General features: G+C 41.8%; 2 protein-coding genes and 1 pseudogene across 2 annotated transcripts; 1 reads left to right on the top strand and 2 right to left on the bottom strand.

The window, feature by feature from the left end:
- Positions 1-12,108: 12,108 nt before the first annotated feature.
- On the bottom strand, positions 12,109-25,607 carry SLAMF7 (SLAM family member 7). Its single transcript, XM_059902812.1, has 7 exons — positions 25,553-25,607; positions 18,126-18,458; positions 16,563-16,835; positions 16,229-16,345; positions 15,198-15,301; positions 13,012-13,074; positions 12,109-12,180 (listed from the first exon to the last, which is right to left on the bottom strand). The coding sequence occupies exons 1-7, from the start codon at positions 25,605-25,607 to the stop codon at positions 12,109-12,111; spliced, it is 1,017 nt and encodes a 338-aa protein (XP_059758795.1).
- Positions 25,608-27,283: 1,676 nt separating this feature from the next.
- Positions 27,284-28,063, bottom strand: LOC132352350 (small ribosomal subunit protein eS1-like; annotated as a pseudogene).
- Positions 28,064-52,027: 23,964 nt separating this feature from the next.
- Positions 52,028-66,153, top strand: CD48 (CD48 molecule). The gene is made up of 4 exons (XM_059902793.1): positions 52,028-52,173; positions 60,453-60,746; positions 63,139-63,396; positions 65,899-66,153. The coding sequence occupies exons 1-4, from the start codon at positions 52,092-52,094 to the stop codon at positions 65,976-65,978; spliced, it is 714 nt and encodes a 237-aa protein (XP_059758776.1). The 5' UTR covers positions 52,028-52,091; the 3' UTR covers positions 65,979-66,153.
- Positions 66,154-72,089: the final 5,936 nt, after the last annotated feature.

Genomic DNA, 72,089 nt, shown 5'->3' with positions numbered 1-72,089 from the left:
TAGGGTAATCTTTGTTGTAGGTTCTTCCCTTTCATCACTTTAAGTATATCATGCCACTCCCTTCTGGCTTGTAGAATTTCTGCTGAGAAATCAGCTGTTAACCTTATGGGAGTTCCCTTGTATGCTATTTGTCGTTTTTCCCCTGTTGCTTTCAGTAATTTTTCTTTGTCTTTAATTTTTGTCAATTTGATTACCATGTGTCTCGGCTTGTTTCTCCTTGGGTTTTTCCTGCCTGGGACTCTCTGCGTTTCCTGGACTTGGGTGGCTATTTCCTTTCCCTTGTTAGGCAAGTTTTCAACTATAATCTCTTCAAATATTTTCTCTGGTCCTTTCTATCTCTCTTCTCCTTCTGGGACCCCTATAATGCGAATGTTGTTGCATTTAATGTTGCCCCAGAGGTTTCCTAGGCTGTCTTCATTTCTTTTCATTCTTTTTTCTTTATTCTTTTCCACTGCAGTGAATTCTACCATTCTGTCCTCCAGGTCACTTATCTGTTCTTCTGCCTCAGTTATTCTGCTATTGATTCCTTCTAGTGTATTTTTCATTCCAGTTATTGTATTGTTCATCTTTGTTTGTTTGTTCTTTAATTCTTCTAGGTGTTTGTTCTTTAATTCTTCTAGGTGTTTGTTAAACATTTCTTGCATCTCTTTGATCTTTGCCTCCATTCTTTTTCCGAGGTCCTGGATCATCTTCACTATCATTATTCTGAATTCTTTTTCTGGAAGGTTGCCTATCTCCACTTCGTTTAGTTGTTTTTCTGGGGTTTTATCTTGTTCCTTCATCTGGTACAAAGTCCTCTGCCTTTTCATTTTGTCTATCTTTCTGTGAATGTGGTTTTCCTTTCACAGGCTGAAGAATTGTAGTTCTTCTGGATTCTGCTGTCTGCCCTGGGGTTGATGAGGCTATCTAAGAGGATTGAGCAAGCTTCCTTTTGGGAGGGACTGGGGGTGGGTAGAGTTGGCTGTTGCTCTGGTGGGCAGAGCTCAGTAAAACTTTAATTCACTTGTCTGCTGATGGGTGGGGCTGTGTTCCCTCCCTGTTGGTTGTTTGGCCTGAGACGACCCAACAATGGAGCCTACCTGGGTTCTTTGGTGGGGCTAATGGCGGACTCTGGGAGGTCTCACGCCAAGGAGTACTTCCCAGAAGTTCTGCGGCCAGTGTCCTTGTCCCCATGGTGAGCCATAACCACCCCCCACCTCTGCAGGACACCCTCCAACACTAGCAGGTAGGTCTGCTTCAGTCTCTTATGGGGTCACTGCTCCTGGTGACCCGATGCAGACACTACTTTGTGTGTGCCCTCCAACAGTGGAATCTCTGTTTCCTCCTGTCCTGTCAAAGTCCTGCAATCATGTCCTGCTAGCCTTCAAAGTCTGATTCTCCAGGAATTCTTCTTCCTGTTTCCAGACCCCCAGGGGAAGCCTGACATGGGGCTCAGAACCTTCACTCCAGTGGGTGGACTTCTGTGGTATAAGTGATCTCCAGTTTGTGAGTCACCCACCCAGCCATTATGGGATTTGATTTTATTGTGATTGCACCCCTCCTACTGTCTCACTGTGGTTTCTCCTTTGTCTTTGGATGTGGGATATATTTTTTGGTGAGTTCCAGTGTCTTCCTGTTGATGATTGTTCAGCAGTTAGTTGTGATTACCGTGCTCTCACAAGAGGAAGTGAGTGCACGTCCTTCTACTCTGCCATCTTGAACAAATCTCCTTTTAATTTTTTTATTTTTTTTAATGCATGTAGTAATTTATTGTTTACAGATGAAGAATCTGAATTAGGAACAGAGCAGTTAGAAAAGTTGTTCAAAGCTTCAGGACCAAGGAAAGGAGTACCATGATGGAATTCCAGCTTCACATCATTTCATCTTGGGATATGTTGGGAGTAGCAGTGACTTCTTTGTAATGATACAACCAGCTGACAACAGGTGCAGGTGAACTGCTAACTTGGCACAGCACTTTGGCATTCTCTTCTGTTTGAACTTTTGAGGAGATACCACTTCTCTGAAAGTGAGTTTTTGGTAAATTTCCAAAACAACGGTAGCTTCCTGTGTCTGTCCTTTGGTATCTGTTGCTTGACAAGATATATCCATGCATCTTCTATATTTGCAATGTAGATGGTTAATCGTGACCTAATACCTTCCTTCTGCACCACTACCCTCTGTGTTGAAATTATCTTCTCTCCTTGAGGATTATACTAATCTGTACTCTTAGGTTCACCAATTGCTGTATGTGTGAAAAATTTAGATTCACCCACACTGAGTTCTACTTTGCTAAGTGGAATTGTCACTTGAAGAACAGCTTTTTTCTTTTCCTTTGTGCTTAGTCTAGTTTCACTTGCTCAGAGGGTGCTGCATGCAGAGGTCTTGCACCCAGAACTTCAGACCAGGGTTCCTTGTTTTCTCTCTGTTTTTCTTTGTCATCTGTGAAATGAAGAGGTTGCATTGAGTGATCCTTAGAGTCTCTTCCAGCTCCATAATTCTGTCTGTAAGGTTTAAATAGGAGAAGTTTGGCTTTGATCTAGGCTCTGGGGACAGAACAGAGAAGTCTTCAGACAAGAATTCCCCATCCTTATGAGGCTTACATTCTGGTGGGGACTTCCAGAGCCCTGTGGCTGCCACAGTGATGTGGAACGTGTGAGGAATGGAGGGTGTGGGCTGGACAGGGCCTCAGACCAGTGCTTGACCAGTAGGCACTTGACCAGAAAACAAGCAATGAAGGAAACAACAAGGGGTTTGCTGGAGAGTGTTAGGTACATCACTTGATCTGTGAACACTGGTCTGCCACCTCTTATGACATGCTTCAATATTTTAATTACTTGATTAACAGCTATCCTCAGATCTTCAATTATTCTTTATACTTAAAGGTAGAGGTTCAGTTCCAAATGGAATGTGCATGATCAGGCAGTGACCTACTTAATACTAGGTAACTTTTGTTGAATGATTATTATGTAATAAATGCTCTGCTAAACCATTTTTCTGTATGATTACCTTTAACCTTTAATCTCACTACAGACCTATGAGGTAGAAACTATTATCTATATTTTCTAGATAAGGAAACTGAGATTCAGAGAAGCTAAGCTCCTTGCTCATGGTTATAGGATCAGGAGGAGATATATAATACTCAGAGCTGTTCTTTCTCTCTCTCTCTTTCTCTCATCCCAGTTTTCAGGGTGGCAAAAGTAATTCAGATTAGTGATTAACCACCTTTGGGAACATGGACTTTTCCTTTCCTTTCTCATTTTTAAATTAAGAATCCTTTATTTTTGTTCCCTGGTGCTCTAAGCCAGTTTACCCCTTGGTTTTTGTTCTGCCTAGTGTCAACCAAAAAATAATGCAGTAGCCTGCAAATAAGAAAAGAGTTTAAGGGACTTCCTTGGTGGTCCAGTCATTAAGACTACACTTCCACTGCAGAACATGCCATGCAGCACAGCCAAAAAAAAAAAAAAAAAAAAGTTTATTTAGGGTCTTAAGAATTGCAATTCAGGAGACATAGATTTGGGTAACCCCAAGAGAGTGTAAGAATGTTCCAGGGAAGAGAAAGAGTCAGGGACTTATAAAGACAAAAAGCCACAAGGTTGTTAAAAGTTGCCTGGTGAAAATTGTGGTTGACTCTGAAGCTATTTTAGGGTAGGGGCCCAATAATGTTATCTTCTAAGGAGTGACATGGCTGGTGCCAGAAGGAGAAAAACTGATCTTTATGGTTGAGTAGGTATTTCTGCCATTGGTGAGGTCTGGTTAACACATAACACATAATGCCGCTGCACAATACACACTATGGGTGGGGGGGAGGAGGCCAAAGGGCAGAGAAAAAGTTTTATGTTTAATTTTTTCTTGTCTTGCCTTAAAATGTGAATTTTTATTTCATCACTGGTTTATTATAAAAGATACATTTCAGGAGCAAACTAATGGAAGAGATGGACAGAGCAAAGTTATGTGGGAAGGAGTGTGAAGCTTCCATGTCCTCTCCAGGCTCACCATTCTCCCAGAACCTCCATGTGTTCACCACCCTGGAAGCTCTCTACCCCCTTGGCTGGGGATTTTTTTTTGGAGGCTTCATTATGTAGGCATGATTGATTAAATCATTGAACACTGGTGACACAACTTTATCTCCAGCCCCTCTCCCATCCCTGGAGATTGGAGGTGGGTGAGTAGAGGAGTTGGGGGAAGATGGGGCTGAAATTCCAGCCCTGTAATCACATGCTTCGTTTCCCTGGCAACCAGCCAACATCCTGAGGCTATCCAGGAACCTCCTGCCACCAGTCATCTCATTATCAAAAAATCACTTCACTTTGAAGATTTCAAGGGTTTTTGGCACTGTGTGCAAAGAAAGTATAAGACCAACATATATTTTTTATTATATCACAATATCACAGCCTCTTTCATTAGAATGTTAAGTACCCTGATGGCAGAGACCTTTGTTTTGGGCTCACTGCTATATTCTGTGTTCAGCACAGTGCCTGGCACTGAGTGGTGTTCATTAAGCCCTGCTGAATGAGTAAATAATGAAGGCATGCATGAACAAATGAATACCTGTCTAAAATGGTAGACTCCTTTTCTGTATTTCTATATTTGAGAACCCGGTATTTACAGCTCACAAGCCCCAAACCACACAGCTCTGGGGGCTGCAAGTGTTGGACCTTGACGTGAAATGTGACTTCTCACCTAACCAGCTGGTGGTTTCCTTTGCCTGCTGGTTGAGCTCCTGAGGTGAGGTCTCCTTCTGCATCTGGCCTTGGGAAAGATCTTGAGTGTCCAGACTCCAGATCTATTGGTATCCCTGGGCCCAACTTCATCACTGGTGGGAAAAAAAAAGAGGAAGGGGGAGAGTAATTCTAATTGTTTTACCATCTGAACTGGCTCAGAGGAGAGAGGGGGTGGGGGAACGGATGCATTTGAAAGCTAGCAGTTACAATTCTCCCCCTCTTAATCTTCACCCCTTTTGAAGCTCCTCCAACCTCAAGCCGCCCTCTCTGTAATCTTTTCCTCTGATCATCGTGGAGGGGCTTCCTCACCTCTTCCCACCCATCCTCACTCAGAGGAGGCACTTTCCATCCTCCTCCACCTCACCACCAACATGTGGGTCTCAGACTTTCCCTTGCCCCTCACAGTGGGCAACACCTTTGTTTTCCCTCATGGAATGTTTTTTAAAATTTCTTCCACTCTTGAATTTCCCTGGTGGTGCAGTGGTTAAGAATCTGCCTGCCAATGCAGGGGACACAGGTCCGAGTCCTGGTCCTGGAAGATTCCACAAGCCGTGGAGCAACTAAGCCTGTGCGCCACAACTACTGAGCCTGCGATCTAGAGCCCGTGAGTCACAACTACTGAGCCCGTGTGCCACAACTACTGAAGCCCGCATGCCCAGAGCCCGTGCTCTGCAACAAGAGAAGCCACCGCAGTGAGAAGCCCGCACACCGCAGTGAAGAGTAGCCCCGGCTCGCCGCAACTAGAGAAAACCCGTGCGCAGCAACAAAGACCCAACACAGCCAAAAATAAATAAATAAATAAATAAAACAAAATTCTTCCACTCTATTATGTAATACGTGCTTTCTCATTAAAGAACATTTGACAAATGAAGACAAGTAGAAGAAAACCATGCCACCTATCACCCACCCCCCAAAAAACCAGTGTTAATATTTTGATGTTTTTCTCTTCTGATGAAATAAATTCATATTTTATGGCAAGACAAAAAAAATTTAAACATAAAATTTTTCTTTGCCCATTTTGGCCTCCTCCCTCCCCCTTACTGTGTATTGTGCATCTGCAATAACCAGACCTCCTTAGGAGGTAACATTCCTTTTTAATCTCATAAAGGGTTATAACTCCTTAGGAGATAACCTTCCTTCTTAACCTTGCAAGGGGTCATGACCCATGACTCACTACTTGCTTTGTATGCATAGAGCTGGATTGTGTAAACTGTCAATAATCCATCATTTGACTATAACCGTTTGTCTGAAAACCATATATAACTGTGTCTCGGCCTCTAAGGGGCTGAACAGTCCTCAGAGCTTTCTGAAAGACTGTCTCCCAGGTTATAATCCTCAGGTTGGCTGAAAGAAAATTTTCCATTTCTTCCTTAGATCAACTATTGATTAATTTTTTCACAACAATTTTTTTGCATAGGCGTTTTTAAAAAGCAGTTTTAATTATACAGCATATTAAAATTTACATTCTACTTTTTTCACTTGTGATGTTGTAAGGGAAGAAAAACAATCTTCCACCCTCTACCTTTCTAGGTTCTATAACTGAGACCTTCCCCTTAATCAAAGATTAACAAGAGAATATTCTACCCCAAAATGTGCCACTTTGGCAGGTGGATTATTTCGAGCTGAAGGCAATCAAGACGGAACCAACTCAGAAAAAGCTTTTTACCATCCCCTAAACTGACTAAAAGAATTTAGAAATGGGGTCTGTGCCAGAAAGAGAGCTACTACCAGAGACAACTTTTTCATCTGAGTCACTTATCTGCATGGCAGGGCTCTTCTCATCTTCCTGTGAGTTGTCTTCTACCCCTCTGAAGTCCCAGACCCACATTTCTTTCATTAGCTCAGGATGGTATATAGGCTTTAATTGTCTGACTGCCTTTGAGTCTCATATTCTTATGGGTCTCCTGTATGTATAAAATTGAATTTGTTTTTCTCCTGTTACTCTGTCTTCCATCAATCTAATTATTATACCAGCCAACAAACCTAGATGGTAAAAAAGGGAAATTTTTTCTCCCCTATAATAGATACTTATCTTTTAAGGGCTGAGTCTCCACTTTAATGCTTCTGTTACCTTATTCTGAGTTGACTTTCGGGAAGTTAACCACTTTTTATGTACTGTCTTTTTCCCTAAACATCATGTACCATATGTGAATCTCCAACTACAGGCCAAGCACTTGTTTCATATAATCCCCACATTGCAAGCCCTATAAGGGTTTTAGAGATAAGAAACTAGAAGCTCATGGAACCCAAGTCTTTGGTGAGGGTTACTCTGCTAGTAGGGCCTCAACCCCAGCCCTGACGGTCTCCAAAGCTATGTCCTTTCCTCCACCTACAGTTGGGAAGAGGGGGGACCACCCCTCTCAATCTTTGAGCCCCATCTTCCTCTGCAGTAGATAATGGGTGGTGGAGAGGGCACTGCTTTTGTTCTAGCTTTGGTTGCATACTGAAGTGTGGAACTTCAGGCAAGTTTCCTAGCTTGTCTTGGTTTCAGTTTCAACATCTGTAAACTGGACATACATACCCCAGATGAGCTGGTCCCACAGGAGTCATATGAGGACCCATGGGACAAAATTTACACGAAAGTAACTGGTCCCTAGCAAGGGATTGTAGGTCGGGGATGTGTGGGGAGAGAGGGGAGTCTTAGAAGACTCACTTGTTGTTGGGAGGTTTAGGCGGGTGCAAAATGCTAGTGGAATCTCAATGACACATTTTCTCCAGTGGAGTCAGGCAAACACCCAGAGAGGTTGTCATCTCAGTTTAGGGAATACCGTAAATTAGTATTTTTTTCCACTTAGAATAATGGGGGACTCACACTCTTGCCTAAAGACCCACCTGGCTTTGGGCTGAAGGAGAAAGAGCAGCGCAGCTCAGAGAACAAAGTATCAAAATTTTGACTAAAGACAGAATCAGTATTACTAATTTTTCCTTTTCCTTCAGTCTCCAATCTGACTTGGCATGGCACTTCTTTATTTAAAATTTTGATATTTTGTCCATCACAGTGATGGGGCAGAGAACAGACCACCCCAAGTTGTGCCACTCTGGCATGCAGATTATTTTGAGCTGAAAATTACCAAGGTTAGTCATCAGTTAGATCCATTAAACTTGTAACCTGCCTTCACTGATCGAGTTTGTTTTAATAGTTTTTACAAAAACTTTCATGTTCTCCAAGAGTCATGTAGCCTAAATGATAAGATGTTTGCCTTAATTGTTTTTCAGGAATTTGGAGTTAGCTATGTTCAGTTGGAGCTCGAGCCAGTTAAGACCTCGGGCCCTCCAACTGGGCATGCATGAGTGTCCTCTTGGTGACCTTTTAACAGCAGAGGGTCTAAAACTCCACCCTCAGGACATGCATGCAGGCGTTTTCTGAATATGCATCCTATGAAGAAGCCTGTAGTTTAGTTGCAGTGTGCAGAATGATGATTACCTCACCTTTTTTTTTTTTATTTGAACATCTTTATTGGAGTATAATTGCTTTACAATGGTGTGTTAGTTTCTGCTTTATAACAAAGTGAATCAGTTATACATATACATATGTTCCCATATCTCTTCCCTCTTGTGTTTCCCTCCCTCCCACCCTCCCTCTCCCACCCCTCTAGGTGGTCACAAAGCACAGAGCTGACCTCCCTGTGCTATGCGGTTGCTTCCCACTAGCTATCTATTTTACGTTTGGTAGTGTATATAAGTCCATGCCACTCCCTCACTTTGTCACATCTTACCATTCCCCCTCCCCATATCCTCAAGTCCATGCTCTAGTAGGTCTGTGTCTTTTTTTCTTATTTCCATTCACCTTTTCCCACATTCCCCATGTTTCAGACCACCCTGCTTTCTTACCCCATAAATAACCTGAGCCCCTCACCTTTGGGGAGGTGGATTTGAGATTTGTTCTCCTGTCTCTCCACTTGGCTGTCTCAAGAATAAACCTTTTCTCTGCTGCAAATCTTGGTGTCTCAGGAAGAACCTAGAACTTACCCCTTACTGCCTAAAAGACTTTAATATAGGAGGCCTGTCCAGGAAGATGCTATCACCATAGATAACTATATAAAGTATTAGGAGTGGCAGACAGTGGTAGAACCTAGCAAAGCCCATTTGGTCAAAGTCCTGTGTCCCATTATCTTTTGATGGCCCAGTAAACATTTGTTTACCAAACATTAACTCTTTTTATCTTCCTGTGAGTTACCTTACTTCCCCTTGAAACTTCAGACCCCTACCTTCTTCTCTTTAGTCCAGAATATATACACACCTCACCTTGTCTTGCTGTCTTTGAAATTCTTCATACTTATATGGATTCCTACTGTGCATGTAATAAATTTGATTTTCTCCTGTTAATCTGCCTTATGTCATTTTAATTGCTAGCCAAAAGAACTAAGAGGGGAAAGAAGGGAAACACTCCTTCACCCGTAATGGATTTTTTGCATTAATTTTGATTTTTCTAAATATTGCACAAAAATATTATTTACCTTGATGGTTGAGTGTTTTGGTGCTCCCTTAAATTTTGTGCCATGATGAATGCCACACTGGCTTCACCCTAGGCCATGAAGATGTGGTACAGTGTCACAGCTGAGGTGGCATCAGTGTGCGTCACACATATACTTAGTTGGTAGCTTCTCTTTCTGGCTCCAATGTAGATCACTCTCCCCTCCAAGTGCTGCTATAGCTACACTCCACCCCACCCCACCCCACCCCAAAATTTGTGAGAATTAGAAAAAAAAATCTTCCTCAAGACATGCTTATTTTATTAAAAAAGTAATTGTAGTAATAAATACAGACATTTACAATATTTATATGTGAATCACACTCTATTTGATGTGGTGTCTCAGAAAGGACACATCTGTGAAGGGGAGCAGAATTTGTCACTTCAAAAATTTGTCTCTTTGGCATAAGGATTATTTTATGCTGATTACTTTTAAGAAACAACAGACATAGGAAGAGCTCTGAAAATGAGTAGAAGTTACCCTTTTGTAAGAGACATTTACATTTACAAGAGAAATCTCCATTTGCAAGGGTGTCTCCTTCTCTGTACCAGGAGGAGGGGGGTGATTAAATCTCTAAAAACTCATCAACGGAGAAGGCAGTGATTTAAAACTGCAAAACAACCATGTGGTACTGTGCTTTGCCTGATAACCTCCCATAACTGCCCCCACCTCCGTCTTCTTTTGTCTGGAGATGTTGATGGAAGAGGCCATTTCAGGAAGGTTTATTCAGTTTTCCTGGGTATCTCACATGTATATAGGAGGAATACTTGTTATTAAACGTGTTTGTTTTTCTTCTGTTAATCTTTTTATTATGGGGTCTCAACCAAGAACCCAGAAGGGCAGAGAAAAATTATTTTTTCTCATCTACATCTGCACGGCTCCACGTGGAGGCCAGCTGGGCCCTCCTCCAGGTTCCTCAGAGCTGGGGGACTGCCTCCTACTCACATTTGTTTCCCCTCAAATCAGCCTCAGACTGTTCTCTTGGTCCCCTCCCTTTTAGTTTTTTTCTTGAAGGCTTATTATCTCTTACATTGGCCATTTTATATCTGAAGGTTTTTTTTTTTCTAGATATTTCCTCTTTCTTTCTCTCTCTCTCTCCATCCCTCTCCCTCCCTCCTTCCCTCCCCCCCCCCCTCATTCTCTCTCTCTCTCGCTCTCTCTCATGGTTTAAAACAACAATTTTTAAATTTCTCACTATTCTCTGGATTGCCTAGCTGGTTCTTCTGCTTCACGTGGTATTGGCTGAGGTGCCAAGAATGATGGAATATACAAAATGGCTTCCCTCTCATGGCTGGCAGTTGGTGCTGGCTGCTGGCTGGAAGCTCAGCTTGGCTGTCAGCCAGTGGCCTTGCTCTTCTCCCATGTGGGCCTTTCCACACAGAGCAGATATCTTCTCCCTTCACAAACTTTAACACACATTTCTCCACCTTATTTCTAATAATTCATATATTTGGACCCACAAAATGGCAGCTACCCCAGTGGTCCAGCCCACATCACGAATCTAAGCCTAAGTCAGCCTGCACTTACGGGAAACACCTGTCCAGGAACCTAACATCCACTAATCACAATCCTCCAACTCAGCTTTCCCTAGCTCACCTTGCCCTAGAAACTAGAACTTATAGGGAAATCCCCACCTCTTAGCCAATCATGCCCTGTTTCTAAGTTGCCTCTTCTAAAACTCTATAAAACTCACTCTTGCCCAAAATCCCTCAGGAAGAGTGCTGCACTGTTTGTGAGGCACTGTACTCCAGAAGTTGTTTTCCCTTGAATAAAGGAAACACTTCACACCCCTAGACCTGAGACCTCAGATCCCTTTCCAACATTTCCATTCAAGATGTGTGTCCAGGAAGACATCCAAAGCAACCCTCTCCCTCCACATGTTTCTCATTTCACTAAAAAGGTGAGCTCTATGGGGGCAGGAATCATGTCTGTCTTATTTGCTAGACTCACCTAACAGAGGTTCCTAATAAATATTCATTGAATGAATTAAACAACTTTAAATGTTTGCAAGTCTTCTATAAATAGATTCAAAGTATGTCTTCAGGCGCAGTTCTTCTACTGAGATGGGTTCCTGCATAGGCCTAAGGCCTGGGTTTCTCCCTTGCAGCACAAAAGTGTAAATGAAGCTGGGGCAGTGGTCAATCACACTTCTGAGTTTCCACTCAGCCAAACTGAGTCTTCTACTTGGCTTCTCTGTCCTTGTGCGCTTTGACTCCCAAGTCCTGTGGATCCACACCCGACCCCCCTGGGTGTTGGGAATCAGTGGTCAGGTCTGCTGCCACTGCCCACGGAAGTAGTTCATGAAGGGTCAGTTTCAGGAGAACAGAGAGCACATCTGACGAAAATCACAGTAAGCTCAGCACAGTGTCAGGCACGTCGTTGATGAGTCAGTAAATAAATCCATTTCTGACTGCTGTCTTCTGCTTCTGCGGGGAACATCAGCTGCCTGCTCTGAAGTTCTTGCCCTCTTGGCAACCAAACCCTTGGTATATTCCTCATCTCCAAACCCTGGAATGGGAGCTGTCATTCAAATGTGTGAAACTGCATTTACATTTCAACAGAGATGCTTCTAAGCCCTTGCTTTGAGTTGGCTGATAAATTCCCAATCACATTTCCAGGAGGGATTCTGGATTTGAAGAGATTTCTCAGCAGTGGGTAGGATTAAGAACTCTCTCTTTTTTTTTTTTTTGGCCTCACCACACTGCTTGTGGGATTTTAGTTCCCCAACCGGGGATTGAACCCCGGCCCTCAGCAGTGAAAGCACAGAGCCCTAACCACTGGACCACCAGGAAATTCCCGGATTAGGAACTCTTAAGTCTGAAGGAGCCTAAGGGATACTTTATTCTGGAAGGAAGTCAGTGTCCTTCATTCTTCCTTGATGTTTTTGGTCAAGTCAGTGAATTCTTTTGACCATTTTCTTTGGAACACATGGCTGCTTAGATGACATTCTCATGGGTAAATTGCCTTGGTGTGTCTGGCAACGTGGGCAGTGAGTGGGATTTCTCCACCTGCTGGGCAGACATAAGGATGCAGAACACTGGAGAGGAGCAGAACTATGGACCCCCCCCCAGGAGACCCCACCATCCCAGACACTCTTCATTGCCAAGGGTACCCAACCCAAACCTCTCGCTATGCTTGCTCCCATTGTTTAATCATTTTGACTTTAGAAAAACTACTCCTCAAGCCTAACCCACATTTATCTTGTTGAATGCTTAATGAACTCAACTTTCCTTCTAATAATCTATCCAAACCAACCTTTCCTATTACTAGGCAAAGTGTTTTACCCATCCTCATTTTTCTGATGTGGTTGGGAGAGGAGACAGGAAGGTATCCCTGCTTCTGCCAAGCGTGATCTGTGAAGGAATAAGCTTTAAAAGCTTACTACGTTAGTAGCTTGACTGGGGAGAAGTTGCAAATCACATGTAACATAGCTAGACCATGGAAAAGAAGAGGAACACTCTCCTGCCTCCAGTTTGCTAGTGGCTCAGAAACAAGCCGGAGTTGTCTCCCCAGCCATCCCTTTCTCCCAGGCACAGCCTAAGCCATGGAACTTTTCCCATGCCCTCAGTCAGGATCCTGCTGATTTTCCCTATTGATCCCGCCTGGAACCTCTCTCCTACTCTATTTGTTCCACATTACCCCCATTTTCACTCTTAAAACACAATTCTCTTCTATTCCCCACATACTTGTGTAACCTTAAGCAAAGGGAATGGGTATCCTGGTGTGCCTTTTAGTAACAGGGAAAATGAGATCCCTGGGGCCCAAGAAATTCTAGCTAAACTTGAAAAAGGAAGAAGGATGGGACAGCTAAGATAAAACTCAGCTCTAAAGCTTCTTACCTTTGCGGGTATTTTCACAGTGGAATAAAGTGTATTTACTGCATTTTCCTCTGGTATAGTGCTCTGTTAAAAAACAAAAAACAAACAAAAGAAATCATCACCAACCCCCTGGGTCACATAGACAAGGCCAAAGAGACAACCAGAATCCAGAGAAGGGAAAACAGAGGTGGGAGGAGAGGGTAAGAGAGAAGAGAGGGTTCTGGAGCCAGAATGGGGGAGTGGGAAGTGCTCTTGTCAGTGACTGCTATTGTAATTATTAATGACATTTTTCAAGAAGCAATTGTGGGCTTCCTTGGTAGTGCAGTGGTTAAGAATCTGCCTGCCAATGCAGGAGACGTGGGTTTGAGCCCTGGTCCGGGAAGATTCCACATGCCACAGAGCAACTAAGCCCGTGCACCACGACTACTGAGCCTGTGCTCTAGAGCCCGCAAGCCGCAACTACTGAAACCCACGTGCCTAGAACCCGTGCTCCTCAACAAGTGAAGTCACTACAACGAGAAGACCGCGAACCACAACGAAGAGTAGCCCCCGCTCACCACAACTAGAGAAAGCCCACGCACAGCAACGAGGACCCAATGCAGCCAAAAATAAATAAATTTTAAAAAAGAAGAAATTGCATTATTTTAAAACTGTATCTTGTTTAAATTACTTAATAAATATATAAGATATATTAAGTCCTATGAGCTATGAGCCTCCTAAGGTGATTAAAGGATAATTTGAAATCATATTGTCAATGTTGGAAATAAACTTTTCCATCAGTCAAAAGAGCTTATGGAGCAAATCAGAAATGATGACTAAAGGGACAAAACAAAACAAAACAACGACAGCAATAACAAAAGCTCCTTCCAGGCTGGAGAAAAATATCCTGGGTCAGTGAAATTTATTTCACTGGACAGTCACTGGACAGTCTTGTGGTCTCCAGGGAATGTGTCTTGAGCAGGGGAAGAGGGAGGATGGTGATAAAGTGATCAATTTTGACAGAAGCCGGGCTGAGTGAAGCACAAAGAGGTCGCCCCTGTGAGGAAGGAAGGAGCTCTCAGGACACCAACAACTTCGAAGAGGAAACATAATATCTCCTCTTGGAAAAGTTGTGGATAAGTGTAAGAAGATGCATCCTGATCAGGAGACACTGAAGGCTGGAGTAAAACTAAGATTTTTTTTTAAGTTAATTAATTAATTAATTAATTTTTGGCTGTGTTGGGTCTTCGTTTCTGTGCGAGGGCTTTCTCTAGTTGCGGCAAGCGGGGGCCACTCTTCATCGCGGTGCGGTGCGCGGGCCTCTCACGATCGCGGCCTCTCTTGTTGCGGAGCATAGGCCCCAGACGCGCAGGCTCAGTAGTTGTGGCTCACGGGCCTAGTTTCTCCGCGGCATGTGGGATCTTCCCAGACCAGGGCTCGAACCCGTGTCCCCTGCATTGGCAGGCAGATTCTCAACCACTGCGCCACCAGGGAAGCCCAAAACTAAGATTTTTGAAGCTCCAAAGTGCTTTTATTTCTTCATTAAGTGGGCCAATGTGGAAAGGACACTATGACCTCTAAGGAGCAAGCCTAGCCTTGGCTGCAATGATTTTTGCCAGTGGACATTTTGAAGCTGTCTACGTAGTTCCTGTCTCCAAATTGTCTCTTGTTATTTGTATTTCTTTAAACCTTAGTCTTAAGATTTTCTTTTCAAAGAGTTTTCTTTGAATTAACCTTGTGTTCATTCACTGCAGCTTGGCGACCCACACTTGGGAAGCCTTGAGTGAGGGCCCAGAGCCACCATGGACCCTCTGAGCCCCCTCCTGATGGTTCCTTGAGTTGCCTCAGAGGAAATGGCATCTCTAAAGCCAGTTTTCTGACACCATAACTCAAACATCATGTCAAAGTCACATTTCTCTACCCGCCATCCTATGCAAAAGGAATTGGGTCTGTTGAGTGGCCATTTTGAACAGTGGAGGGGAAGGAGTGATCCCGTAGATCACAGTGTGAACGTTACTGGCTAGGTCAGAACCAGATGCTCCAGGGGCCACCAGTTCCTGCACAAGAGAGAATCCATAAATACTTGGGGGAGACACAGGTACATTGGGTTTAAAGGGTTATACATTTTCATTTCCCATGTTGCCCAAATCCATGAAAAAATCTCAAGTAAAACAAGGAGGGCCTCAGAGAGGAGAATCAGGCCCCAGGAAAGATGGGAAAGAACTCACATTAAAGTAAGAGATTATGTCATACTCCGAGGTCTCTTCAAAAGCGGGGGAGTAGTTAAGAGTTTCTGGATGAAGGTTCAGTCCCTTCTTCTCTTCAATGAACTCTGAAACCAAGATGGGAGAGAATCAGAGCTGGCTCCTCCTTCCACTGGCCACCCTCATTGGCCCACCATCTGGATGACCCACTTAGGGTGGCCAACCATCTTGATTTCCCTGTAACTCAAGGGTTTTCCAGGACATGAGACTTTCAGTGCTAAACCCAGGAACCCCAAGATGAACTGGTCACCCTCATCACTTCACTTCCCAATTTCTGGACAAAGGCAACCAAAAGAGGAAGCAGAGGAGATCAGAAATGCTTTTACAGTGTTTCCAGGAGGGAGAGAATATCTCAAAGTCTGCAGTTCATACCCAACCAGCGCTTAGGTCCCTCCCCAATACCCTGAGTGGACAGTATCAGTGGGAACCCGAGAAGACAAATCAGCAGGGTTTAGGGACACAGAGCATGGGGTACAGCCTGGAGAAAGACAGAGAAAGGCTTCTCCAGGAGTAATGTATCTAGACTGAGGTGGGGAGTAGAGAGAAGTCTCTGGAGTTGATCCAATGGAGAGAACAGGGATGGATTGGGGGCTCTGACAGGGATGGGCTGAACGGACGGTGCTGGTTTGTGGACCTCAGAGTTGGAGGCCATGGCCTCCCAGTCAGGGGAGCAGAGTCAGCAGTGTGTGACCTGTGTCAGCAGGAGGGATACACTAGTAAGTCCCTCTGGGGGGAAGGAGAAGGGCAGGCACTGGAGAAGGAACTAGGAGAACCCTGGCCTTAGGAGAGAAGTTAAGGGCTCAGGTATTCTCTCCACTCCAGAACTAAGGAGTACAGATGGATGGTGCTGTCCTTTAGGGCAGAGATGATGGCTTCTTCATTTCTGCATCCTTAGTGCCTAGCACCAAGCTTGGCACACAATCCAACATACTGTTGAATGAATGAGGGAGAAAATGCATGATTGAGGGTGAAGACAAAAATAGTTTATGCTGTACCTTTTCTTCTTTCTCTTCGTATGATCAAAATAATTAGCACCAGTGCAATGAAACAGAGCAGGATGAGTGACAACAGGAGTTTGAGGATCACAGAGGTAGCCAGGCCACCAGCAGCACCTTTAAAGAGAGAATGGATGGAGGCACAGGGCAAGGAGAAGAGTCAGCTAGGGAAAATGACCCAACTTTTGGAGCAATTGTAACCTTCCTCCCAGTCTGATGACTTCCCCAGGGCTTCCAGTTTTCAGAAAGGGCTTGTTCCCATGGGGGACCAGGAGCTGAAGAAGATATAGGTCCTAAGACCAGTGGCTCCTGGAGAGAGAAGAGAGACAGTCACCTTCACAGAGGTTCCAGGCAAAGATGGGGTTTGAGGAATTGCTGCTGATGGGGTTTCTGGCCATGCAGATGAAGGTCATGTCCCTTTTCTCCTGCCTCCAGGATATGGGGAGGATGGAGCCACTATGAGACTCATTGGTCGCCTGTCCCAGGGACTTCCAGCTGTAAGTTACATCCTCTCCTCCCTGTTCCATGGAACATGTCAGATTGGTTACACATGTGCCATTCTTATTGTTCTGCAGACCTATGATGACTTTGGGCTTTGACAGGTGCTCTGTAAAAGAGAAATAGACAACCAAGTGTGGAAACTATGCCCATAGCCCTCCTTTTTTCTGCATTATTCTTGTAAACCTTGGACCTGAATCTCCCTGGTGTGCTACAGAGTGGAGAGGAAACAGTAGTTCAGAGCAGAATTCTCATTCTTATCTGGGGAAGAGAACTATCTAGGTCAGATTGCCCACAGCCATAAAACAACAACAATAGTAGTAGAAATATTTACAGTGCAACAAGAATGAGCTGCCATTTACTAAGCACAGACATATGGCAAGCACTGTGTTAAAAGCATTTTAGATGTTCATTAGTTTTATCTTTTTTGGAGGCTCCCTATTCCCCTGTCCTCAGGCTTCCTTGAAGAGACTCACTTTACTCTCTAGGAGAGAACAAAGGTATTGGAGCAACACTTCTGGTTCCCCTCTCTACCTTGTGCTCATTCTTTCAGAGGATGAGCAATTGTTTCATTGCTGAGATGGTGAGTCTGACATCCCTCAACTACATTTCTCTATTTACATATTTGAGCTGTTATGATTGTTGTGTAAATGTGGTTTGCTCTCCCCCCACCCCCCCACCCCACTAGTTTGCCTGCAGAATGCATGTCTTCCATTCTTTTCAACTATGTCTATATGGAGGACACATCTGGATTAAGGTGCATGGTCTACCTCCTACAAGCAAACCTGCAGGCCCATCTCCTGGTGTCCCTGATATTGCAGCTCAGTGAGAGAGGCAGCTATTCTTGTAGCTGGTTGAGTAATTGTTTCATAAGTTCATTTTCCCTGAATAGGCACCAAAGTCTAGACTTGGGAGAAAGTATTTTTATTATCCAGCTTTACCAGAAAAAACAAAGCTGATATTTTTATCTTCCTTTCTAATTCTTGTGTCTATTTCTCATTTGGTTAGAATATTCAGGGGAAGAGGTGTGATTGATAGTTATACCTGATAATCTTTCTAAGATAGGTATCACTTTACTCCCCATTACAGATATGGAAATGAAGTTTCAAAGAGATCAAGTAATTTGTCTAAGGCCATGTAACTAGTAAGTAGAGAAGCCAACATTTGACCTGCGTGATTGTCACTTCTCATAACGCCTATCTGCTCCACCACAGTCCTTCTTACAGAATCTCTAAGAGGGGACTTCAAGGGTTGACTATATCTACTTCATCCACGCACGAGTTCCCTCTTCCACTTTATTGCCAAGGGTTTATCCAGCCTTTGTTTGAACAGCTCCAATATCAGGGAGTTCACCATTTTAAGAAGGCAGTCATCCACCTTTGGAACTGATTCTGCTCACCATAGACACGCAGCTCATACTCCTGGGTGAGGGGATCCTGGAGGGTTGAGCTGTATATCTCCACACGGTAGACACCTGAGTCATTCTTCTTCAGTTTGCTGAGCCTCAGGGAGTAGCCTTCATGTGGGAAATTCACCCTTTCCTTGTTACGATGTTGGGTCACTATGATAACGGCTTTTTTGTCTGCCAACTTTGGCTGTATGGTGACGAGAGTGGTTGTGTTGAAGACCCAGATAATGCTGTCAATTGGATCTACTGAGAGATTCAGTGGGAAAGTCACAGACCCACCAAGGGCACCAACTAGCTTCTTCAGTACTCCAGAGGCTGCTGGCCCTGCAGAAACAGAGAACCATAAAATAAACCTGAGTTCCTGCCCTTGCCACCAATTACTCACTCCCTTTAGGTCCCGGAAAGGTCCCAAGAAACCCTCTCAGTCTAACCCAACCAGTCCTGGGAAACCCTTTGGAACCTCACTCACACAAAGGCACTGAGGTCAGAACTCTCTGCCTGAAAGGGGTGACTACAGGCGAACCCACCCCATTCCCAGAGATCTCTGGCTGAAAAGACCAAGCTCTGAGGTAGACCATGACGTCGGCTGCATCCTTGACAAGTTCCTGTGGGGTGACAAGTGGGAAGGTTACTGTCCAAGCTCCATTTAGGACTCCCAGATTGCTCCTGGGAGAGCTGATTGTGTTGCAGATGAAGAAGGTAGCAGTCTATCTGACCTGGGGCAGAAGTTCTCAAGCACAAACCAGGGCACCAGGAGGCAAGCTCTAAGTTTTTAAAGATAGTGGTAGCTTAGAAGTTTGAGGATGATTTATCTTTCTATTTTATGGTAGATGGAAGTGAATTCAAGATCATCCCCAAATGAGGTTCTCATTCACTTGAATTCCAATATCCTTCCTTGAGTGGAAAGGAAAAGGGTGAGTGACTGGGAGCTCTGGAATATGCCCAGGCTACCTTGTGATGTTTACCCTGAACTATCAGGAATTGTAGTAGGGCTTTACTGCTCCCTGCCTCCCAAATTTCTGTTTCACTGCAATCTTAATTCACCTCAGAAAGCATGACTTGCAAACAACCATCACTGATTTTGTGGCTCCAGGTGAAAAACAGTTAAGAATGTCTGCTGGAAAAGCTTCCAGAAGTGGTCAACTGAGCAGCAACCTAATAAATAGCTCATGGGCCAAACCTGGCCTGCCCCCTGTTTTTGAAAATAAAGTTTTATTGGAACACAGCCATGTTCTTTCCATTGCACATTGTCTATGGCTGCTTTTCCACTACAAAGGCTGAGTTGGATAGTTGTGACAGAGATCATACTGCCTGCAAAGCTTAAAATTTTAGTATTTGGCCCTTTACAGCAAAAGTTTGTTAACTGGATTTGATTTAAAAAAAACAAACCTGAGATTCAAAAAAACCTAAGTAGCTTTTCCAAGGGCACAAAGCTAGCAGCTGATAATTTCAGGATTTAACCCAGTGTCACTGCAGCCCTGGAGCCTGGACTCTTTCCTCTATGGCTCAATTTGAGGGTCCCTTGGCATTTGTGCCAGCTCCAGCCCTTTCCATTAGTCCCCTTCTTCAGTTCCCTCAAGGGCTCAGGTGTCAAATCTGAAGCCCTGGGGTCTCATGGAATCCCGATTTACCATTCAAGTCCTTTGGTGACCTTCCTTCAAGTACAAGCTGCTCTACCAGTGCCCCCAGATTAAGGGAATCTGGTGTTACCAAATGTTGACCTAGCCCCTTGATAACAGGTCTTGGATCTTGACCAAATTTTTTGCTAAATTTATCTCTAAAAGTACTGGTTTCTCTTCCTGAGTAAATTCCTTTTAGGAGCTGATTCCTGTTTTCAAACATTTGTCCCCTATAATTTATATATATGCATATATACTTTGGATCACTCAAGCCTTTATCAAGTCATCCTGTTAAGTAAGCTGAGTTTCCAAAAAGCTGCCCTCCCTGCTTTTCTAATACTAAGGGAGGATGGTTTCTCATTACTCTCTCTTTGATCATCTCATGGGGTGTCAAAACATTTCCAGTAAATGTTATAGACAAGACCAGTTTTATTTGAATTTTTGATTTATCAATTAATGTATTCATTCTTTTACTTCAACCATGAGATGGAAGGGGTGAATATTTTGCAGTCAAATAAAGATTGGATATCACTTGCCCACAAGTAGGTGCAATTCTTGGATTAGGGCATCTTTGAGTATTTTAATTTGCATGTGAGGTTTGGGGGACATGTATATGTCAAGGAGGTGACAAAATTGTAAGGATGTGGCTTTAGTGTTTTAGCATGTGTGCGTGCACTTAAGCCATGAATAATTAATTGTTCTTTTCACATCTTTGTAAACATGGTGCTATCTTCCTAGGGTACATTTTAAGAAATGTTAATTGTGTGGAGATATAAGAAAATATCTCCAAATACATTGTTCCTTGTTAGAGTGAAATTGGAGGACAATACAGTGCAAATTGCCAACATGAACCTAGATGGAGGATATTGTTCTATCTTTATTGTATCTTCAGGGTGAGGAGAAGAGTCATAAAAGAAGAAAGTAGTTCCATGCCATTCCCTAAATATGAGCTCAGACGTTAGGGGGCTGGGTTGGTTAAGTCCTAAGCAGTTTTGTTTCCTCTTCCCAGTTGACTGTGAAAGGGGATCCAGAAACAAGACACTTCTCTTCTCAGCTTCTAAGACTGAACTGAAGCTCCCCTTTCTCTGATGGCTTCTCCACCTGTGGTGTGTGACCCTATAGGGTTTTACCATGTCTAGGTAAGTCATGCTCTGCTCATTCAGTCATTCCTTCCTTTAACAAGAATTTGTTTAGTTCCATACTTGTGCCTGGCACTCTGTAGGAGCTGAGGGTATAACTGGGGAGCAAGATAGTCATGATCCTTGCACTCATGGAGTTGGGAGAGAGTCATTAAATAAGTAACAACATATGCTGTGAAAGGGGAAATGACAGTACTTAGGGAACACATGATGGGGGTGGGGGATGTAACATGACCTGTGTGATCAGAAGGCCCTAGAGAATGAGTAGCTACTAGCACCTATCTACAAGGCCAGGGAGGATTGGGCCCCATGAGACTCATCTACCCTCCCACCTGGATTAATGTGGTGAATGTTGTAACTTGCCTCCTCTGTATACATTTCACTCCTTCCTCATTTTTTAGCAACCATATGGTTTGGTAACTCAACTCAAGTGGTAGCCTTCCTCTGCATAGTAATTAGTTCAGGGGTATCACATGTCCCAGGTTGATTGTATCTGAGAGAAGCCCAGGGCTTTTGTTCCTAGGGCAGCAAAAGTTGATGCTGTGGGAAGATATGAAGCCTTGGACTGCCACCCACTTACTACCACCAGACAAGCAGTCAGGGCTCCTCCTTCAGCTTATCCCCAGTTTATGTCCTAACTCACGCTTTTATTGGTGTTTTATCCTTTTCTGTGTCCATCTAAACCTTATTTAAGACCCATAAATCCTAGTTCAAAGCCCTTCCCTGAGGAAGGCTTCAACTCTTTCTCACACCTACCCTCTGAAATTCCACCATGAATGTCACTTCATTTTCCACTTTATATTCCCCATGAGGAGCTATTCCCCTGGGTGGTGACTGGACATACCATTTTGCTGTGAGTTAGCGGATCATTGATCTACAGGCATTAGGTTCCAGATCACCTGGTGATGGGGTCTGGAGTCTCATCCAGGGACGGGTGGAGATGGCCTCTTCTCCCAGGCAACATGCAGCAGTGTAAAAAAGTTAGAGGTCTGGCCTAACTGGGGGTCAGGAGACCTGGGTTCCATTCTGGTTCCTCTGTAATAATAACTCCAGCAATGAATACTTGGTTTAATGGGTATTCTCGTTCTTGATCCTCAAGTCAACTCCATGTGATAAACGTTAAGCTGCACTTTATAGATGAAGACATTGGGGCTCCAAGATGCTGAGTGACTTTCCCAAGGCCCCAAACTGGAAAGTGGCAGATGTGACATGAGAAGCTAGTGCGTTCCCCCATCTCCTCTAGAGGCCTGCATTCTTTCCGCTGCTACCTCCCACTACCACTTTGAATTTCAGTGTTCTCACCTCTCATAGGAGAAAAAGAATAACCTTTATTCACCAGGATTTAGGGAAGGATGAAGGGTGAATACAGATGTGAAAACATTTTGAGAAGTACAGAGCAGTCTGAGACACGGTGGGAGGCAAGAGGGAACGACAGGCAGTAGTGCTATAAGGGACAGGCTTTGAGAAAGCTTCCCACTTTTTGGTCTCATTTCTGCAAGAATAGCTAAAAGTGAGATTTCCCAAAACTTCTTTGGATGGCTTCTCAGTAAGGTAAGCTTCTTAGAAGGTGGTCTGGACCCTAACGCCTATACATCAGTCACTGGCTAATTCACAGCAAAAGATAAGTCCAATCACCACGCAGGGAGATAATTCCTATGGCAAGCATCCCCACCAACCTACTTTTGGAGGTTGAGGGAGCTGGGACAGGAGACCCTTTGCTTTCTGCCCTGGCCAAGTCTCAGGTATTTTTGGCACCAGGAGATTCAGCCCTAAGATGCTCTTCATAACAAGAACGGACAACAGCTCTTCCCTTTTGCCACCTGCCTTTCCTTTTGGCTGTCACCTCCTCCCCTTAACCTGTTCCCCCAAGGCTCATGTGTTGAGTGGAGGGAGGGAGCCAAATTAGGAGGAAGGGACACCATCAGTACAGCCAGAATCAAGGGATGGTGACGTAGGAGGAAGACCTCGGCATAGCAGAGTGTGCAAAGCCCACCTCCTGCTTGCCAGCCCAGTCCCCGAGCACCTCTTCCAGTACTGGGTGCCTCTATCAGAATGCACCAGCGTGTCATGCCACCCTCACCATGGAAACCAAGGACCAGAGCATCTCAAAGCTAGGAGGAATTTTAGGGACTACTTAGTCCAATCCTATTTTATAGATGAAGAGCCTGGTGCTCTGAAGGTTATAGTGATGTGTGCCAAGTGAGTGGAAGGTCAGGATTAGTAACAAGGGCTCCTAAGGCAAGGTTTCCCAAGCTGTGCCCCTGCTACCTTTGAGGTCTGTGGCAGTGCCTCAGTGTATTTCTTGGGAGCTTAGATGGAGGTCAAGGGGGTAAGGGATGGAGTGGAGGCTATGGAACTCCCCCCTCCATCAGGGAGGCTTCAATTCTATGCATCAGAGTTGTTTGTTTCTGTGTAAGTTTTCTTTTTATAAAAGGAAACCACTGCTTAAAAAAGAAAAAAACGACTTTGGAAATTACTGCTCTTTACCCAAATTCCCCTTAATTAATGTACTTGGAAAGGGCATTCACAATCAGTACCATGTAAGATGTACATAGAACAGAGGCTGGCAAGCCTCCCAATTCACCAACTACCTTTTCCAACACTCCAGTTCTAACCTGCAACATTCATATTCAAGTTTCCTACTGTTCTGCCCCTCACTCATCTCCGAAACGCTCCTCTTGTTTGTCTTTTCTGGTCTTTTTCAACACCTCCCCAATACCTCCTCACCCACTTTTTCTGATTTCCTTTTATAAACTGTCTCCTCAACCTTACTGTATCCTATAATCATCATAAAATTGTGCCCATTTTCCAGATGAGAATACTGAGGCGGCAAGAGTTCTTCCTTGGTCCCTTTGAATTTGGCCAGGGTGATTTTTGTTTGGTGCTTTCACATCCTGGAAATGGAGTTTCCTACACTTCTTGGGCATTTCCAGTGCCTACCTTGGCCTCATGTACCTGGAGAGGGAAGGAATCTCTGGGGAAGATTCATCTCAAATACACATTTATTGAGCACTTTTTCTGAGGGTACAATATTAGGCCGTTAGTCTGGTGTGATGAAATGAGCACTAGCTTCGGAAACTCAGTCTCTGTTCTACCTCTTAATAGCTGTGTAATCTTGCCTAAGACACTTGACCTCTCAGAGCCTATTTTGGGGATAATAATATCTATCTTATAGACTTGTGAGGAGATTGTATGAAAAATGCCTTGGACGTAACAGGAGCTTAATAAATGGTGATTATTATTATATTGTTTTGCATTTGATATCTTATTTAAAACATCACAATAATTTGCAAGTTAAGTTTCATTTTCTGTTACATACTTGTAAAGACCGAGGTTCAAAGGCTAAGAAACTTATCCACAATAATATAGCTACTAAGTCAAACCCAGGAGTTCTTCTCCAGGGCCAGCACTGCTTTCACAGTCCTGCCCACTGGAGGCTCTACGACAATCTCAGATTGTTCTTTCAGTCACGGAAGGTATATCACAGCCTCCTGGAGCAGGGTGCACACTTGCAACTTGCACCTTGCTGCCCCAGGTCATGTTTCAGGTGGGCACCTGGGTTTTGAAAAGTCCTGCCATGTCCTCCCCCATTTCACCATCCCCAAGTTCCACTTCTGATCACCATTTCCGTTCAGGGAGTGGTTTTTAAAGTAAGGGTCAGTTCCAGGACCAGGTGCTTCCTAAAATTGCAAACTTTTAACGAACTCACGGAGGGTGAGAGTCTGTTGATGCTGAACAGTTCAAGAGGCCAGGTTGCAGGGAGGAAAGGATTGGGAGCCCTGACTTACTATGAGGGCTTGGGCAGGTCTCTTCTGGCAGGCCTGGGGCACACATAAATGAACCAGCCACACCAGATCCTCAGAGGGAGACCTCATGGTGGTTCTCCATGAGTTTGATGACCAGAGAGATATTCCTAACTTATGGGGTTCCTGGTCCTTTCTGAGAGCCCTGAAGATAGTAACATCTTGAAAGACTAGAATACCTGTGACAGGCATAGAAAAGTCCTCAGCCCTTCATGGCATTAAATATAAAGTGCCTACCTATGAGTTGGTTTTCTAAGTAGAGACTGATTGGGTTACTTGGGTTAAGAGAGAAAATTCAAAGGTTCTCTGCCATCAGTATGATTGTTAAATGCATAATAATTTAAAATATTTTTCTAAATAATACATATTTATATTTACATAAATATAAAACATAGAAGTATATGTATAAATGTTATAAATATATTTAAATTAAACTATTTTAAATATATATTTCTAAGTAAATAAATATACACCTGTACCATCTCATTTTGTTTTAAAAATTACCCTCAAAATGAGGGAGGGCTGAGGTCCGAGGAAGATGACATTCTTCATCTATTTCATGGCAGAATCCAGATTAGGACACAGGTTTTTCTGATACCCAACACCACTTCTTTCAGCCCTTCCTTCCCTGGGACAGTCAGAAGGACAGTCAACTCCCAAAGTCATTCCTTCTCCTCTCCCTCCAGTCTCTTCCTGCCCTCTGTGAGCCAGAGACCACAGGATATAAAAAGCAATATTAGATGAGGGAGCAGAGCCTCCTAAGTTGAGCCAGAGGCCCAGAGTGGAGCCAGGAGTCTGGAGCTACATGCAGGGTGAGGTAGGCAGTCAGTAAAACAGGAGGATCTTGCTGGACTCACCTGTGAGCTGGCAGAGGAGAAAGATGAAGGCGAAGCGTGCTGGGGAAGCAAGCATATTGCTCTTTGGATGTCAGTCACTAAAATGAACCCACTTCCCTCTTGTAGTCACCCTCTTATATCTCTTCCCCTGCTGGGATTTTAAGTAGGTGGGGTCATGAGATTGAGAATGAGTCATCTCAATTTTCTCCATATGGCCAGCTTTTTCTGTTATACCATGTGACCTTTCAGAGGTTCAGAATAGAGAACATGGAAGGAAATAGAAGGTTATACGGAGAACAAAAAGGTGGCACTGGGGATAATAATAATATCTATTGAGCTTTGTTAAGTACCAGGAGTACCTGCATTTTTAAATTTATTCTTCATAGCAGCCCTGTGAGTGAAATACTACCATAATGCCTAGTTTACAGATGAGAAAATGAAGGCTTAGAGTATAGTACAGCAAAATTAAGAAGTTCTTTTAATCAAAAGAAACCATTATAATAGTAAAAAGGCAAGCCATGTAGTGGGAGAACATATACATAATACATTTAATCCACAAGAGCCTTATATCCATAATATATGGTTGTCCAATTGTTCCAGCACCATTTGTTGAAAAGACTGTCCTTTCTATATTGAATTGCTTTTTATTTTAAAATTAATTTTTATTGGAGTATAGTTGCTTTACAATGTTGTGTTAGTTCCTACTGTACAGCAAAATGAATCAGCTATACATATACATATATTCCCTCTTTTTTGGATTTCCTTCCCATTTAGGTTACCACAGTGCATTAAGTAGAGTTCCCTGTGCTATACAGTATGTTTTCATTAGTTGTCTATTTTGAATTGCTTTTATACCTCTGTCAAAATGCAGTTGATCATACTTGTGTGGGTATATTCTGGGCTACCTATTCTGTTCCATTGATTTATATAATGTAGTTATTGATATATTATGGCTTAAGTCTGCCATTTTATTGTTTGTTTTCTTCTTGTTTCTTCTGTTTTTTTATTCCTCCGTTTTACTTTCCTGGGCATTCTGTAGGTTACTTGAATATTTTTTAAATAATTCCATTTTGATTTATCTATAGTGTATCTTGAGTGTATCTCTTTGAATAGATTTTTAAATGGCTGCTCAAGGCATTACATTAAACATACGTAACTTATGGTTCACTGATGTTGGCTTTTTACCAGTTCAACTAGCATGTAGAAACATTACCCTTGCAAGATTCCTTTACCATCACTCCTTAATAACTTATCTTAACTATATCCTCTCCACGTATTGAGAACCATATCAGGTAATGTTATAATTTTTGCTTCAATTGTCAAATATAACTTAGACAACTCAAGAGGAGAAGGATAGGGAATTCCCTGGTGGTCCAGTGGTTAGGACTCAGTACTTTCACTTCCAGGGCCTGGGTTCAATCCCTGGTGGGGGAACTAAAATCCTGCAAGCCGCCTGGTGCAGCCAATAAAAAGAAAGAAATGAGGAGAAGGATAGTCCATGATATTTAACCCATATTTTTACTCTTTCCATTGCTCTTTCTTTATTCCTGATGTTCCAAGTTTCCTTCTTTTTTCTTTCTGTTTCAAGATATTCCTTTAGCCATTCTTTTAGGGTAGGTCTGCTGGTGACAAATACTTTTAGTTTTCCTTCACAATGAGGATGTCTTGATTTCACCTTCATTTCCTAGGTATAGAATTCTATTTTTTTTCACAAATAAGATCTTTTATTTATCACCATTAGAAGTCTGATTTTTAAACAGATTCTTGGACTGGTGGCTCATATCCATCAGTTCATTCAACTTTAGCACCTGCTGCATTCCCAGTAGCTTTTCCAGAACTACTACCTTCACTATGTAGCTCCATGAGTTTTCCCAATTCAAACTCGGGTTTCTTCAGCATTTTTACTTTTCTAACAAAGACATCATGGAGTGGATAAATAGATTGGAAGGCCTTTTCTGTCTTTCCCAATGCTGCCTGGAATGAATTTATTTACCCTCTTTCAAGTCAATTGTCTGCACCTCTTGGGTCATGATTTTCATCATCTTCTTGCGGATCTGGAGGAGGACCTTCTGGTATTGGGCATAAGAGGTCTTCCGAATCTGATTGTTGTGTTTTTTAGTAAAACCCATACAGAATAGACGAAGCAAATAACCATAGGTAGTCTTGACATCAATGTGAGCTTCAATCATGGTCTGCCATTTTTTGACCATGGAGCACATTTTGTCTTGGGTAAGATCCATGCCATGGAAATTAGTCAGGCAGTTTTTGTCCTGAACATCCTCAGTAATTAGCATGAATTTTCTAAATGCAACTTCATCATTCTGCAGATCAGCAAAGCTCACTTCAAAAATATGACCCTTGAGGCCATCAGATGCGATTTTCCTTCCTTGAGTTCTCATGACTAGTGTTTTCCCAATATTTCTTATATTGAACATAGCTGGTGCTTTCACATCATACCAATCTTTCTTAGAAAATGGGTCAACAACTTTCTTCTTGGCTCCCTTTTTACCACCCTTTGTAAGGCGCTTGTTCTTGCTGACCCTGGGTATAGAATTCTAGATTGACAGTTCTTTTCTTTCAGCACTTGAAAAATGTTATGCTACTCCTCTTGCCTGCATTGGTTTCTGATGAGAAATCAGCAGTCATTTAAATTGTTTTCTCCTGTAGTTAATATGTTGTTTCTCTCTGTTATGAAGATATTTTTTCTTTTTTGTTAGTTTTCAGCTGGATGATTATTATGTGTCTTGGTATGTATTTCTTTGAGTTTCTTTGGGGTTCATTCAGTTTCTTGAATCTGTAGATTTATGTTTTTGCCAAGTTTGGAGAAATTTCAATACTTTTTGAATACTTTTTCTCTTTTTAGCCCAGCATTCTTATTTTTTCTCCTCTCATTCTGAGACTTTGATAACAAGAATGTTAGATTTTCTATTATTGCCCCCATAGAGCTCTGAGTCTCTGTTAATTTTTTTCAGTCTATTTTCTTTCTGTTGTTCAGATTGGGCATTTTCTATTTTCTATCTTCAAGTACACTGATTCTTTCCTTTATAATCTCCGTTTTGCTATTAAGCCCATCAAGTGACTTTTAAATTTCATTTACTGCATTATTCACTTCTAAAACTTCCCTTTGTTCCTTCTTCATATATTCTGTTCTCTTGTTGAGACTTTCTAGTGGTTTTGTCTTTTTTCATTTCCAGGGTTTTATAATTACTTGTTGAAGCATTTTTATGATGGCTGCTTTAAAATCCTTGCCAGATAATTCCAACATCTGTCATCTTGGTTTTGATTCCTATTGATTGCCTTTTCTTCATTCAAGTTGATATTTTCCTGGTTTTTGGTATGATGAGTGATTTTTGACACTGGGGTGGTGGGGTAGGTGATGTTATTACCACTGGGTGGTTGTGAAAATCCAAATTCTCCCTTGTCCTTGCTCAATAACACCCCAAGCAAGAGAGGGAAGTACTGCCTCATTACTTCAGGGTGGGAATGGAAGTTCAGTCTTCCAACTCAGCCTCTTCTGATGTCACCCCAGTTGGGAAGAGGAGGGATTCCTCCTTACTGCCAAGAGAGATGGAGGTCTAGGCCTTCCTCTTGGCCTTGCTGATGGTGTGGGGTCCCACATTTTTCCAATGGCATTTGGCCAGAATAAGGTGATTATTGCCTAAAGGCTTCTGTCTTGCTAGGCCATCTCTTTTCTCATCCTTTGCCAAGAGAGAGAAGAGTTCTCTTGGGATTGGCATTTCTGGGTTACAGACTTGTTTAACACACAGCCCAAGATATATACATGACAAAAAGGAAACCCAGGGAACTAACCACGATGTCATTCCTTGGATCTTGAGGTCCCTAACCAGCACTTCTTCTCTCCACCTTTTAGAGTCTTCTTGTGTTTCTGTTTTATATATAATGTCCAGGGTTTTTATCTGTTCTTGGAAAAGTAGAGAGAAGTGTGCCCACTTCATCTTCTCTGTAATGAGTAGTCTGATCATGTGTTTTTATAGCCTTTCTAATATATCTATCTATCTATCTTTCTCTCATTGAAATAATGGTGGAATCTTTAAAAATGACTCCTTGTTAATTGGTAAGATCTCAGAAGATTTAATAAAAACTTGGTAAAATTCAGCACTCACTCATAATTGCAAAAATTTGTAGAAAACTACAGCAAACATCATATTTAGGTAGTGAGCCTTTAGAAGCAATACTATCAAAGTCAGGAATAAGGCAAGAATTTCTCCAGTTACTGCTACTATTTATTAATTAACTGGTGTCTTGGCCAAAGCAATGAGACAAGAAAAATAAAAATGTATGTGGATTAGAAAAGGAGACACAAATTATCATATTTTTAGATCACATTACTGCTGATGTAGAAAATCCAAAGGAATATGAAGGCAAATTATGAGAACAAATAAAGGAGTGAACAGGACTCCAGCAAACAACCATATCGTATACGAGATATTTTTCTAACTTGACTCACAGGTTAACACTTGTTTACTAATCTTGACATAGTTCAAGATTACCTCCTAGTAAGTCCTCAGTAAACATTAGCTATTATTTTAATTATAATTCATTTAAAATAGCTTCTAATCAGTTATAAAGAGCCAGGCCTTGGGCTGTAAGCATAAACAGATGAAGTCCCAGTCTTTTTTTTTTTTAAGTCTTTATTGAATTTTTTACAATATTGCTTATGTTTTTATGTTTTGGTTTTTTGGCCGGGAGGCATATGGACTCTTAGCTCCCTGACCAGGGATCGAACCCACACCCCCTGCATTGGAAGGCAAAGTCTTAACCACTGGACCGCCAGGGAAGTCCCCTAGTCCCAGTCTTTACGTGAGGAATGCTGGTGAGCCATATGCCTGCTGTGCATCTCCACTTGCCCTCTGCCCTCTGCACTGATGTTCCAGCTCCCTCCCCACTGCAGAAAAGCTACCTGACCCCTTCAGGTAGGCCACAGCACTCCTAACTGATACCTCATCTCTGATTCCCTGACTCTTTGCTGCTATCTGCTGGCACAGATATGTGTGCCATGTGCCAGGCTTAGGTAAGAGGGATGGGAGAGGTAGGTGGGAGACTGAGGGTGTGTGTAAGTTGACAAACATGGAGATGTCTGCTATGTCTAGTCTCTGTTTTCACAGAGCTCATGCCACCAATTGTAAATTCTGACATTATAATCATATACAGTAGTCCCTTGGTATCCATGGGAGATTGAGTCTGGGACTGCCCACTCCATACCAAAATACCCTGGATGCTCAAGTCCTTTACAATCACCCTCTGTATCTGTGGGTTCTAGAAACATGGATATGGAAGGCTGACTGTAATGTAAATCTTTTTCAAAAAAGGAGGGGGGGATTTGGTAGAAAGCTCAACATATTTCAGTTACTTAGCAGCTGTGCAAATTAGTATAAACAGATTTACAAATCACTTTGGGAGCCATTTTGTGGAAATTTAGGGTGATTTTTATATAAAATACTATATTTTGATGTAAAGAAGGTAGACTGTGTTAGCACATTAAGATGAAAATCACATCAAATTGATACTAAGACTAGAAAGCACACTGGAAGAACTTGCTACCATTTGCCCCTGACAAGCTGTGACCAGCTCTGATCTCATGTAAGTAGTCAGTATTGACTCCACAGCCAAACTGGACAAATGAATGCAGTTACAGTTAGTAAAAACTCACAAAAAGAACACACAGGTATTGTGATTAGCAAGTGTATAGAAAAATTCAGTGTTAGAAGAGACAGGAGTAGAATGAGCAAGATGGTGGTGTAGGATTTTTTAGTGCCTGTCCTCTCCTAGAAACATCAATTTGAACAACTCCAGTGGCTCCAGGCAGCTTCTGTGACAACAGGCTCCTGGTGGACTCCAGTGAACCCAGCCTCCTGGACCACCCCAGAGCAAGGCAGCTCCCTTAGCTCATGACTACTGTGGCCCCAGCTCCCAAACAGCTCCCATGAATCTAAACTCCTATGAACCCAGACTCCAGCTGGGCCCGTGCTACCACACCCCAAGCTGCCAGCCTGCCCCAGTGCCAGGCTGGCCCCTGCAGACCTAGACTTTAGATAATCTCTTACAGACCCAGGCTCCTGGTCTGCCCCAGTGCCAGATGACTTCTCTCAGACCCAACCTTCAGGCCAGCAGCTGTGGCCTCAGGCTCCAGGATCACCCTAGGTCCAGGCCAATCCCCATGTCCCCAGCCTCCAGGCTGGCTCCCACAAAACCAGGTTCCTGGCCCAAACCAGCACCTGGCTGGTCCCTTTAGACCCAGATGTCAGGCTCATCTCACTGGTACCTGGAGCCTTGGTTGACCCCTGTGGTCCTAGAAGACAGGTCTTCCCATTTGGACACAGATCCCAGGCTCCCCACCACAGACTTATGCATCAGACCCACCCAAGTGAACCCAGGCTCCAGGCCCAACCCATGGACCTAGGCACAAATGAACCCAAGCACCAGGCCTGCCAGTCTGCTGACCCAGGCACCATACTTGCCAGTCCAAGGACTCAAGAAGCAAGCCCACTCAGGATCTCTGGATCTCTGGATGGGCTGACTGGTAAAGGGTTTTGCCTGCTGAAGCTAGTCTTTAAAGACTGGAAGAGGTGCCTACTTCCTCAAATGTGCAGACACCAATTCAAGGCCACAAGGATCATGAATAATCAAGGAAACATGACACCATCAAAGGAAACTAATAAAGCTCCAATGGCTGACCCTAAATAAATGGAGATTTATAAAGTATTTGACAAAGAATTCAGAATAATCTTCTTAAATTCAGTGAACTCTAAGAAAACACATATAGACAACTAAATAAAATTAGGAAAACAGTGCAGGAACAAAATGAAAAGTTCAACAAAGAAATAGAAACCATTAAAAAAAAAAAAAAACCAAAAAAAAACACCCCAAAACAGAAATCCTATGTTGCAGAATACAGTAACTAAACTGAAAGAGTCCATAGAGAGCTTCAACAACAGACTCAACCAAATAGAAGAATTAGTGAACTAGAAGACAGGTCCTTTGAATCATTCTCTCAGAGAATAAAAAACAATGAAAAAGAGCGAAGAAAGCCTATGTGAATTATGGGCTAACATTAAAATAAAAAATCTACACATGATTGGAGACCCAGAAGGAGAAGAGGAGGAAAAAGGGGCAGAAAGCTTACTTAAAGAAATAATGGCTGAGCAAGATCCTTTTTGACCCACCTCCTAGAGAAATGGAAATAAAAACAAAAATAAACAAATGGGACCTAATGAAACTTAAAAGCTTTTGCACAGCAAAGGAAACCATAAACAAGATGAAAAGACAACCCTCAGAATGGGAGAAAATGTTTGCAAATGAAGCAACTGACAAAGGATTAATCTCCAAAATTTACAAGCAGCTCATGCAGCTCAATGTCAAAAAGCAAACAACCCAATCCAAAAATGGGCAGAAGACCTAAATAGACATTTCTCCAAAGAAGATATACAGATTGCCAACAAACACATGAAAGAATGTTGAACATCACTAATCATTAGAGAAATGCAGATCAAGACTACAATGAGGTATCACCTGACACAGATCAGAATGGCCATCTTCAAAAAATCTGGAAACAATAAATGCTGGAGAGGGTGTGGAGAAAAGGGAACCCTCTTGCACTGTTGGTGGGAATGTAAATTGATACAGCCACTATGGAGAACAGTATGGAAGTTCCTTAAAAAACTAAAAATAGAACTACCATATGACCCAGCAATCCCACTACTGGGCATATACCCTGAGAAAACCATAATTCAAAGAGTCATGTACCACAATGTTCATTGAACCTCTATTTACAATAGCCAGGACATGGAAGCAACCTAAGTGTCGATCAACAGATGAATGGGTAAAGAAGATGTGGCACATATATGCAATGGAATATTACTCGGCCATAAAAAGAAAAGAAATTGAGTTATTTGTAGTGAGGTGGATGGATCTAGAGTCTGTCATACAGAGTGAAGGAAGTCAGAAAGAGAAAAACAAATACTGTATGCTAACACATATATATGGAATCTAAAAAAAAAAAAAAAAAAAAAAAAGGTTCTGAAGAACCTAGGGGCAAGACAGGAATAAAGACGCAGATGTACAGAATGGACTTGAGGACACGGGGAGGGGGAAGGGTAAGCTGGGATGAAGTGAGATAGTGGCATGGACATATATACACTACCAAACATAAAATAGATAGCTAGTGGGAAGCAGCCGCATAGCACAGGGAGATCAGCCTGTTGTGTTGTGTCCACCTAGAGGGGTGGGATAGGGAGGGTGGGAGGGAAATACAAGAAGGAGGAGTAATGGGGATATATGTATATGTATAGCTGATTCACTTTGTTATAAAGCAGAAACTAACACACCATTGTAAAGCAATTATACTCAAAGATGTTAAAAAAAAATAAGAAAGTTCTAAACAAACAAACAAACAAACAAACAAAAAGAAATAATGGCTGAGAATTTCCCAAATCTGGAAAGAGATTTTGACATCCAAGTTCATGGAGCTAATAAGTCATGGACATGTTGGTCATTTATATGTCTTCTTTGGGAAAAATGCCTATTCATGTCCTCTGTCCATTTTTAAATCATATTTCTTTCTATTGAGTTGCATGAGTTCCATATATATATATTTTATTGAAGTATAGTTGATTTACAATGTTGTGTTACTTTCTGCTGTAAAGCAAAGTGAATCAGTTATACATATACAGATATCTACTCTTTATTAGATTCTTTTCCCATGTAGGTCATCACATAGTATTGAGTAGAGTTCCCTGTGCTATACAGTAGGTCCTTATTAGTTATCTATTTTATATATAGTGGTGTGTATATGTCAATCCCAATTTCCCAATTTAACCCTCCCCCCTTTCCTCCCGGTAACCATAAGATTGTTTTCTACTTCTGTGACTCTATTTGTTTTGTAAATTAGTTCGTTTGTACCATTTTTTTAGATTCCACATATAAGCGATATCATATGATATTTGTTCTTCTCTGACTTACTTACTTCATACTTTATTCAGTATGACAATCTTTGGTCCATCCACGTTGCTGCAAGTGGAACGATTTCATTCTTTTTTAGGGCTGAGTAATATTCTATTGTATATATGTACCACATCTTCTTTATCCTTTCCCCTGTCAATAATCATTTAGGTTGCTTCCATATTTGGGCTATTGTAAATAGTGCTGCAATGAACATTGGGGTGCAGGTTGCATGAGTTTCTTATATATTTTGGATGTTAACCCTTTATCAGATGGTTTGCAAATACTTTCTCCAATTCAGTAGGTCACCTTTTCTATTGTTTCTTTTGCTGTGCAGAAGCTTTTTAGTTTGAGGTAGCTCCACTTGTTTATTTATGCTTTTGTTGTTTGTTCTATTGGTGTCATATTCAAAAAACCATTACCAACACCAGTGTCAAGGAGTTTTTCAGCTATGTTTTCTTCTAGGAGTATCACAGTTTTGGGTCTTACACTTAAATCTTTAATCCATTTTGATAGTTTTTGTGACTGGTATAAGATAGGGATCTAATCTCATTCTTTTGCATGTAAATAACCAGTTTTCCCAGCACCATTTATTGAAGACTATACTATTCCCATTGAGTATTCTTGGCGCCCTTGTCAAATATTAGTTGACTGTATATACGTGTGTTTATTCCTGGACTCTCAATTCTGTTCCACTGGTCTATGTGTCTGTCTTTATGCCAGTACCACACTGTTTTGATTACTATAGCTTTGAAATAAAGTTTCAAATCAGAACATGTGATGCCTCCAGCCTTGTTCTCCTTTCTCAGGATTGCTATGGCTACTTTTGGTCTTTTGTGGTTCCATATAAATTTTTCTATTTCTATGAAAAATGCCATTGGAATTTTGATAGAGTTTGTACTGAATCTATAGATGGCTTTGGGTAGTATGAATATTTTAACAATATTAAATCTTCCAATTCATGAACACAGGACATTTTTTTATTTATCTGTGTCTTCAATTTCTTTCATCAAAGCCTTGTGATTTTTTTTTAAAAGAATTTGTTTATTTATTTATTTTTATGGCTGTGTTGGGTCTTCATTTCTGTATGAGGGCTTTCTCTAGTTGTGGCAAGCGGGGGCCACTCTGCATCGCGGTGCGTGGGCCTCTCACTATCGTGGCCTCTCTTGTTGCAGAGCACAGGCTCCGGATGTGCAGGCTCAGTAATTGTGGTTCACGGGCCCAGCTGCTCTGCGGCACGTGGGATCTTCCCAGATCAGGGCTCGAACCCGTGTCCCCTGCATTGGCAGGCAGATTCTCAACCACTGCACCACCAGGGAAGCCCAAAGCCTTGTGGTTTTCAGTTTACAAATTTTTCAAGTCCTTGGTTAAATTTATTCCTAAATAGTTTATTATTTTTGATGCTATTACAAATAAGATTGTTTTCTTTATTTTTCAGCTAGTTCATTGTTAATATATAAAAATGACTCATGATTTTCCCTTGACAAGCAAACCAAAAATATACCAATAACACAGATCCTGTTGTGTTCATAACCATCAAGTGAATAGCTCAAACTATTTCTCAGAAAGATATATGTATTGATCCCTACAATAAAATCTTGTGGCTAGTTAAAAAAATGCAGTTGATTTTTGTATGTTGATTTTGTATCCTACAACTTTATTAAATTCCTTTATTAGTTCTAACAGTTTTTTGGTGGAGTCTTTATGACTATTTAGACAAGTTTACTTCTTGCTTTCTAATTGGATGCCTTTATTTCTTCTTCTTGTTTAACGGCTCTGGCTAGGACTTTCAGCTCTACGTCGAATGAGAGTGGTGAGAGTGGGCACATTTGTGCCCACTTTCTTAACGTTAGAAGAAAAACTTTCAACCTTTCACCACTGAGTATATCGTTAGCTATGGTTTTGTCATATATGACCTTTACTATGTTGAGGTACATTCCTTTTACACCCCATTTGCTGAATTTTTATTATAAAAGATGCTGAATTTTTTAAAATGCTTTTTCTGCATCTATTAAGATGATCATATGATTTTTATCTTTCACTCTATTAATATGGCTTATCACATTTATTTATTTGCCTGTGTTGAAATCCCAGGGATAAATTCTGCTTGATCACGATGTATAATCCTTTTAATATGTTGTTGAATTTAGTGTGCTAGTATTTTGTTGAGAATCTTTGCATCTATATTCATCAAGGATATTGGCCTGTAGTTTTCTTTTCCTGTAGTTCCTTATTTGGCTTTGGTATCAGGGTAATGCTAGCGTAATAAAATTAGTTTAGGGATGTTCTCTCCTCTTCAGTTTTTTTGGAAGAGTTTGAGAAGGATTGGTGTTAATTCTTTTTTAAATGTTTGGTAGAATTCACCAGGGAAACCATCTGGTCCTGGCTTTTTCTTTGTTGAGAAGTTTTTGATTACTGATTCAATCTCCTTTCTTGTCATTGGTCTGTTCAAATTTTCTATCTCTTCTTTATTCAGTCTTGACAGGTTGCACATTTCTGGGAATTGATCCATTTCTTCTGGGTTATCTAGTTTGTTGGCATATAGTAGTTCATGGTAGTCTCTTGTGATGTTTTGTATTTCTGTGGTGTGAGTTGTAATGTCTCCTCCTTCATTTCTGTTTTTATTTATTTGAGTCTTCTCTCTTTTTTTCTTAGTCTAGATAAAGGTTTGTCAATTTTATCTTAAAAGGAGATGGCATGTTTACTGGAACATGCAAGAAATTTACCTCCTGAGAATATAACAGCACAATCAGAGTTATAAACTGTTCTACTCAAATAATGGGCGCAGTGGAGGGTGACTAGAGAATAGTGTGATAAATGAATGGAATTTAATGCCTTCCAGAACATTCACAGAAAAGTAGAAAACCACTGTTTTCTCCAAAAGGGGAGAAGATCTTGGTACTTCAGTCTACACTTTCTCAACCTCCAGAAAGTCTCTGTGTGAAGGTTAGCCAACTGTGAAGTTAGGGGCAGTCCCTAAGAACTCCCTCACTTCTGACACTAATTACAAGTTCAGGGGCTTCCCAAAACCACACTCTATTTTGATAACTCACTAGAATTCACCTCACATGTGAAAGGTTCGAGATTTGTAACCAGGTTGAAATACCAGGCTCTCCAGGCAGTTCTGGAGAGCAGCAAAATGAACCTTACCCTCACAGGCCCCTGTGAACAAGAACAGAGTTGGCCCAGGGGATTAGTGTACACCGCAGGGCTTGGGTTTGAATCCTGGTTCTGCCACTTGGCCACTGTGTGAGCTCTTTGCTGTGCTGACCTCTCTGGGTCTCTCTCTCCATTTGTTAAAAAAAAAAATTCACCAAAATCTTTATACTCATGGTTATGATTTATTATAGGGAAAGGTTACAGATTAAAATAAGCCAAAGGAAGGGATGCTTGTGGCAGAGTCCAGGAGGGTTTTAAACATGGATCTTCCAATTGTCCTCTTCCCATGGAGTCATGAACAGCATTAACTCTTCCTGGCAGTGATGAATGACAATATACCTAAAGTATTGTCAGTCAGGGATGCTTACTCCAGTCTTGGTGTCCAGAGTCAGTGTTGGTGTTTCATCATTCAGCCTCCAATATTGCTGATCTCAGTTTTCAGCCCTTCAGTAAGTTGAGTTGATATATATGACCCAAAGTCCCCACGTTGAATCACATTTTTGATGTGGCTCAAATCCCCTAACCTAAATCAAGTTGTTACTATCTGGCAGGTGCAAGCTCCCCTGGCAAACAAAGACACTCTTATCAGGCTTGACATTCCAAGGGTTTAGAGATTACCGCTCAAACTTCGAGGAAAACCATCTTTGGCTGAGCTTGTTTATTAGAGAGATAAAGCTGTGTAGACCAGACAAGAGTGAGGGAAGAGTGACGCCTGCCTTGAGAGTCACTCTCCTGTGAGGGAACTATACATCCAGGAAGTAAATGGTGGTGATTTCCACAGTCAGATAGCTGGATAGGGGAGAACCACCAGCACCACCAGACCTGAAAATTCTACTTTCTGCTGCAAAAATGTCATAAAAGACTTGAATAACATCTACAGAGTTGAGGAAGGTGCAGATGATGACCCAAGAACTCTATTGCCACTTCAAGTCATCATTTAGTACAAGGGAAAAGAAGGAACATTCTCAGATGCACAAAAAAATATGCCACCCTTGTGAAGTTTTAACTGAATGAGCTACAGTCAATGCATGTTTAGACTGGTATGCCAATTGCTTATACTGATATCAACTTTATCTTCTTGATATTAGAAAAATTCCATCATAAATAACATGACAGGGGATAGATGAAGCCACAGGGAAAGAGTAAATCATTCAGGGACCATATGTGAGAAGAGAAAGGATGAAGGACACAATTCTGGGAACTGCCAGTAATAAAAATGAACACAAGAAATAGAATCAGAGAGGTAGAAATGAAACAGGAGTGGAGTTTGGGATTAGCAGATGCAAACTATTATATATAGAATGGATAAAAAACAAGGTCCTACTGTATAGCACAGGGAACTATATTTAATATCCTGTGATAAGCCATAATGGAAAAAAATATAAAAAAGAATATATATAACTGAATCACCTTGCTGTACAGCAGAAATTAAGACAACATTGTAAATTAACTATATTTCTATAAAATAAAAATTAAAAAATAGGAGTCTCTCATGTGTATTTGTCTACAATATTTTTCTTCAACAATATATAATAGATTTCTTTTGGATCAATACCTTCTGTTTTGTCTCATTCTGTATTACAGATTCATATTGTTCCACAGTATGTTTATACCATAATTTATTCACCCAACCTCCTATTGATTGGTATTTGTAAATTATTTCCAACTTCTTTCATTGTGAATTATGGTGTAATGAACATTGTTTTACTTCTCACTTATCCTTGTGCAATTGTGCCAGTATGTGTGTATACAGATTGTTACAAGTAGAACAGAGTACCAAGGGTATCAAACAGTTAAAATTTTGACAGGTAACAATAAATTTTTCTCCAAAAAGTCCGCACCAATTTATACTTCCATAAACAGTGTATGTATCTGGTTTCCTCTAATTTTGTCATCACTGGAATCTATCAATTATTTTTTTCCAATTTGGTAGGCAATATTATCAATAGCTGTTTAATTTACATTTCTCTGATTCCTAGAATGAATGTGCATTTTTCATGTTTATTAAGCATTTTCTTATTCTTATTCTATAAATTGCCTGTTTATATACGTTGCAATGAACACATCCCTGTAACATTATTGTATTTCATTTCTGCAGTATTTGACATTGTTAATATCCCAGTTCTTCAAATTCTCTAATTTCCTATTGACTTCCTTTAAAACGCTTTAATTTTCTTCCTACTTTTCTAGTGAGTTGTTGTCAATCTCCTCTGTGTATGTCTCTTCCGTTACAATTCTTTAAATGTTAGTATTGCCAGGATGCTATAGACTGGATGTTTGTGTGCCCCTCCCTTTCCAACACCCTAAGTCTTCTGTTGAAACTTAATCTCCAGTGTGATAGCATTAGAAAGTGGGACCTTTGGGAGATGATTAGCTCAGGAGGGTGGAGCCCTCATGAATGGGATTAGTGGTCTTTTTTCCCTTCTAGTTTCATTGAAATATAATTGACATACAGCACTGTGTAAGTTTAAGGTGTACACCATAATGATTTGAATTTCATACATCATGAATGATTATTACAACAAGTTTAGGGAACACCCATCATCTCATAAAGAAACAAAATTAAAGAAATAGAAAAATTTTTTTTCTAGTGATGAGAACTCTTAGGATTTACTCTTTTAGCAATTTTCATATTTAAGGTACAGCAGTGGTCATTATATTTATCATGTTGAACATTACATTCCTAGTACTTATTTATCTTATAACTGGTAGTTTGTAGCTTTTGACCACCTTCATCCAATTCCTCTCCCCACAACCCCAGCCTCTGGTAACCACAAATGCGATCTTTTTCTATGATTTGTTTGTTTATTTTTGAAGTGTAATTGACCTACAACACTGTGTTAGTTCCTGTGCCACAACATAGCAATTTGGTATTTCTATACATTTCAAAATGATCACCACGTTAAGTCTAGTTATGATGTCATCATACAAAGATATTAGTTATTGACTATATTCCCCCCATTGTACATAACTATCTATCTGTATCTATCTGTTAATACACACACACACATATAGTTATTTTAAATTGCTGATCTCTTAAATTCAAATGCCTTTGACAACCCTGCATTTTCACTCCCCCCAACACACTAACTGTTCTTGATGTCATATTTTACATATTTTTGTTTTGTGTATCCCTTAATTACTTACTGCAGATATACACGATTTTACTACCTTTGTCTTTTACCCTCCCTCCTAACTTTATACATTGCTGATTTACTGTATATTTGCCTTTACTAATGAGATTTTTCCTTTCATAATTTTCGTGTTTCTAGTTGTGGCCTTTCTTTTTCACTTAGAGAAGTCCCTTTAACATTTCTTGTAAAGCTGGTGTGGTGTGAACTCTTTTAGCTTTTGCTTGTCTGTAACACTTTTGATTTCTCCATCAAATCTGATTTAAAGCCTTGCTGGGTAGAGTGTTCTTGGTTGTGGTTTTTCCCTTTCATCACTTTAAATATATTGGGCCACTCCATTTTGGCCTACAGAGTTTCTGCTGAAAAGTCAGCTGATAGCCTTATGGGAGATCCCTTGTATGAAACTTGTTCTCTGCCCCTTGCTCTCTCACTTCTCCTTCTGAGACCCTTATAATGTGAATGTTAGTATGCTTGATGTTGTCCCAGAGGTCTCTTAAACTGCCCTCATTTCTTTTTATTCTTTATTCTTTTTTTCTGTTCCTTTACACTGATTTCCCTTACTCTGTCTTCCAGCTTGCTGATCCATTCCTCTGAATCATCTAATCTACTGTTGATTACTTCTAGTGTATTTTTCATTTCAATGATTGTATTCTTCATCTCTGGTCTTCTTCATATTTTCTAACTGTTAAAAACTTCTAACTTCTCATTCTGTTCATCCAGTCTTCTTCTGAGTTATTTGAACATCTTTATGATCATTAACTTGAACTCTCTATAGGGTAGATTGCCTATCTCCACTTCACTTAGTTCTGCTTCTGGGGTTTTATCTTATTCCTTCATTTGGAAGATATTCCTCTGTTACCTCATTTTGCTTAATTTGCTGTTTTTATTTCTATGTATCTGTAGGTTGGTTATGTTTCCTGTGCTTGGAGAAGTGACCTTTTGGAGGAGACCTCCTATGCCTCCCAATAGCGTATTCCCCTCTGGTCACCAGAGCTCTATGCTCTAGGGTTGCCCCCTATTTGGGCTGTGTGGGTCCTTCTGTTGTGGCAGGCTGACTATTGTGGGCAATCTGGTAGATGTCGCTGGCCCCCAGTCCAGTTGGTTGCCAGGTCCTGCCTTGTGTGGAAGCTGCTGGCCACTGGTTGTCAGGTCTGAGTCATGAGGCTGCTAGCTGAAGGACCCCAGGGGGTTTTGGGTCTAGTGCTGGCCCACTGGTAGGCAGAGCCAGGTCTGGCATGGGTGGTTGTGAGGCCAGGTGTTCCAAATCTATTGTCAGTCTACTGGTGAGCAGGGCCAGTTCCTGACACAAATGGCTGTGGGGTCTAAGTTGTCCCAAGACTAGTGTTGGCCTATGATGAGTGGGGCTGATACTAGGGCAGCTGAGTGAGGGGTCCAAGGTGTCTTGAAGCTGGGGTTGGCCTGCTAGAGCCAAGGCCAGCAGGTCGTGGGGCTGCTGCCTACCCACTGGTGGATGAGGATGGTCCTGGGGCTAGTACTAGTTCATTGGTGGGCACAGTCAGGTCCCAGGGCCTCTGACTGCATGACCCTGGTGTTCCCAGGGCTAGTGTTGGCGCACTGGTGTATGAGGTGTGGTCCTGGGCCCTCTGATGGGCAGGGTCTGGTCCTGGGATGGCTGTGGGCTCAGGAGGCCTTAAGGCAGAAGCCCTGCTAGTGGCTGGGACTGTGTTCTCGACCAGCTTGCTGCTTGGCTTGAGGCATCCCAGTACTGGTGCTGAAAGACTGGTGGGCTGGGCCAGGTCCCTGCACTAATAAGCTAGAGGGAGGATTCCAAAATGGTGCTTGCCAGCACCAGTTCCCACATGGTAGAACGAGTTCCTCAAAATGGCTGCCTCCAGTGTCTATGTCCCCAGGGTGAGCTGCAGTTGCCTCCTGCTTCTCCATGAGGCTCCCCAAGATCAGCAGGTGGGTCTGATCCAGGCTCCTTTCAAATTACTGCCTCTTTCATGGGTCCCTCAGTACAGGGAATTTTGTGTCACCTTTTAAGACTGAAATGTCTACTTCCCATAACCCTCTCACACCCCTGAAAGTAAGCCCCATTGGCTTTCAAAGTCAAACATCCTGGGGGTTCATATTTCTGGTGCAGGACCCCAGGCAGGGGAGCCCAATGTGGGGCTCAGACCCCTTGCTCTTTGGGAAGAACCTCTACAATTATTATAGTCCTCCCACCTTGGGTTATGGGTCTTGACTATACCGTGTCTTCACTCTTCTACCTGTCTCCTTGTCGCTCCTTCTTTATATCGTTAGTTGTAGGAGATCTTTTCTGCTAGTCTTCCAGTTTTTCTCATCAATAGTTGCTCTGTAAATAGTTATAATTTTGTTATGCCCATGAGCTCAGGGTCTTCCAACTCCACTCTCTTGGCCCTGTCCTAGATTAATACTTTTTAAAAAGAGACCTCAGAGAGCTCCCTCCTCTTTTCTACCATGTAAGAACACAGTGTGAAGATGCCCATCTATGAACCAGTAAGTGGACTCTCACTAGACACTGAGTCTGTTGGTTCCCTTATCTTGGATTTCTCAGCCTCCTGAACTGTGAGCAAAAAAAAGTGTGTTGTTTAAGCCATATAGATAATGGTATTTTTGACATAGAGGTTGGCATGGACTAAGCCACAGGGGATGCTCCTCCTCAACCCCCTTTTCACTTTACATTTTCTTTCCAAGAAAGATCCTTCTAGCACATGGTATGACTTCAACCACAATTTGTGTGCTACTTATACATGTAACGGGTATGTAGCTCAGGTGACTCTTTTTAGTCCCACATCCATATATTCAACTCTGTCATAGACATCTTAATCTTAACGTATCCCAAACTGAACTTATCATCTCTCATGTCCCAACTTGTCCCTTCTCTTATCTTGGGTTTGATCACCCAAGTCAGCAACCAGACTCTTCCTTTTCCCTCTCCTTCAACTCGCATATAAAACCAGGTATCAAGTTTTGCTGAATCTGACTTGTTCCGTTTATCCACCCCCCCTCCCTGCCCCACTTCAACTAAGGCCTTCATTATTGCTTAGCTGGATTCTTCCAATAGCCTTGGAATATCTCCTTGTTTCTAGTCTCATTCTCCTCTTCATCAGTTTTGTTTCTAACCTGTGAATTGAAGTATAACATTCCTCTGCCCCAGATCCTTTCTTTACATCTCCTTGAAAGGCTACAGGATAAAATCCAAACTCCTAATCTTGGACACTAAAACCTTAGCACTATGGACCAGGTTTTCTTTCCTTTTCTTTCAACCACATTAAAATATCCTCAGTTTCTTGAACTAGCTAAGTTCTCTGGCTTCTTAGATATTACCCTTGTTCAGCCTCATTATGTAACATACTTCCCCTGTTCTTCAAAGGAACCACACCTATTAACTTCTCTCCCAGCAGCCTCCTCTGATAACACAGAGTTATGTTATGCAGTCATTCTAAGTGACCGCATAGTTTCACAACCACATTTTAATGCTTTGCTTCTCTAGCTCGTTCCTCCATGAGACTGAGAGTTGCTTAAGAGCAGACAAGAATGTAACTTTTATTTCTACATCCTCAGATGTAGCTCAAGAAATATCCAATAAATAGAAGGAAGAAGGAGAAGAGCAAAGGAGAATCTGGCATTTACCTCCACAAAAATAATGCTCACCAAGATCAACGTTACCAGTGACCACACAATTACTAAATGCATTGGACATACTTTTTGCTAATCTGGATATAGTTTTGAAAATCTTTTCCTTGTTTCTTTGTTTTGTTTTTTGAGACATTGCTTTCTCTTAGACTCCTGTCTATCAGGTGGATCCTTCTCATTTTCCTCTTCAGGATCCTTTTCTTCTGCTTGTTTCTTAAATATTAAGCTTACCTCCTACCTCAGGATAGTGTGCTGGGTCTCCAGTTCTTTTAGTTTCACTGGAGACCGAGGTCCAAGCTGGAGCTTACTCAGACACCTGCAGAGTTGTACTGCCACCTACTGGAACCAGCAAGAGGCCAGCCAGCAAAAGTAGAGCCCCTCATCCTAGGGTGTTGTAAATAGGTTTTGCTATTCTCTGCTGGCTAAGACCTCAAATGTTTCAGCAAAACACTGGGCAACAGGGAGATTGGTTCAAGATGGCAGAGTAGAAGGATGTGCTCTCACTCCCTCTTGCAAGAGCACCAGAATCACAACTAACTGCTGAACAATCATCAACAGGAAAACACTGGAACTCACCAAAAAAGATACCCCACATCCAAAGACAAAGGAGAAGCCACAATGAGATGGTAGGAGGGGCGCAATCACAATAAAATCAAATTCCCTAACTGCGGGATGGGTGACTCACAAACTGGAGAACACTTATACCACAGAAGTCCACCCACTGGAGTGAAGGCTCTGAGCCCCACGTCACGCTTCCTAACCTGGGGGTCTGGCAATGGGAGGAGGAATTCCTAGAGAATCAGACTTTGAAGGCTAGCGGTATTTGATTGCAGGACTTTGAGAGGACTGGGGGAAACAAAGACTCCACGTTTGGAAGGCACACAAAAAGTAGTGTGCACATTGGACACAGGGGAAGGAGCAGTGACCCCATAGGAGACTGAGCCAGACCTACCTGTTAGTGTTGGAGGGTCTCCTGCAGAGGCGGGGGATGGCTGTGTCTCACCATGAGGCCAAGGACACTGGCAGCAGAAGTTCTTGGAAGTACTCCTTGGAGTGAGACCTCCCAGAGTCCGCCATTAGCCGCACCAAAGAACCTTGGTAGGCTCCAGTGTTGGGTTGCCTCAGGCCAAACAACCAACAGGGAGGGAACCCAAACCCACTCATCAGCAGTAAGGTGGATTGAAGATTTACTGAGCTCTGCCCACCAGAGCAACAGTCAGTTCTACCCACCACCAGTCCCTCCCAACAGGAAAATTGCACAAGTCTCTTAGATAGCCTCATCCACCAGAAGGCAGACAGCAGAAGCAAGAACTACAATCTTGCAGCCTGTGGAACAAAAACCACATTCACAGAAAGATAGACAAGATGAAAAGGCAGAGGGCTAGGTACCAGATGAAGGAACAAGATAAAACCCCAGAAAAACAACTAAATGAGGTGCAGATAGGCAACCTTCCAGAAAAAGAATTCAGAATAACGATAGTGAAGATGATCCAGTACCTTGGGAAAAAAATGGAGGCAAAGATCGAGAAGATACAAGAAATGTTTAACAAAGACATAGAGGATTTAAGGAACAAACAAACAGAGATGAACAATACAATAACTGAAATGAAAACTAAACTAGAAGGAATCAATAGCAGAATAACTGAGGCAGAAGAATGGATAAGTGACCTGGAAGACAGAATGCTGGAATTCACTGCTGCAGAACAGAATAAAGAAAAAACAATGAAAAGAAATGAAGACAGCCTAAGAGACCTCTGCAACAACACTAAACACAACAGCATTCGCATTATAGGGATCCCACAAAGAGAAGAGAGAGAAAGGACAAGAGAAAATACTTGAAGAGATTATAGTCAAAAACTTCCCTAACATGGGAAAGGAAAGAGCCACCCAAGTGCAGGAAGTGCAGAGAGTCCCATACAGGATAAACCCAAGGAGATACACGCCGAGACACACGGTAATCAAATGGGCAGAAATTAAAGACAAAGAAAAATTATTGAAAGCAGCAAGGGAAAAACGACAAATAACATACAAGGGAACTCCCATAAGGTTAACAGCTGATTTCTCAGCAGAAGCTCTACAAGCCAGAAGGCAGTGGCACGATATACTTAAAGTGATGAAAGGGAAGAACCTACAACCAAGATTACTCTACCTGGCAAGGATCTCATTCAGATTCGATGGAGAAATCAAAAGATTTACAGACAAGCAAAAGCTAAGAGAATTCACCACCACCCAAACAGCTCTACAACAAATGCTAAAGGAACTTCTCTAAGTGGGAAACACAAGAGAAGAAAAGGACCTAAAAAACAAACCCAAAGCAATTAAGAAAATGGTCATAGGAACATACATATTGATAATTACCTTAAACATGAATGGATTAAATGCTCCAACCAAAAGACACAGGCTTGATGAATGGGTACAAAAACAAGACCCATATATATGCTGTCTACAAGAGACCCACTTCAGACCTAGGGACACATACAGACTGAAAGTGAGGGGATGGAAAAAGATATTCCATGCAAATGGAAATCAAAAGAAAGCTGGAGTAGCTATACTCATATCAGGTAAAATAGACTTTAAAACAAAGAATGTTACAAGAGACAGGGAAGGACACTACATAATGATCAAAGGATCAATCCAAGACGAAGGTATAACAATTATAAATATATATGCACCTAACATAGGAACACCTCAATACATAAGTCAGCTGCTAACAGCTATAAAAGAGGAAATCAACAGTAACACAATAATAGTGGGGGACTTTAACACCTTACTTACACCAATGGACAGATCATCCAAAATGAAAATAAATAAGGAAAGAGAAGCTTTAAATGACACAAAAGACCAAATAGATTTAATTGGTATTTATAGGGCATTCTATTCAAAAACAGCAGATTATATTTTCTTCTCAAGTGCGCACGGAACATTCTCCAGGACAGATCACATCTTGGGTCACAAATAAAGCCTCAATAAATTTAAGAAAATTGAAATCACATCAAGCATCTTTTCTGACCGCAACACTATGAGATTAGAAATGAATTACAGAGGAAAAAACGTAAAAAACACAAACACATGGAGGCTAAACAATACGTTGCTAAATAACCAAGAGATCACTGAAGAAATAAAAAAGGAAATCAAAAACTACCTAGAGACAAATGACAACGAAAACATGACGATCCAAAACCTATGGGATGCAGCAAAAGCAGATCTAAGAGGGAAGTTTATAGCTATAAAAGCCTACCTCAAGAAACAAGAAAAATCTCAAATAAACAATCTAACCTTACACCCAAAGGAACTAGAGAAAGAACAAACAAAACCCAAAGTTAGCAGAAGGAAAGAAATCACAAAGATCAGAGCAGAAATAAATGAAATAGAAACAAAGAAAACAATAGCAAAGATCAATAAAACTAAAAGCTGATTCTTTGAGAAGATAAACAAAACTGATAAACCATTAGCCAGACTCATCAAGAAAAAGAGGGAGAGGACTCAAATCAATAAATTTAGAAATGCAAAAGGAGAAGTTATAACAGACACCGCAGAAATACAAAGCATCCTAAGAGACTACTACAAGCAACTCTATGCCAATAAAATGGACAACCTGGAAGAAATGGACAAATTCTAAGAAAGGTATAACCTTCCAGAGTGAACCAGGAAGAAATAGAAAATATGAACAGACCAATCACAAGTAATGAAATTGAAACTGTGATTAAAAATCTTCCAACAAACAAAAGTCCAGGACCAGATGGCTTCACAGGTGAATTCTATCAAACATTTAGAGAAGAACTAACACCCATCCTTCTCAAACTCTTCCCAAAAATTGCAGAGGAAGGAACACTCCCAAACTCATTCTATGAGGCCACCATCACCCTGATACCAAAAGCAGACAAAGATACTACAAAAAAAAGAAAATTATAGACCAATATGACTCATGAATATAGATGCAAAAATCATCAGAAAAATACTAGCAAACAGAATCCAGCAAAACATTAAAAGGATCATACACCATGGTCAAGTGGGATTTATCCCAGGGATGCAAGGATTCTTCAATATATGCAAATCAATCAATGTGATACACCATGTTACCAAACTGAAGAATAAAAACAATATGATCATCTCAATAGATGCAGAAAAAGCTTTTGACAAAATTCAACACCCATTTATGATAAAAACTCTCCAGAAAGTGGGCATAGAGGGAACCTACCTCAACATAATAAAGGCCATATATGACAAACCCACAGCAAACATCATTCTCAATGGTGAAAAACTGAAAGCGTTTCCTCTAAGATCAGGAACAAGACAAGGATGTCCACTCTCACCACTATTATTCAACATAGTTTTGGACGTTCTAGCCATGGCAATCAGAGAAGAAAAAGAAATAAAAGGAATACAAATTGGAAAAGAAGAAATAAAACTGTCACTGTTTGCAGATAACATGATACTATACATAGAGAACCCTAAAGATGCCACCAGAAAATTATTATAGATAATCAATGAGTTTGGTAAAGTAGCAGGATACAAAATTAATGCACAGAAATCTCTTGCATTCCTCTACAATAACAATGAAAGATCAGAAAGAGAAATTAAGGAAACAATCCCATTCACCATTGCAACAAAAAGAATAAAATACCTAGGAATAAACCTACCTAAGGAGACAAAAGACCTGTATGCAGAAAAGTATAGACACTGGTGAAAGAAATTAAAGATGATACCAACAGATGGAGAGATATACCATGTTCTTGGATTGGAAGAATCAATATTGTGAAAATGACTCTACTACCCAAAGCAATCTGCAGATTCAATGCAATCCCTATCAAATTACAGATGGCAGTTTTTATGGAACTAGAACAAAATATCTTAAAATTTGTATGGAGACACAAAAGACCCCGAATAGCCAAAACAGTGTTGAGGGAAAAAAACGGATCTGGAGGAATCAGACTCCCTGACTTCAGAGTGTATTACAAAGCTACAGTAATCAAGACAATATGGTACTGGCACAAAAACAGAAATGTAGATCAATGGAACAGGATAGAAAGTCCAGAGATAAACTGACGCTCCTATGTCAACTAATCTATGAGAAAGGAGGTAAGGATATTCAATGGAAAAAAGATAGTCTCTTCAGTAAGTGGTGCTGGGAAAACTGGACAGCTACATGTAAAAGAATGAAATTAGAACACTCCCTAACACCATACACAAAGATAAACTCAAAATGGATTAAAGACCTAAATGTAAGGCCAGACACTATAAAACTCTTATGGGAAAACATAGGCAGAACACTCTATGACATACATCACAGCAAGTTCCTTTTTGACCCACCTGCTAGAGAAATGGAAATAAAAACAAAAATAAACAAATGGGACCTAATGAAACTTAAAAGCTTTTGCACAGCAAAGGAAACCATAAACAAGATGAAAAGACAACCCTCAGAATGGGAGAAAATATTTGCAAATGAAGTAACTGACAAAGGATTAATCTCCCAAATATGTAAACAGCTCATGCAGCTCAATATTAAAAAAACAAACAACCCAATCCAAAAATGGGCAGAAGACCTAAGTAGACAGTTCTGCAAAGAAGACATACAGATGGCCAGGAAGCACATGAAAAGCTGCTCAACATCACTAATTATTAGAGAAATGCAAATCAAAAGTACAATGAGGTACCACCTCACACCAGTTAGAATGGGCATCATCAGAAAATCTACAAATGCTGGAGAGAGTGTGGAGAAACGGGAACCCTCTTGAACTGTTGGTGGGAGTTTAAATTGATAGAGCCACTAGGGAGAACAGTATGGAAGTTCCTTAAAAAACTAAAAATAGAATTACCATATGACCCAGCAATCCCAGTACTGGGCATGTATCCTGAGAAAACCATAATTCAAAAAGACACATGCACCTCAATGTTCACTGCAGCACTATTTACAATAGCCAGGTCATGGAAGCAACCTAAATGCCCATCGACAGACGAATGGATAAAGAAGATGTGGTACATATATACAATGGAATATTACTCAGCCATAAAAAGGAACGAAATTCCGTCATTTGTAGAGACATGGATAGATCTAGAGACTGTCATACAGAGTGAAATAAGTCAGAAAGAGAAAAACAAATATTGTATATTAACATATATGTGGAACCTACAAAAATGGTACAGAAGAAACGGTTTGCAGGGCAGAAATTGAGACACAGATGTAGAGAACAAACCTATGGACACCAAGGGGGGAAAGCGGTGGGGTGGTGGTGGTGGTTGTGTGATGAACTGGGAGATTAGGATTGACATATATACACTAATATGTATAAAATGGATAACTAATTCTAATAAGAACCTGCTGTATAAAAAAATAAGTAAAATAAAATTCAAAAATTAAAATAAAAAAAAGATCAAGAGAAAAAACAAAAACAAAAAACAAAAGAAACCCACTGGGCAGCAGCCCTTTTGAAAAATCCTCAGAGGATTCAGTCTGAGCAAATCCCATGACCTTGACTTCCATCCTTTACCCTGTTCTGTCATTTGACTCCGCCTACTCCTCCTCAGCTTCTTTTTCATGGTTCACTTTAAAGTCTTCCTTAGTTAATTCCACTTCAACCTTGCTCATTCTACTCCTGTCTCATCTTATCTTCTAGTCCAAATGTTTACTGTAGTCCACGTTGGGGGAAGAGCTGAATGAAAACTGGGCTTGACTGGAGCTGAAGCATGACCTCAGGCAAGTCTGACGCTGAGTTTCAGTTCGGAAATTCAGGTAGTAATACCTGTCCTCACCTCACAGGGCTCCAACATGATCAAGTGTCATATACAATTTCTGGTATTTAGCCGACTCCATTTCCCCATGCTGATCCTTTGGAGAGGGTAACTACTTCCAAGACAAGAGTTCAGAGATTGAGGAGAGCAGTGTTTTTATTTGTCATCTCAATGTTGAGAATCAGAAATGTCCCCAATTTGGAAATAGCTACTAATATGCTGTATCAGGGACTGTGGCTAACTTATGGGTCTCCAAATTGTCCTGGGTGGGCAAATAATTCATTTAGATACAAGAGGGATGGGCCTGAAATTTCTTAGACCACAAGCATGTGGAATCCATTCATTTGGGTCAAATAACCTTGCTTTTCTACTAATGTTCAGTGGATAGGCCAATGTAAAGGTTCATACAGTGAATTTATCATAAGGGAGGAAGAGCCTGGGGGTGAGAGACCAGTATTCAAACTGTGTAGATCTGATTTCCCACACTTTGTGCTCTCAACCTACCCACACATGATCTACTCCTCACATGATTTAAAGTTGGCTCAGACCAGAAATCCCCTTGGGTGGGTACCTGCAAATTTTAGCCTCTGGATTAATCAGGGTGATTCCTAACTGGGAAACCAAAAGCAGATATTCTCTATCAGGGGTCTTTAATCTTTTCTGAGCACTGACATCTCTGAAAACCAGTAGAAGCTATGGATCCTCTCACCAGAAAACAAAACTAACACACATTCAAACAAAATGGTTCGTTTCCGTTGTGCTCTCATTAAAAAAAAAAAAAAAAAAAAAAAGGGGTTTCCTGTTTTTGGTGCCCAGGCCCCACCCACGAGTTGCTGGATGGAGAGAAGAATTCAGTGCTTTTTTTCTCTAATCTTAAGACACGAGTTCAAGAGAGTCCTCGGTCCCTTCCTAGCTTGGTTCTGGCCTGTCTCCAGAGTTCCTGGGAAGTTCTGGAGAGTAGCATGTGCTCCAGAAGGTGGGAACTGTCTCTGGCTCTGGAACTTCTACTGCTGCCTCATTTGTTCCTGGCAACCAGCGTACAAGGTACTTTCCACAAATTGTCTGCCTCTAATTGTGCACTGAAAGCCCTGTCAGACGGAAAAGGGAATATGGGGTGTGGCTCCACCTGGAAGTGGATAGGGGGTCCGGGCAGCAGTGGTAAATTGGGGAGCCTTCCTTAGCCTGGAGAATCAGACTCCATCTCTTTCCCCAAGGGGCCGTGACAAAATTAGGACCTTGGTGAGATGGGGATGTAGGCCTCTCATATTTAGTGCTGTGGTTTGTCCTCTGTAAAGTCTCCTTGCATTGTGAATAACAGGAAGCTACTCTGATAGCCGCCACATTTTATGCTCAGGTGTGTTGTGCTCCTTGAGGCATTCTTTGAGACCTTTGTCTTTGCAAGGAGTTGTGTCATGAGCAAAGGTAAATGATGCTGTCATTGTCCCAGAGAGAGACAAAACTGTGGGAAAGGAAACTTGTCTAGGGTCTCTGAGTGAGAGTCTGAGCAGAGAACTCAGTATCAGAGGAACCTCCAAACATCTGATTAAGAGTTCAGGTTCGTTCTTCTGCCATGGGCTTGTTCTGGTCCCCTCGTGTGCTAATTTTCCTTTCCCTGTTGCAGCTGCCCAGCCCTCCAGAACCTGTCTGAGAATTGAGAGCTAAGTTATTGTCTTTCTCACTATTCCCCCTAATAAATACTCAGGTCTTTTTCATTTGAGGGGCTTTAATGCTCACCACTATGGAAAAAAATGAGTAAAAGTGAATGTTCTTATGGGAAACAAATATAACATCATAGAATTATGACAGTATGTAACTTTTAGGGAGACGAGATAGCAATGCTTAAAGGAAACCTTGTTGGCCAATTATGCAAGGCCTCTCAGGGTGGTAATACATTGGATCTGGTTTATGACTGGTTTAGGAGAGGAAGAAATTTTTCTCTACCCTTCTAGGTTCTTCTGGCTGGTCTAAGAATTAAATTGACATGAGACATATTAACAAGAGAAAATCAGAGTTTAATATTGCGTACATGGGAGAAACCCAGAAAACCTGAGTAACTTGCCATAATGGCTGAAGTCCTCACCTTAAATATCATCCTCAGCTAAAGACAAAAGAGGATGTTGAAGGTGACAGTTCTGGGAGGTTATCAGGAAGAGCACAGTAAACAAGGGTAAGGTTGTTAGGCAGATTTAAGTTAGCGCCTTCTCCAGTGATACGAGTTTCTAGAGATTTGGTCTCCCTCTCTGTCCTCTTCCGGTACAGGGAGGGAGATACCCTTACAAATGAAAATTTCCCTTACAAATATAAATGTTTCTTACAAAAGGGTAACTCCTACATGGTTTTCAGAATGTTTACCACGTCTTCTCTTTCTTTAGAAAATAACCAGCTTAAAACAATTAATATGCCAAAGAAACATATATTAGGGTGGCAAATTCTGCTCCCTTAGGCTGTATGAGCCTAGAGACATGATGTCTTCAGGGCACTCGTGGCTGTGTGGGCTCCATGGGACTGACTGTACTCATAGGACACTGATATGACCTTGGGAGTGGGGACTGGCCTGAAGTATTCATCCCATTGTTGGGAAAGATAAAGATGCCAAGAGAACTGGAATATTTCAGGACTTTTCTAGACTTAGGTCAATGTGTCTAAATCTTTTTATGTCTAGATTATGCCTACAGATGGTCCTTTTATCCCCAATTTATGACCCCCTCACCCCATAACCACATTTCATCTAAATTTAACTTTGCTGTTTGCCTTGAAGGAGGTTCTGTCTCTCTTACCTCTAGGTCTATATAAATGCCTTTCCTTCTGCCTAAAATTTCCTTCACTCTCTTCTCTCCAGCTCCTCCCTTAGCATTCCATTTTCATGTGACTTCCTCCTGGAAACCTCAGGCTCCAGGTTATGGTTGGTGAACTGCTTGATTGTCTGTTTCCTTGAGCCCCGTGAGGACAGGGACCTTGTCCAGTGCTAAACCTGGCACAGTGCCTAGAACATGGCATGGGCTCAATAAATAATTATTAATCCTATGAATGAATGACATCAAAGGACTTCCTTTCAGGTTATCTGTCCAGATCTTCCTAGGGGTATAGTAATTCTCTCCTCCCCAGTAAGGGATGCTCTTGTGACGAAATTTAAGAAGTAGTTTTAAATCTTCTCCTTAATCCCTCCTCAGACTTGAGTTTCTCAGCTCTCTGACCTCAGGGCCCCCTCATCACTAGTAGGCATCTTCCCTGTCTCCCTTCAGTACAACAGAGTGTGGTGGAAACAGCTTGAACTGGGAATCAGAAGACCTATGTTCTGTGTTCCATGCCATGGGACTTTCTATAAATTGTGAAAGCTTCCTGAGCCTCAATTTTCTCCACTCTGTTATGGGTATAACAATATGCTCACCATTTTTTCAAGGGGTTATTGTTAAGATCAAAAGAAATAAAGAATGTGAAATTGCTCTGTGATTGTGACCACATACAATTTGAGGTAGATAAGAGCTGAGAAGAACATAAGGAAACTCCAAAGCCCAACACGCTCTCCTGAGCCACAGACCTGAATTTCTAACTGCTTTTAAAACATCTCCAGACTCTCCAAACACATTTCCATAATCTAACTCCCCATCTTTGTTCCAGCTATCTACTGCTGCATAACAAGCCACCACAACACTGGGACTTCCTCACCTTCCATTTAGTCATTGCAATCTGGCCGATTAAACTCATTAGACTTCCCATCTCAGGAAATGGCACTCTCTCTGTTCATCTTGTCCCCCATGACACACATCTGGAATCTTGATATCTATTGACAAATTACTTCCTTGAAAGGTTTGTACAGGTTTGTTAAATATTTGATCTCATTAGAGAGCTCCAGGTAACTCTATATCAATATCTTTAAGACTCATCTCTTTCAGTTCTTCAAAGTTTTACTAGAAATCACATGACTTGTTTTTAGAGTAATCAGAATTTCTCCTTTAGGACCTCTTTCTCCTTCCTGGGTAGACTCTTTTTGTATGAAATTACAACTTCCTTTGATCTGATTTTTCCCCCTGTTTTAGTTTTGCTTCTCTACAGACAAAAAAACATGGTTAAGCACAGGAAAGATCTGCTTCATTTTCTGTTATAAACTACAGGTAAACACCGTTACTTTATCCTAAGCATCCACACACATAACCAACTACTTCTTCTTGATAGAATTAAATCAAAATAGTACTTTTCTTTAAGTAGTTTTCTACTTCTAAAACATGGAATTGTTAGGAAGGCAAATCAAGATTTTTTCAATTTACTTTAAAAATTGAAAAAATACATAAATATATTATACATAAGAAAAATATAAGTGAATCTATCTATCTGAATTTATTAGACAATCCTCTGTAACAGACTAAACCACCACCTTGATATCCTAAATTGTACTACAATGGCTGGGCATTAATTTTTGCAATCTATATCAGTAATATTAATGCATCTTTCTTCAACTTGTGATTGGATTAAAGAATGCTTCTAGAAGACTAGAATATTTTTTGTTCCCTTTTTTTATGGTTAATCAAGCATTCTTTCTACTGTTTCTATCTTTAGGTTCATGTTGCTTTTTAAGCCTACCCTTTCATTAGATATTTCATAACAAAACTCACATTTCTTTTATTAAATTAATTTTTATTTTATGTTGGAGTGTAGTTGATTTACAATATTGTGTTAGTTTCAGGTGTACAGCAAAGTGATTCATTTATACGTAAACATATATTCATTCTTTTTCAGATTCTTTTCCCCAAACTCACTTTTCCTTTGCTATTCTCAGGCATGAGTCTCAGCCCATGAGAGGTTGCTGGGTTTATATTTCAAGGTTTCCCTTAGCTGCTTTTTATTGATTTGTTGATACTGAAACCATGAATGCTCTACTCAACACTCTTTTATGTTGTTCCTTTTGAGAGTTTCTGGGCAGCTTCTCCATTGCTCCTCTGCTGTCTATGTCCTAATAGTCATCTTTTATTCATTTATTCAGGACCCAACCATAAGACAGGGCTGCTGCACTGTCCCAGTTTGGGCACATTATGATACTTAAGAAACACTGTTCATTGGTCATAAGTAATTAAATAGTAACTCCAATTTCTACTTGAAGTCTCTCAAAGGATGTTAAAGGGAATCCAATTTATAAGCTATAGTAATACTTCTACCATATCCTCTCCTGTCCTCTTCAGTCTTCTCAAACCATCCCACTCATGTGCTGCCCAGAGATTCTCACTCTTCTGAGCCTTAATACTATAGCTCCCCGATTTCCTAAACCAACCTGAGTGGCCCCTGTTTATCTTCTCCTTTCCTCTCTGCCTTTTCAGTCCAAACCAATCTTAAGAAGTAAGCAAAAAAAAAAAGCTAAGTGGCAGTAAAAATAAGAAAAATGTGACTAGTAGGGGGTCATGAGGAGATGACTGGGAACACTTATGTATGCATTTGTGTCCCTGCCATTCATTCATTCATTCATTCTTTCATTCTATACTAAACAACAAATGTGAGCCAAGTATTGTGGGGATTCAAAATTGAGTAAGACATGGTTTTTGCCTTTGAGAAGTTCACAATCTTAGTGACTATGTGTCTGTTATAGTTTCTCCCTCCTCCTCACACTTTAGTTTGAAGTTCTTTTGAGCATGTTGGGGATACCCTGGACAAACAAGATCTCATTGTTATAAAGCAGACTCCATTCTCACAAGGAGAAATGATGTGTATTATAACTGGGTCTGGATCATGACTTGAGTCTATATGCTCTGTATTCTTCATTCCTCATTGGGTTCATCTTCATTCCTCCTTCCCCAAGGAAGCTTCAGGTAAGTTCTCTGGTCTTACCATGTTGCTGGGGCCTCTTTCTTATCATCACATGTCCTAGCCAAAGACTTGGTTTTGTTTTTCTTTTGTGCATGCTCATGTCTTTTACTTTTAGACCTAGCCTGCAAGTGAAAGCTTCTTCAGGAGCTGCTACAGTTTTTTGGATTTTTGGCCCCTACTTCAACATTCTTCACTCTTCCAGATTCACATATAGGCATTCATTCCTAAAAAATATATCATTAGTCTAGTCCTTATTTTACCACTGTTTTGGTACAATAAAGTAAGTTCAACAGGCAGTTGTTAAACATCTCAATACTTAATGCATAGTACTAGATGTTATGGATACAAAATTAACGTAGGTAATAATAATAAAACAATACATGACATTTATTGAATACTTACTAATCTTCCAAGTATTATTCTACGTACTTTATGTGTATTGATTATTTGTATTAATTTAATTGTATTCTAAGCATTTATTTGTGTAACTCTGGGTCAGGGTTCTTTAGAGAAAAAGAACCAATAGGATATATATAAATATATAGAAAGAGATTTATTATGAGGCCCATGCAGTTATGGAAGCATAACCCATATTATGTACTTCTTTGGAGAAGTCCCATGATCTGCCATCTGCAAGATGGAGGCCAGGAAAGCTACAGGTGTAGTTCCAGTACAAATCCACAGGCCTGAGAATATATAGACTCATGATTTGAGTCTATTTGCTCAGTGTCCTTCATTCTCAGTGGACTCATCTTCATTCAACCTTCCACAAAGAGGCTTCAGGGAGCCAATGGTCTAATTCCTAGTCCAAGTCCTAAGGTCCAAGGACCAGGAACACTGATGTCCAAGGGTAGGAGAAGATGGATATCCCAGCTCAAAGTAGAGAGCAAATTTGCCTTTTTTTCTGCCTTTTTGTCCTATTCTGGTCCTCAATAGATTGGATGATGTTCACACACATTGGTGAGGGTGATCTTCTTACTCAGTTTACTGATTCAAATGCTAATCTCTTCCAGAAAAACCCTTCTAGATGATCCAGAAATAATGTTTTACCAGCTCTCTGGGCATCCTTTAACTCAGTAAACTTGACACATGAACTTCACCTTCACAAACTCTGTAAGATAAATACTAAAACAAAGGCAGAGAGGCTAGGTAAAATGCTCAAGGTTATACATCTAGTAAGTGGGCTAGGATTTAAATAGTCTAATTCTAGAGCCCATGATCTTTTTTTTTTCTTTTTGAATTGTATTTATTTATTTATTTATTTTTGGCTGTATTGGGTCTTTGTTGCTGCACGCAGGCTTTCTCTAGTTGTGGCGAGCTGGGGATACTCTTCGTTGCAGTGTACAGTCTTCTCATTTCAGTGGCTTCTCTTGTTGTGGAGCACGGGCTCTAGGCACGTGGGCTTCAGCAGTTGTGGCATGCAGGCTCAGTAGTTGTGGCTCGTGGGCTCTAGAGCACAGGCTCAGTAGTTGTGGCACACGGGCTTAGTTGCTCCGCGGCATGTGGGATCTTCCTGGGCCAGGGCTCGAACCCGTGTCCCCTGCATTGGCAGGCAGATTCCTAACCACTGCACCACCAGGGAAGTCCCCAGAGCCCATGATCTTAACCATTATACTACAATGGAGAATGAGTTAAACTCATGAGATTCGTTTTTTGTCCGTAGGAAGCATGTGGTCTGGTGATAAAGGCAAGTAATAGACATTAAATGGATCACTTTAATATGCTATGAGTTCTAAGATATAGACATGCACAGGATATTGTAGCTTTCCTTCCTCCTTCCTTCACCACCTATGTGTAATGATTCAAAAAAAGCCATCCTGGTGGTTGGCTGTGACTTCTCAGTGAGAAATAAAGTGGTTAATTGTGGGTTGTGCTATCTTCCTAAGCATATGTCTGAGACTTGTTGGAGAGTCTACCAAGGATGACCTAGGCCAGCAGTTCTCAACCAGAATGAAGACAGGAAGATTTTTCCTCCCAGGGGGCATTTGGCATTGTCTGGAGATATTTTTGATGGTCACAACTGGAATGATGCTACTGGCATCTAGTGGGCAGAGGTCAGGGAGGCTGCTAAATATCCTACAATGCACAAGGACAGCCCTTCACAACAAGGAATTCTCTGGTCCAAAAAGTCAATAATGCCAAGGTTGAAAAACACTGACCTAGGCTGTCTATTGTCACCACTTTTATTAATTCACATGGAAACAAGTAACAGAATGAGAACGAATCTAGAATATGTGTCTAGTAATTTTAAAATCTTGAAGAGAAAGTATGCTCCTGAAGAGGCTGTATGGTCCAAGAGGCCAGAGACTCTGCATTGCTGATGTCAGAGCCTAGAACAGGACCTGGCACATAGTCATTGTTCAAATACTGTTGGTTGGACTGAACTGATTATGTCACAGAGATTATAAAATATGGAATGGATCAATCAGAAACAGTGTGGAAATAAATGTCTGTGTGTGTCTGTGAACGCACCAGGCATACATTAAATGCTCCATAACTGGTTGTTGAATGGATAGATGGATGGTTGGAAGGATTAGTGACTAGGAACTTGAAAGACCTGGGAACACAGGCATTTTGAATCTTTATTGAAAAGAATGTTTTTGGAAATGATAGACATGTGGAAATTAAATAGGTATAGATACGATGTTAAACAATATGAAGTTTTGTGTGACAGTATATGAGGTAAGAGCGATATAGATCATATTTCTTCTTTCCTCTACCATTAGCTTTTTTCTACTGCTCTTTCTCAGCCTATACATTTACACTTAGTTTTCCTCCCTCCACAGAGAGTGTTAGCAGACCTCCCTTCATCTTATGTCTTCTGGCTATCACCTTTTCTTTCTCCTTGCATTCAAGAAACCAGGTTTTTTAGAACTGAGGCTTATACAATTTGGGGTGCCCTCATGAGAAAGAGAACAGAACTGTAAATACAAATAGGAAAAAAAAATGAATGTAGTTAGAATGAGAAAAGAAAGCCCAGTGTATCACAAGTTTTTTTTAAAAGCTGACAAATACAAAAATCACAAAAGCCAGAAAAATAGCACAATATTTTTATTAATAAAATGCTTTCACTCTCCTATAATACTTTGCCACTGACTAACTCTGGTTCCCTTTCATTTCAAACCTTGTTTCTCCTTTACTTCTTACCTACTGCTGGAGAACTAAATTGAACCACAAGGAACACAAACACAGAGAGGAGACGTGACTCGTCATCATTTTATTTGAAAATGTCCTGTTATGAGAGTAAGGGAGAGAGCCAGGTCTGGCTCAGTGTCCTTTTTCTTTCTTGTCTAGGGCAGAATTAGACGGATTATAAGCACACCTCCTGTCCTCATGCCCACTTCTCAAGCTCTAACTATCATTGAATTCCTGATCAGTGGTCAGGCCCTCTGATAAAGATCATACTCACTGCTCCCAAGCAAAAGTCTCTTCCTTCTTCTTTGTTCCACCAGCCCAGGCCAAAGCCTGGGCCACTGGGCAGCTCTGCCTTCTCTAAAATGGGTCTCACTCACTCTGACTCTCATTGGCAGATTATTCAAAATATGCCGTCTCCGGCAGCAACGTGAGTCTGCCAATCTCCAGTTTGCCGAGGAACTACAAATCACTCACCTGGTTTTATACTGCTGACCAGAAGATTGTAGAATGGGAATCCGGTCAGCTTAAATACTTCAATACTAAACTTAAGGACAAGGCCAGGCTTGATCTTCAAAGTGGCACACTGCACATCGATAACGTCCAGAAGGAGGACAGCAGCACTTACCTCCTGATGGTGCTGAAGGACACTGGGGATGAGGACGAATGGAAGATCTCACTGGTGGTGCTTGGTGAGTTCGGGGAACCAAGCAGCAAGTCCCCACTCTAGGGCCCTGGACGGACCACTGGGAGGGGACTCTCCCTGGGCGGGGGGAAACCTCAGGATAGGCTTAATTCATTTCTCCTGGAGCCAGTTCCACTTGGAAGTGAGGCTGGGCCAGCCAGACTCAAAGTAGATTACTCTGGGACATTTAAAACCTCTTCTGACATTAAGGAGTCTAAGATTTGAAGATAAAGAAAACAGTAAGGATGGTTTCCTCGCTATTCTCTTCATGCTCTCCTGTGATCAACCCAAATCAGTTCTGAGCTCTTCTTAATAACATAACTGAACAAAGACTTCATCAAACATAAGGAAAAAGATAGAAGAGATAAAGAATTGGGCAAGAGCTGTTCAAGAGTGTTTTTACCTTTCAGAATGGTTGGGACAAAAACTTCCACTCCTAGCGCCAGCCTAACCAGTATATGTGAAGTAAGGGCTTGAACATTATACTTGGAGTCAGACAGACCTGGGTTTAAAACCCTGGTCAGTAACTTACTATCTGTGTGAACTTGGAGAAAGATCTTGCCATCTCTGCCCCATTAGGTAAGATTCTGTTGATGGCAAGTGATGGAGACCAATTTGATGTACCTTTAGCAAAAAAGGAGAATTTCTTTGAAAAAAAGAAAACTAGGACTATTTAAAGCAATGCAAGGAGTTTAGTAGAGTCAAGAAGAGCTGAAGGGGAGGAAGAACGGTCTAAGAGGCTAAAATCCCCTGCTCACTCACTTCCTCCATGTCATATGGCCTGAAAATTCAAGACGTACTGGGAACAGGAAAGATTCAAAGGCTTTTACAGTGGTTTTAAAAAAAAAAACCCCAAATTTATATCATTTACCAAATTCTGTGGTAAATACTCCCACCACAGCCACCTCCAAACTGCTAACGGTTTCACAACCAACTTGCAACATTTCTGCATATCTTAAAATCCACAAACTGGCTTGGCTTTAGCACACTTGCCTAGGGATAAGACCCTGAGGATGCGATTAGCAGAAGAATCATCCTTCAGTCCAGCCCAGGAATTTCTGACAGCTCAAAGGGGGCCTCTTGGAGCCAGGCTGCCCTAGCTGGCTCTGTCCACAAAGTGCTCAGGGCTGTGCTGCTTACCATGGGAAATGAGGAAGGTATGCAAGACTTGAGGCCAGACCACAGGAAATGATGAAAAACAGTATGAAGATTGCTCATATAAAGTATGCAGGAGGAGTCCAGCAATCTGATAGGGTTTCATGGAGGAGATGGATCTAGAGTTCAGGAGGTCAGATGGCAGAGTCTCCATTGCCCCTCACAGACATACAACCCAGAGGCCAGCACTGATTGGGTCAATTCTCTGCCACATTTTAATCCTCTGACATCTGAGCTGCATTGATTCTGTAAGTGTTTTACCCTTGACCAGAAGGAAAAGACCCCAGAGGATTTCAAGTAAAGCAATCCTAGTCAAGGAAGGAGCAGATGATGGGATTACCTCTCAACCAGTCTGGCTGCAGGATGACAGCAGTGATGACGCTGTGACCTCCAGCATGCATGTAACGCTTACACCCTGCAAAAGCACTTCCTCATGGACCATGACATTGTATCTTACTAACATTGTGCTGTGAAGCAGTCATCTTACATGCAAGAAGGAAGTTCAAGGGGTTAGTTATCTTGCCTAATGTCACTCTACCAGGGCCAAGTCCAGGACCCAGGCTGGTCTCACTGTAAAGCAAGTGTTATGTCTTTTCTATCGCATAACTGATTCATCCATCCATCCATCCATCCACCTATCCCTTTCATCAGATACTTATAGAATACCTGCTCTGTGGCTGGCACTGAGATACCAAAGTTAACTGATGCAGTGCTGTTCATCACTACTGATTTTTGCTGGGAATTCCATGAGGTTCTTCTCTGTAGTTCTGCCAGCGTCCAGGAAAGGTATAGGGTGATATCTCTTACCCCAGGACTCTTGCTGAATCTGAGCCCAAGAACTCTTGAAGGACTGATAGGCCAAGGTGCCAAGTGTGGGCCATTGCTAGAGAAGGGGCCCTGAGCAGCTCAGACAGTTGGGATATCAAGTCCAACCCTGCTGATCTCTATGCTAAACCTCTGCTGTTCTTTCTGGCCCACAGACGGTCATAACCCCATTTTTGTTTCTGGGTGCATGGCTCCCCCTTCTGGATCCAGCTTAGCTTCACTCCAAGGAGTAGCTGTTTCAGTCGGAAGCCTCCAGAGGTCAAAGCTGCTCACTGGCTCCCTCTGCAGGGGCCTCCTCTCCATGACTGCTCCTGCAGCCCTCTGGGGCTCCCTTTGTACTTTGTTGGCTAAACCCTCCCAGCATAAAGGTTTCATAAATGCATAAACCCATTGTCTCATCTTAACGTATTCATTTTTAGACCCTGTACCAAAGCCTGACATAAAAGTCAAGAAGACACAGGAAGTGAACAAGTGTAACCTAACCCTGTCCTGTGTGACCCAGGACCAGCCTGTAAACTACACCTGGTATGCAGAGTCCCTTCCAAAAGAGTTCCAGAGCAGTGTGCTTGAAGTGACCCATGCACCACAAAACTACTCCAGGTCTTACACCTGCCAAGTCAGCAATCCTGTGAGCAGCCAAAATGAGACAGTCAACTTCACTTCACCCTGTGTACAGGGTAAGAGATACTGCCAGGGGACCTGAGGTGGGCACAGGGTAACTAGTCTTCTCTTGAAGGAAGAAAAGCGTGGAGATCTTATTCAGCCTCCTGGCACAGAAATTAGTGGAGAATCCCAAAGGCGTCTGTGAGGCATGGAAGACTTGGGTTCTCTAAGGTTTCACTGCCTTGCTGAGAGGGTTCACCGCCTCTCAGCAAGCTCACCTCGGCTTTGTGGAGCTCAGTGTCCTCATCTGCAAAGGGCAGTTGGCACAGGGGCTCTGATTTCCCCTTCTCCTGCCGTGCTCTAACAGTGCATGGTCCTGGAATCTGAGGCCAGTGTCCTTGCAGAATAATCTGAGATTTCAGGGTGAGCAGGGAGAAAAAGGGCAAGTAGGGGAACAGTCCAGACACTGTTGGGCAGCAACACAGAGACATTTCTGGTAGGCAGCAAAGGAAAAAAGGGCCAAGTGGACGAGCATGAGCGAGAACAAGTGGTGAACAGGAGATCCTGATCCTAAGGTAGAGACTTTCTGTTCTTCCCCAGGTGTATGCTCCTTGATGAAGTTGGAAAAGCAAACTCTGGGTTTCATGTTTCAGATTTCTCTGTCACCTGGGAGGATCCACTCATTAGAGCATCACTCCTGGTTCTCTCTCAAGCCTACACAGGTCCCATAGTGGGGTAGCTATGAGCATAGGTTTTGGAGCCAGTTACACCTGGGATTAATCCTGGGACTGTCACTTACCAGCTAAACAAGTTACTTAGCTTCTCCAAGTCATGTCCTTCTTTTTTTATTTTTACATCTTTATTGGAGTATAATTGCTTTACAATGTTGTGTTAGTTTCTGCTGTACAACAAAGTGAATCACTGTATGTATACATATATCCCCATATCCCCTCCCTCTTGAGCCTCCCTCCCACCCGCCCTATCCCACCTCTCTAGGTCATTGCAAAGCACCGAGCTAACCTCCCTGTGCTATGCTGCTGCCTCCCACTAGCTATCTATTTTACATTTGGTAGTGTATATCTGTCAGTGCTACTCTCTCACTTCATCCCAGCCTCCCCTTCCCCCACTGTGTCCTCAAGTCCGTCCTCTACGTCTGCGTCTCTATTCCTGCCCTGCCAGTAGGTCCATCAGTACCATTTTTCTAGATTCCATATATATGCATTAGCATAGGGTATTTTTCTCTTTCTGACTTACTTCACTCTGTATGAAGTCATGTCCTTCTTAAATAAGACAAAATAATAGTTCTTATCTCATACTGTTATAAGGATTAAATGAGACAATACAGATAACTACCTAGCACAGTATCTAACAAGTCCTCAGTGAATGGTAGTTAACTTAGGCCCAGTCTTTTTAATTCTAGAGACACTAGGGATTTGGGAACCACTTAATAAATTTGGATCACCATCTTCAGCATTCCAGGCCCTGTACTCTCCACACGCCTGAAATCATATCCCCAAGCCCTGGTGTACAAATCTCTCCAGAATAACTCATACCTGTGATGCCAACATTTACCTGAGATCCCTGTCATACCAAATCATCAGGGATCATGGCCCCTGGAGACATGGCTCTTTCATGGTCTTCCTGGACCCAGTCTACTCTGCCCACCTGTGCTGATTTCTTTACCTCTGCTCCCACACATGAGCTATGGAAGCTGTATGTTCAGTATTCTTCCCAACCTACTGATCATGTCTCTTCTAGTCTTTCCTGATATGCCCTGCTTTTCTGACACCATAGACCCAATATGACACTTTGGTGTCTGACCATAAGACCACCAGTTGGCTGGGTGGTTCTAGCACCACCTTTATATCACCACCATATCCTGAGATCCAGAAAAAGGAAGAGAAACAATCTCTGTCCTTTATAGAATGAAGGTGGCTGCTCATTCACAGAGAGGATGAAAGCAATAATACATCTATTTTTTGAAGGACTAAGCCCATCTTGTCACTTTTTAGCTATCCAAATTATCCTAGAAAAGTATCCCTAATTCTTCTACCCTAATTTATCAGGATCCTCTCCTCCCCTCCCCTGCCTTCCCCTTCTGTATCTCTTTATCTCCCTTTCTTTTTTTTTTCCTACCCCTTTTTTCCTCCTAGTTGGTACTGATGGTTAGTAGTGTAGAGAAACACGGAAAGGAAGTAATACTTCCTTCCCTAAAGGAAGGAAGCGCATAGCATCATATTATCAACTGCACCTGAAGCTCTGCCCTACTTAATGGCTGCCCAGTGTAGGAGAGTGATTCTTTCCCAGGTCCATAGATGTGCCAAGGTAAGCTTCAAGTACAGGACTCAGCTAAGCCAGTGATATTTAAGAGATTTCTGTACTCTTTATACTTTACATCTGGGAGTTTGAGCTTTGCTCAATCTGGGAAAAGGATGTCCCAGGAACACTGGGTCTGGATTCAGGGAGGAAACAGTTCCCCTGCTCTATAACCTCCCATGCCAATGTCAAGTACCCCTGCCCCTTCTCAACACATTAATCAAGACACCTAAATGTTTTGTGTTTTCTTGCTATTTCAGCCCCATCCTCTGGAGTAGCTTGGACTGCAACTTGGCTAGTGATCATGGTAACCACTGTTCTTGGTCTCCTATGGATCTGAGATAAGCTCTTCTAACTCAAGAGTGAAACTTCAAGAATGCAAGATCTTGCCCTCATCAGTAACCATACTATTAACCAGGACAGAAGTTCTGGCTATATAGGATGGGGGAAAGTACTGAGATGTCTACAAGGATTTTCAAATTAACTTTTTTAAACCATAGTAATATTTTATTTTATATCCTCTAGTTGTTTTTTAACATACATATACACATGCATTCTTCCCACCAAAAAATGGGCAAAATGTATTATGCAATGTTTTCTTGTTGGAATAAATATTTGATATGATTGTCAAAGTGGATTCCTAAAGTTGCCCCAAATTTGTTGGACAATGCCTGCTCCATTAGCCTAGACAAACTGGAACATGGAGATACAAAGGGGAACACCTGGGACCACTGCCTCCTGTGTGCCTACAGGGCTGGGAGGTAATTTGTTCTGTCTCTAACTCTTGCTTCCACATCCTTGCCAAACCTCCTGGGGTTCCAGCTCTCAAACTCCTCCCCCACTAAGTTCTGGTCTCCTTCTCAGTGGTTTGCCTTGTTCTAGCCTCTGTGAGGAACATACTTACTAGGTTTCCTGGGAATGTGAGGTCAGGCTTACTCCCCCAGAACTGAGTATGCAGCTTTTTTTTTTTTGCCCTGATTTTTTACATCTTTATTGGAGTATAATTGTTTTACAATGTTGTGTTAGTTTCTGCTGTATAACAAAGTGAATCAGCTCTATGTATACGTATATCCCCTCCCTCTTGAGCCTCCCTCCCACCCTCCCCATCCCAGCCCTCTAGGTGTCACAAAGCACTGAGCTGATCTCCCTGTGCTATGCGGCAGCTTCTCACTAGCTATCTATTTTACACAGGGCAGTGATATCTGTCAATGCTAGTCTCTCACTTCATTCCAGCCTCCCCTTCCCCTCCTGTGTCCACAAGTCCATTCTCTATGTCTGAGTCTCTATTCCAGCCCTGCCACTACATTCATCAGTACCATTTTTCTAGATTCCATATATATTGAGTATGCAGCTTTACCACATAAAGAGGGTCCTTCCCAAGCCTCTTATTGGGAGCTGAGTTTCCTCTCCTCCTCTTTTCACCATTGTTGCTGTGTGGGCAGCTCTTCAAGTCCTAGTTGTGTCCTGAGATCCAAAAAACCATCAAATCGACTAAATGCTGTCACCAGGGTCTTTCATTATAGGAAGGTAAGAGCTACCAGGCCCACCATTGACATAACACCTGGATTTTTTGCTGTATGTTCTCCTCCTCTAAGGTTCTCCATGGGCCTGAAGCTGAGAGGGTCACTAAAGGATGTGCTTCCCTTTCAATGAACTGTCCCACCACAGACCATTTTCTCTTTACACCAAATCAGCCTTACCTCCCCTTCCCCTCATCAACTCTGTGGCAGAGATAATACTGTGTGTTCATCAAACACTTTCATTTCCTTTCTGGACTTTGACGGTTAATAATTTTATGTGTCAAACCTTATTCTGGGTGTGTCTCTGAGGGTGTTTCTGGGTGAGGTTAACATTTGAATCAGTAGACTGAGTAAAGCAGATTATCCTCTCCAGTGTGGGTGGGCCTTATCCAATCAGTTGAAGGCTTAAAAAGAACAAAAAGGCTTACCCTCCCACAAGTATGGGAGAACTCCTCCTAACTCACTGCCTTCAAGCTGGGACATTTGGTTTTTCCTGCCTTCGGACTTGGACTGGAACTACGCCATCAGCTCTCCTGAGTCTCCAGCTTGCTAACTCAGATCTTGGGACTTGTAAACCTCCATAATTGCATGAGCCAATTCCTCATAATAAATCTCTTTAAATGTGTGTGTGTGGTGTGTTACTGGTTCTGTTTCTCTGGAAAACCCTGACTAATACATCAGCCAATAGAAAAACTCTTTTTCCCAGCTCCCTTTTCATCTAACTGGGGCCCTGTACCTGGTTTTAGCCAATAGAATGTGGGTAGAATTGATGTAACAGAAAGTGAGGGACTCAGAAGTGGAACCACATAATGCAAGGAGCCTTGGTTCAAGCCATTGCTTGGAAGCCGGCTGTCTGATCTGCATTGGACATGCATGACAAGAAAGTTTGGGTTTGTTTGTTACAACAAAAGATAGCCTGGGCTCCCTAAGACACCCTCTGTCTTCTCTCTCAGCCCAGCCTGCAGTTCCATCCCAAACTGACCTCTGATCAGCTTGCATCCTCCAATCAGGCTGTCTAGATCTCTTTTCTGTATGCAGTGTCCTCCCCTCTTCCTTCACTTTATTTTGGTAGAGGAGGAGGTTTTGTTGGGAGAAACACACACACACACACACACACACACACACACACACATGGGCATGCATGCACACATACACATGAATGGAATAAAAGAGCATTTCTGGGGAAAGTAGTAAGAGGAAAGAAATGTCACTTTATATCACAAATCAGCGTATTCCTGGGCTGCTAAGGAACAGGCACACCTCTCCAGGCATCACGTTTCTATTGGTTCTAGTTACTTAAAAACTTGCGGCAAATCCCACCTTAGATAGCTTAGGTCACCAGCAGCAACTCTTCTCTGCCTCTCCCATCTCTTGAGGCAGTGCCAGATACAAAATACGTGGGGCTCCGTACAAAATGGAAATGAAGGACCGCTTGTTCAAAAAGCAGGAAAAGAGTGCCATTAAATGTACCAAAATGAAGCTTTTGCCTTTCTTCCACAGACTCTCTCTACTTGGGATGGTATTTTTTAACTTGTTATTTAAAGATGTTCTAAGTAAAGGAAAATTAAAATCTTAAATTATTACTATGAATCTTACTGTTTATATTGTGCAATGTCAGTTTTGAAAGAAATACAAGAATATTTACTTTGTATGTAGAATCATTGAAATTACTCAGTTCATATTTCATAGCTCATACATCCACACACATTCTACCAGCACTCTATGGAAGCCAGTGGCTTCCGTGACACAATTCCTTTGTGCTTGTTTTGAGTCTCACTGAACTCCTATGCATCGTGCATCCACTGGATTCTGCACTCATGCAGTACCATGAATGAGGCCACAAGGAACAGTGATTGACATTCATAGTGCACACATCTCCTGCTCATGTGTGTCCTCCCTTGTCTCAATGGACTTCACTTAAAACACAAGTTGAAAGATAAAATTATTAAGAATTGCAACTCCAAATATCATGTTATTACTTATATGTGGAATCTAAAATAATTATATGGGGCTTCCCTGGTGGCGCAGTGGTTGAGAATCTGCCTGCCAATGCAGGGGACACGGGTTCGAGTCCTGGTCTGGGAAGATCCCACATGCCACAGAGCAACTGGGCCCGCGAGCCACAACTACTGAGCCTGCGCGTCTGGAGCCTGTGCTCCGCAACAAGAGAGGCCGCGATAGTGAGAGGCCCGCGCACCGCGATGAAGAGTGGCCCCCGCTTGCCACAACAGGAGAAAGCCCTCGCACAGAAACGAAGACCCAACACAGCCATAAATAAATAAAAATTTAAAAAAATATATTAAAAAAAATTATACAAATGAACTTACTTGCAAAACAGAAAGACTCACAGACTTCGAGAGCAGACTTGTGGTTGCCGGGGGTGGGGGGGGGGAAAGTGGGGGAGAGAGATAATTTAGGAGTTTGGGAATAACATATACTCACTATGTTACATATAGTAACATATACTCACTACTATACATAAAATAGATAATCAACAGTGACCTACTGTATAGCACAGGGAACTCTACTCAATTTTCTGTAATAACCTATATGGGAAAAGAATCTGAAAAAGAATGCATATACTTATATGTATAACTGATTCACTTTGCAGTACACCTGAAACTAACACAACATTGTAAATCAACTATACCCCAATATAAAATAAAAATTAAATTACAAAAAAGGAAAAAAAAAAAGAATTTCAAGATGGTGACAGCAGAGTACTAAACCAAGTGCAGCACCCTTCTGAGCATAGGGCCCTGTTTGATTGCTTAGGTCACAAGCCCATGAAGCCAGGTTTGCCTCGAGGATGCCTCATACCCTACGGCCAAGACAATTGCTCCTCTGAGAGTTCTAGTACAGGGATCAAACCTGATTCTCATGTGTTCCCCAGACCCTCATATATTTCAAAAGTTAGTGGGATGATTATCAGTGAACTCAAGCCATTTGTCTTTGTGCAAAGAAGATATTCCAGCATTGGCCCAAAGTTCTTACCATGAATAGCCTCATGTGAACTGAAGTCTGAAGACAAGTTTCCTGTCATCCTTCAGTCAGCTCTGGGGAGCTCTACAGCACTGCCCTCTGCTGGCTCCACGGCAGCAAGTTTAAGTTTAAAAAGTCTTGGATTAGTCCAGTGCTTCTCTAACCTTCACTTTAACAGTAGCAAATCACCTTGGGATCTTGTTAAAATGCAAGCTCTGAATCAGTAGGTCTGGGGTGGAGACCAAGACTCTGCATTTCTAACAAGACCCCCACAGGATGCTAACGCTGCTGTCCATGGACAACTTTCTGAGCCTCAAGGCACAAGAAAATGTCTCTAAGCTTCCTTGTTCTGAACTTAGCTTCAGGATTCTAGGCCTGTCCATGGGACTTGGTTCGCTCCTCCACTGCCTGCCCTACTCTGCTCCTGGATACCACACTCCTTCCCTTCTCAAATTAAATTTTCCATTGGTCCCTCCCAGGTTCCCATGGTCCTCTGGTGCATCAGATATGCCACCAGGGACCAGCTTGTTCCAACAGGCAGCACAAGGTGACACATGGAAGGTTTGCAAGGCCAGGAGCTCCTGTGAACTGAGAGAATGCAGCTTTCATATCTGACTCTGCACAAACAGATTGGATTGGCCCTGGAGGTGGGACCAGGCAAATTAAACCTGGACCCTTGGATCAATGAGTTCATTCATTACCTGCCCATATTTAGCAAGTGCCTGGCCATGCTGGGTACTGAGGCTCTGTGTTGGGAGCTGCTTAATAAGAACTAACACTGATGGAGGTTGTCTATGTGCCTGGCTCTGTGTCAAGCTCTTTTCCTGAACACTCTTCTTAAGGAAGCGATGCTGGGTGTTGGCAGAAGTCTTTCCAAAATTCTTCGTTGGGTTTTAGATTTAAATGGCTTCTTTGACCATGTGTATTTACACAAATCTTGCTGAGAGCAAAGCAGTCATAGAAATGTTCCATCCTTTATCCTTACTTCTTGTCCAGGAATAACAGGATCAACCTCCTCCAGTACCTTTGGGTTATATTTAAGTGCATTTGTTAAAGTGGCAGCCCCTGCACCTGGAGAGGTGTGCTTTCCTCTCCTCCCAACCTCCTGCTATTCTCCTGCACTCCCCCCACCTTCTCAGAAGATTGCATGGTGGGGGAGGGGACAGATATAGCCCAGAGACACCTGTACCAGCTGGAAAGTGGTAACCACAGAACCTTTTCCTCTTTCACCAGCTGCTCTACCCATCCCCCCATGCTCCAGCTGGGCAAGTTATAGCACAGTCCCTTTGCCCCGTCCCCTCCCGATCACGCCCACCTCTTAGTCTTCTCTCCTCTCTCCTCCATCTTCTCTCTTTCCAAACTTCTGTCACCCTCATTTTCTATTCCACTATCTTCCCATCTCTTAATTTTTCATTCCTCTGTTCCACCTCACCCTACGGATTATTTCTTTCACCACTCCTGCTTTTTACCCAGAAATTTTTGCCTCTGATGTACCATCTGCCAATGAGGGTCTGCACAGTTCCTGATAGGCAGTACCTTGGATGATTTCTTTCCTTCCTTAATGAAATGAGAAATGTGATCTCCTGAATGAATGCCTCCCAGGACAGTAACCTCTGTGGCTGGGAGCCCAGTTTAGGCAGAGGCTCCCTATGGAGCAGACAGCACAACAAACCCATTGGCTCATTCCCTCAACAAATATTTGTTTGTTTGTTTGTTTTTTAAACACCTTTATTGGAGTGTAATTTTTTTACAGTGGTGTGTTAGTTGCTGCTGTATAACAAAGTGAATCAGCTATATGTATATATGTATCCCCATATCTCCTCCCTCTTGCGTCCCCCTCCCACCCTCCCTATCCCACCCCTCTAGGTGGACACAAAGCACCAAGCTGATCTCCCTGTGCTATGTGGCAACTTCCCACTAGCTATCGGTTTTACATTTGGTAATGTATA

This window comes from Balaenoptera ricei, chromosome 1 (genome assembly GCF_028023285.1).
Source record: "Balaenoptera ricei isolate mBalRic1 chromosome 1, mBalRic1.hap2, whole genome shotgun sequence".
Classification (NCBI taxonomy): domain Eukaryota; kingdom Metazoa; phylum Chordata; class Mammalia; order Artiodactyla; family Balaenopteridae; genus Balaenoptera; species Balaenoptera ricei.
The sequence above is the reverse complement of the archived record's forward strand: the minus strand, read 5'-3'. Positions and strand labels throughout refer to the sequence as shown.

Bases quoted from the DNA above. Each gene is read 5' to 3' on its own strand.
- CD48 (XM_059902793.1), top strand. From the start codon at position 52,092: ATGTGCTCCAGAAGGTGGGAACTGTCTCTGGCTCTGGAACTTCTACTG. The intron at 52,174-60,452 runs GTACTTTCCACA...TCTCATTGGCAG, and splicing joins CCTGGCAACCAGCGTACAAG to ATTATTCAAAATATGCCGTC. The intron at 63,397-65,898 runs GTAAGAGATACT...TTGCTATTTCAG, and splicing joins CACTTCACCCTGTGTACAGG to CCCCATCCTCTGGAGTAGCT.
- SLAMF7 (XM_059902812.1), bottom strand. From the start codon at position 25,607: ATGCTTGCTTCCCCAGCACGCTTCGCCTTCATCTTTCTCCTCTGCCAG. The intron at 13,075-15,197 runs GTGAGTTCTTTC...GTTTTTTAACAG, and splicing joins ACATAATCTCTTACTTTAAT to AGCACTATACCAGAGGAAAA. The intron at 12,181-13,011 runs GTAAGAAGCTTT...TCTGCCCAGCAG, and splicing joins CTGTGAAAATACCCGCAAAG to GTGGAGAAATCCCACTCACT.